Source organism: Pongo pygmaeus, chromosome 14 (genome assembly GCF_028885625.2).
Source record: "Pongo pygmaeus isolate AG05252 chromosome 14, NHGRI_mPonPyg2-v2.0_pri, whole genome shotgun sequence".
NCBI classification, from domain to species: domain Eukaryota; kingdom Metazoa; phylum Chordata; class Mammalia; order Primates; family Hominidae; genus Pongo; species Pongo pygmaeus.
In genome coordinates, this window is record NC_072387.2 from 24,618,445 (window position 1) to 24,690,533 (window position 72,089).

Genomic DNA, 72,089 nt, shown 5'->3' on the forward strand with positions numbered 1-72,089 from the left:
AAAACACAGAGCAGTATGGAGATAAGACACTGGAGAGCATAAACGAGTCGAGTTTTCAAAAAAATAGAACAAAGTTTTTCGAAGTCAGTTGCCTATTATCTTCCCTCATAGTTCTTAGGGAGATATAACTAAAGGCCTCCAAAGAATTTGTGTCTGTCCATTAGGTACAGAATAAATTTATTTCAAAGATCTCCTCCTCTGAGTGTTGATTATTTGACTTAGGGCAAAAGACTGAATGTAAATAGTAGCGAAACTGTCTCTGATATTATTGTAAGGAATAAAATAATTTTGCTTTGTAAATACAATAGAATATTTCCTAGAGAGAACTGACCCAAACTCAATTTTAGGACTGGTCCTGAAATTCAGAAGTACCTTTCCCATATTGCCTAACTGTGCCTTTTTCACTGGAACAAAAGTGCTGCCTTCAGGGAGCATGCCTCCTCAGAGATCAGTAAAATCAATGAGAAATGCAATATCCATTTGTCAGTAAAGACATGTGAAGTTTGATGGGTTTCTTGGGACTGGACAACTACTTAAAGATTCTAAAGAAAAATTAAGTGGGGCATAGAAACCAAAACTATCAAGAGATCCTTGAAAAAGGAAACATGAAAAATGAGGACAAATTTAGAGAACTGTTGCTGGCATAGATGTTAACTTCCAGAAGAAGATGGAAATAGACTACCACACAAAACAAAAAAGACAGAAGAGAATATTAGCACTCTGTTGCAAAGGAGAATAGGTATGCTCAACTGGTAAGTATAATGCAAATATTCCAATATCTGAAAAAAAGTCCCAAATCCAAAATATTTCTAGTTCCATGCATTTTGGATAAGGGATACTCAACATGTATTTTAAAAGATCAAAATGCAGATCAGAGAATATGGATATAGAAGATTATGAGCAAATGAGAATAAGAAAAAATGTTGGAGGACTTTTTAAAATGTATAAAGGAATTAATGAATGCAATTAGTATTATTTTTTAAATCAGTCATTAACAGCCAGTTGCCATGATTGCCAGCCCCTTTGATGAGTACTAATTTCAAAATTATTAAGGAAAGGCAGATATTTAGACTCATACAGATTAAAAGAAAATATTTTCAAAATTTCAAATTTAGGCTTATAAATGTTCTAATCTACTTTTGAATGTGTATTCGTGACCCAAGATTGGTTTTTCCAGGCCCCATCATTCTAATGACTGGTTTTTTTTGTTTTTTTGTTTTGTTTTGTTTTGTTTTGAGACAGAGTCTCTCTCTGTTGCCCAGGCTGGAATGCAGTGGTGTTATCTCGGCTCACTGCAACTTCCATATCCTGGGTTCAAGCAATTCTTCTGCCTCAGCCTCCTGAGTAGCTGGGACTACAGGCACATGCCACCATGTTCGGCTAATTTTCTCTTTTTTTTTTTTTTTTTTTTTTCAGTAGAGATAGGGTTTCACCATGTTAGCCAGGATGGTCTTGATCTCCTGACCTCATGATCTGCCCACCTCGGCCTCCCAAAGTGCTGTGATTACAGGCATGAGCCACTGCGCCCAGCCCACAGATTTTTTTTAACAAGGTTCTTCTCAGCAATTCCAGTATCCAGATATAGGCCCATCACAGACATCACACAAGCATGTATTCATAATCCTGGTGAATACAGAAGTTTCCTGGACTCCTTGATGAGCTATTGCTTTCGTTCCTATATCAGTGTTTTCAGCTGATGTCATTTGTGATTGTGTTTCTGACTTTCTGTAGGCAACCTGCCAAACCTTCATTTTTTTTTTTTTTTGCTTGCATGCACATAAATGTAAGCACTAATTCTTATATTAAACTGTTTATTTCTATAATACTTAATTGGCTGTTTTCCTGGCTGAACCAAACCAAGAGCATAAGGGATGATAACCTCCAAAACTGATTAAATTAGAGGTCAATAAATGGAACTGTTTTAATTCTATTATTCTTCTTTCATATATTAAATAGAAAATTTTTGTGGATAGTTTTTCTTCACTGTCTCTTTGGTTACCATGAGGTACTGCTTGTAGTGAAAAGGTAGAATAAATACGTGATTCTTTCCCTTTATTTACCATTTTCTATTAATCAGTTACTCTTTTATTTGCCGGTTTTCTAAGTAGTAGTATGGTTTTGTAAAATCCTAGAAAGTACTTGAGGAAATTAAAAATGGATTGACTTTTTAAAAATTAATTTTGGGAATTATTCTCCTGCCTCTTCTCAGTCTGATGAAATTTTTCTGTAAGATGTTGTATTTTTAAGTATTTGAATTTTTTTTAAAGTTTTTATTTCTGCTGAGGCTTCACATCTGTTTACTCAGTTTTATTTTTATTTCAGTCCTTGAGCATGTTTATAATATAGTAGTATCCCCTTATTGTGGCTTTACTTTCCTCACTTCCAGTCACCCACAGTCAAAAAATATTAAATATAAAACTCCAGAAGTAAACAGTTTATAAATTTTAAGTCATGCGTTGTTCTGAGGAATGTGATGCAACCTCCCGCCATTCTGCTGTATCCAGTTCAGGATGTGACATATCCCTTTGCTCGGCAGATGCACAATTCCTGCTTCCTGCTTCCTGCTCATTAGACACTTGCAGCCGTCTAAGTTATCAGATGGACCTATCTCAGTATTGCAGTGTTTGTGTTCAAGTAACCCTTATTTTACTTAGTAACGGTCTCAATATGCAATATATTGATGCTGGCAATTCAGATACACAAAAGAGAAACCTGAAAGTGCTTTCAGTAACTGAAAAGCAGAAAGTTTTTCACTTAATGAGGAAAAAGATATGCTGAGATTGCTAACACCTAGGGTAAGAACTAAGCTTTTATTTGTACAATTGTGGAAAAGGAAAAATAAATTCTTGCTATTTTCACTTTTGTACCTCAAACTTCAAAAGTTACAGCCACAGTGTGTGGTAAGTGCTAATGTAGGGTTCAGTATTATCCATGGTTTAAGACATCCACTGGAGGCCTTCCAAAGTATGCCCCACAAATAAAGGGGGAGTACTGTAGTCTTTTTATGCTAATTCCAATATCTGGATAATGTACTTATTCTATTGACTGCATGCTTTAGTATCATTATAAGCTCAACGATTTAAACATATCAGGTGTGCACCTGCTCATTGCAGTCATCATCATCATAATCATCATCATTATTTTTGTTTGTTTGTTTGTTTGTTTTTGAGACAGATCTTGCTTTATGGCCCAGGCTGGAGTGCAGTAGCATAATCACAGCTCACCGCAGCCTCAGACTCCTGGGCTTAGGTGACCCTGCCACCTCAGCCTCTCAAGTAGCTGGGACTAAAGACACAAGCTACCATGCCTGGCTAGTTTTTTTGTTTTCTATTTTTGGTAGACAGAGGGTTTTACCATGTTGCCCAGGCTTGTCTTGAACACCTGGGCTAAAGCAATCCACCTGCCTTGGCTTCCCAAAGTGTTGGGCTTTCAGGTGTGAACCACCGTGCCTGGCTTGTGGTCATCAATATTATTGATGCTTATATTAGTTCATGTTTGGATAGTGAGACCTCCTTCAAATTGCCTCTTGGATCTTATGGACATGACCCTGGGGGGTATAAAAGTGCCCTTGCATTCCAGTATGATGAGATGCTCTAGATTGATTTTGCACATTGCCTGCCTGCAGCCAGAAAGCAGCCATTTCTCCAAGGAGCTTTGGTTCCTTTTAGTGAATGATGACATGGAGAATCCAAAGTTATGGCACCAAGGTGCTTTCTGCTTCTGTTTTGTTTAATGCTTCCAGGACTTTTCAGTGGATAAGTCTAAAAGATAAGTGTATTTTTTAATAAAAATTTATAATTTTTAAACAAACCTTTCAGTTAAGTCTTGATTAGAGGATTTTAATTATGCTCAGAGATATTACATCTGTATCTTCTTCTATTTCATTAGAAAAGTACCAGTTTTCAATGTCACACCCATAATGAGATGGAGTCTAGTTCTGTCACTCTGGCTGGAGTGCAGTGGTGTGATCTAGGCTCACTGCAACCTCCACTTCCCGAGTTCAAGCAATTCCCTACCTCAGCCTACAGAGTAGCTGGGATTACAGGCAAACTCCACCACACCTGGCTAATTTTTGTATTTTTAGTAGAGACGGGGTTTAACCATGTTGGCCAGGCTGGTCTTGAACCACTGACCTCGTGATCCACCCACCTCAGTCCCCCAAAGTTCTGGGATTACAGGCATGAGCCACTGCACAGGGCTTTTTTTTTTTTTTTTTTTTTTTAGACGGAGTCTTGCTCTGTTGCCCAGGCTGGAGTGCAGTGGCGCAATCTTGGCTCACTGCAACCTCCGCTTCCTGAGTTCAAGTGATTCTCCTGCCTCAGCCTACCCAGTAGCTGGGACTATAGGCACGTGCCACAATGCCTAGCTAATTTTTTGTATTTTTAGTACAGACGGGGTTTCACTGTGTTAGCCAGGTAGGTCTTGATCTCCTGACTTCGTGATCTACCCGCCTCAGCCTCCCAAAGTGCTGGGATTATAGGCATGAGCCACTGTGCCCAGCCAATTTTTTTGTATTTTTAGTAAAGATGGGGGTTTCATCACCTTGGCTAGGCTGGTCTTGAACTCCTGATCTCGTGATCCACCCACCTTGGCTTCCCAAAGTGCTGGTATTACAGGCTTGAGCCACCGTGCTCAGCCCCATAACTACTCTCTTTTTTTTTTCTTTTTCTTTTTTTTTTTTTTTGAGATGGAGTCTCACTCTGTCACCAGGCTGGAGTGCAATGGCACCACCTCGGCTCACTGCAACCTCCACCTCTGGAGTTTAAGCGATTCTCCTGCCTCAGCCCCCTGAGTAGCTGGAACTACAGGCACGCACCACCATGCCCAGCTAATTTTTGTATTTTTAGTAGAGAGGGGATTTCACCATGTTGGCCAGGATGATCTCAATCTCTTCACCTTGTGATCTGCCTGCCTCAGCCTCCCAAAGTACTGGGAACTAATCATTTTTTTAAAATCCTGCAATGTAAGACAAACCAATAGCCTAAGACTAAAAATACAGCCTTCTGAAAAATAATAAGCAATCTGAGATTTTTTTTTGCATTATTTTGTTCTTAGGCTATATTTCATCATGAATATACAGTCATATTATTGCTTTTTAAAATCAGTGTAATTCTGATTGACAGATGACATAAATATATTGATTAGAAAATAAAATATTATTTTCCAACCATTCCTAGACAGTGTTCTAATATGATTAACTTTAATTGCCAGAAGTAAAATCTTTTATTTTACATGATTACACTTCATTGTACTAGAATATATCACAATCTCTATTTCCTTGAGACAAACAGTTTCCCTAATATGTTATTATAAAACTGTTTAAACATACAAAAAGGTTATGGGAAGTGCATATTTATAGTCCAACCACTTAGATTGTACAATTATCATTTTGTTATATTTGCTTTATTACATATCTATCACTCTATCCACCATTCTATCCAATTATCAACTCACCATTTCTTACTTATGTCAAAGTATATATTTTTCTTACATACTTAACATATGTATCATTATTGTTCAGTATTTGTATACAGCTCATTTTTTTTAAGTTACTAAGGTTTTTTTATTAACACCTCAGAGTAGAGGTTATGAAAGGACCCTGAATTGTTCTAGGAATTTTCTTCAGTAAGCATTTGTGAAGACTTGGGGATCAAGGTTGGGTTAAACTTTGTGATGGGTCCATTGGCAGTCTAGTCACAAGCACCTCCTGGATCATTGGGTCCCAGCGGAAAATGATGCTGGACTCTCAAACTGCCAGAAGGTAGCCTGGAAAGAACTCTACAGTCCAGAAAGAGCCTGGAAAGTGGTTTTGTGAGATGAAATTTACTCCTGGTGAAAATGCTGTGAATATTGTTTAGCCTACAACAAAGGATTTTGAATATTGATAAACATAGTAAAACAGTGGCAGGGTGTGAGAGGACTGACTCCAATTTTGAAAGAAGTTCTACTATGGGTAAAATGTTATCAAAAAATATCGCATGCTACACTGAAATCTTTTGGGGAAGGAAGAGTCAGTTAATGTGGCAAATTTCATTGTTTTCCATTAAGAAATTGTTACAACCACTTCAATATTCAGCAACCATCGCCCTTATCAGGCAGCAGCCAACAACACCAAGGCAAGACCCTTCACCAGCAAAAAGACTAAGACTCCCTGAAGGCTCAGATGATCATTAGTATTTTTAGCATTAAAGTATTTTTATATTTTTTTCTTTGTTTTAAATAATTGAGCTTCAAGTAAGGGCATCAAGTAGTTTTTCTTCTTTTTCTTTCTGTTTTTCTGTTTTTCTTTTTTCTTTTCTTTCTTTTTTTTTAAAGACGTGTTTTGCCATGTTGTCCAGGCTGGTGTTGAACTCCTGAATTCAAGTAATCAACCTGTCTTGGCCTCCCAAAGTGCTGGGATTACAGGCATGAGCCACTGAACCCAGCCAGCATCAAGAGTTTTAAAATTAAGGACATAACACCATTTCACACTTTAAACAGACTACAGTGTAGTGTAAACATACCTTCTTTTTTAAAATAGAGACAGGATCTCCCTATATGCCCAGGTTGATCTCACAATTCCTGGGCTCAAGTGACCTCCCACCTCCATCTCCTAAAGTACTGGGATTATAGGCATGAGCCATCACACCCAGCTAATATAACTTCATATTCACAAGGAAACAAAACAATTTGTGTGACTTGCTTTATAGCAATATTTGTTTATTGTGGTGGTCTCGAATCAGATCCACAATATCTTTGAGGTATAGCTGTACTTTCTAAGCATTTCCTGAGTCAGCCTACTTTTTCTCCATTTTTATTGTCACTATTCTATCCATTTTTTGTTTTGTTTCATTTTGTTTTCTTGTTGTTGTTTGGAAACAGGAACTTGCTGTGTCACCCAGGCTGGAGTGCAGTATCATGATCATAGCTCACAGCAGCCTTGATCTCCTGTGTTGAAACCATCCTCCTGCCTCAGGCTCATGAGTAGCTGAGACTACAGGTGCATGCTACCACACCTGGCTCATTTTTAAAAAGATGTTTGTAGAGATGGGGTCTCATGATGTTGCCTAGGCTGATCTGGAACTCCTGGTCTCAAACAATTATCCCGCCTCAGCCTCCTGAGTAGCTAGGGTCAATCCACTGTTGAAGAGTACATGGATGTTACTTTGCAGACTGTCAACCTGAATTTGTATTTGCTTGACATTGCCTAATTATTAGTTTCAGTTTCAGCTTACCCACTTTTTGTCAGCAACATGCAGAAGAGACTGTGCCCTTTTTAGTGTATCATGTCAGGAATCATCTCACATTGGTTTGTGCCATTACTGGTGCAGTGACTTTCAGCTTCTTGGTTAAGGTGGAGTTGGCGATATTTCTCCACTGCAAAATTACTGATTTTCCTTTTGTAATTAATAAATGTGCGTGAGAAGATTCTTTGAGATGAAGTATATATCTCATTCTTCATCAAAGTATAAGTTTTTTTTAAGTAAAAGAAAATTTATTATGAAACTAAAGGAATAAAAGAATGGCTACTCCATAGGTAGAGAAGCGTCACTTTAAGATTTTGATGTCAGTTGATTTTTGTCCAAATCAATAATTACTGCAATGATTGAAAAATGATTATTACTAAGTTTATTTTCATTGTCTCAAGGTCTGCTGAACTCTGGATCCAGGCTGTGTCAACAGGGTAGTGTGGTGCCTCCTTTACCTGTCTTAGCCTCCTACAGTCCTTTTTCTTTATTTTGTTTTTTAGAATAGAGACAGGGTCTTATTATGTTGCCCAGACTGGTTTCAAACTCCTGGGCTCAAGCAATCTTCCAGCCTCAGCCTCCTAAAGTGCTGGGATTACAGGCATGAGCCACCACACCCGGCCAAGTTCTTTACCATCTTCAGAAGACTTAGCTTGCACTTTCAGAAGAAGAATAGACTCCCAGGAAGACTGTGAGAGAGATTTGGGGCCCAAATTGATAATATCAAATACACTGAACTTGACTGTATTCACCATGTTCTGGCTCTTGAGAAATGAGAGTGCTAATGAGGTTGATGTCATTTTGTGTATCTTCTGTACCTTGAAGTCCCTCAGAAATCTTGTTCCTGGTCTTCTCTAGTCTTCTCATTCTAAGGACATGACAGGTTCTCTTTTCCTCTGGAGATGAAATCTAGATCTTTGATTTTGGAATCAAATTTGGACTCTTGACTCTGGAGCACCAATTTCTTCAGCAAGTTGTTCTCTGGAATCAATTCCAGGTATGGGTTTTTCATAAATGCATGGATGACAGTGTGTAATTGAAAGGTGCTATAGGTGGTATGACACTGTCTGGCTTCTCTATTTTGAAACTCCACAACAGATTAATCTTGTCCATGGCTCTGGCTTGAATCTAAAGTCAGGTTCTGGTCTTTTCTGGAATCCACACCTAGCTCTTCAATTCTGAAACCAAATCTGGATTCTGGACTCTTCTGTATTGATTGCTAAAGCAAGTTTTCGTTTGGTAGCATAACCTGGGTAAGGTTTTGGAGTGAAGGTTTTGATGAGGATTTTCAATTGATCTTCTGTGAATTTGGTGTAATTGCACCTATGATTTGTTGCTACCATCTTGTGTGAAGAGGTGTCTTCGGCCATGCAGGAAGAGAGTCCTGGAGGCTGAGCTACTGTCTGGGAGACTGCTTATAGCTCATTTTTTAAAAAGAAAGGTCACATATAATACAATATAAAATTCACAAATCTAAAGCTTACGGTTTTCTGGGTTTTGACAAATGAAAACACCTGTGCAACTTCAAGCCTTACCAGGATACAGATGAGGCTTTCTACCCAAAAGCACCAGTATTCTAACAAACAACTTTACATTTTTTGAATTGTTCAGTGCCTGTGAGGATTCCTTACTCCAAGTTTATGACAAATATATTCAGAAGGCATAGTCTACAATTAGTGTTTGGGTAAGTATTTTCATGAATTGTCTGATTATTTGCTGTGAATTTGAAGTATGCTGATTTTTATGTAATTGTCTTCTGAGAAACATTGTGCCATTTTTCTTGTGGAAACCACCTGTAGAATAAGCAGAGATTATGAACGCACAGAGTTGGTTGTGATGGGCACGTCTACCTGTGGCTGCCATTTAAGTGGAAGGTGGAATTCGACTCTGGAGCATCGGCAGCCTGAGCTGCTGCTGGGCTCACACTGACCCTGGGAGTGCTCTATGCATGCTTCACCTTATGAGGGTGCAGAAGGAGCAAAAATAGAAAAGTGTGCTCTAGTTTTACATGTTACCAAAGGACAGAGGATACCACCAAGGATTTAGAAAACTGTTAAGTGAGGACTTATTCTTCTTAATAGCCTTTCAAACAAGAATTTGAGAACAAGATTCTACTCATCCCACACCAAAATGTAAACAGATATATTATTTTCTATATTCCCAAGATAATTTTGGTTTTACTTAAGCATCACTATTGTCCTCAAATGTCAAGTAGAAAAATAAATGTGAATAATCCCACCACTAGCCTCCAGACTTGATGTTTATGCTATTTCATTTTTTAAATGACGTTTTAAAAGTTATAAGTTAGAAACGTGGAAGTAGAATGGCTTCATGCAAGAAATACTGGAATAAGATCCCTGTTCTGGCCCCAGAGTCTTAGATAAGTCATTCAGCCTTTCTAAGCATCAGATCTCCCATCTGGAAAACATGGGCATTCATCTCTATGGGAGCTGCTAGCTCTAACTGTCAGTGAGTTTCTGAAACTTGCCAGGAAGGAGCAGCCCTAGTCCGAGTGCATGCCGCCCCTGTGCTCACCTTTTGCCTGCTTCTTATCCTTGAGGTAGCCTGCAGGCTCCTCCTCATTCCTCTCCTAAGCCAGTGCTATCTGACAGCAGGGAATATGTTTCCAATTCTGGTCTCATCTGAAATAATTTTTTCCTGGAAGAAAGATTACATCTATGACCTGCAAAGCATTATGCTCCTCTCTGTATTCCGGATATTGTGTTTTTTTTTAATATGGGAAAATTTATGATTTTTTTTTTCCTGAGATGGAGTTTTGCTCTTGTCACCCTGCTAGAGTCCAATGGCATGATCTTGGCTCACTGCAACCTCTGTCTCCTGGGTTCAAGCGATTCTCCTTCCTCAGCCTCCCGAGTGTCTGGGATTACAAGTGCCTGCCACCACGCCTGGCAAATTTTTGTATTTTTAGTAGAGATGAGGTTTCACCATTTTGGCCGGGCTGGTCTTGAACTGCTGACCTCAGGTGATCCACCAGCCTCAGCCTCCCAAAGTGCTGGGATTACAAGTGTGAGCCGCCGCTCCCAGCAGGATTATGTCTTTTTACATGAGAAAAATTTCTTGAGATCATAAGGAAAAAAAAATCCCTGAGCCAAAAAAGTCAACCAAGAAGAAAAAGAAAGTGAGAAGTAAGAAAAATATGTATTTTAAAGAAAGTGAAGTGGGCATAGCAATCACATTGAAATCTGGGTATAGAACAACCTTCATCTCTAAAATTTATATTTAGTCAACCACTATGCTAAGCAAGGTTGTGGTAGGAATACCTACCACCTATTCTAGGCCACATGTCTCTTATGGGCAAAAAGTAAAGCAAAGCCATAGTTGTGGTTTGATATTTTGGATGTATTAATTCTCATTTCAGCATTTGCATAGTCTCACATTTTGGAAAACAAAATTGTGGTGATTTCACTTGTCTCTCCATATCTGATTATACTCAAAACTGGGAAACAAATGTAGACTAAAGAAGCAAATACTAAAGAGTGAAATCATGCAGGTTAAACAGATACTCTTTCTCAGGGAAAAGTCACTTACCCATCATGCACTGATATATTGTTGTGAGTTTATATGGTTTAGTGTATTTACAACTGGACTAAATTTACATGATTCACTGTGTATTGTAGAATATAATTAAATTGACATTTGCTGGTACCGAATAAATTTGCCTATCAGTGAAAGAAATGATGAAAATAAAGTCTGAGGCCAGATAATTCCATTGGTTACCAATTTATATCTTCAGCTCTACACCAAAGCAAATATTACAACTCCAAACAAGCAAACAGGTGAAGAAGAGATTTGCTGTAACCTCAGATGTCAGAGAATGCATTTGTCTCTGAAAACATTTGTATTGGGTTTTTTGTTTTTTGTGTCACGCTGTACTTTATTTAAAGGTGGCCACAGCTTTAAAGTATGAGTTCATTTTGTACAACCAGAAATGGAAAAGGAGTCAGTCAAGGTGGGGCAGAAGTTTCTAACAAAGTCTAAAGCATAGTTTTATATAACTAATAATAAGGACACAATATTTAGCTTACTTAATTCCCAAACTGAGGTCACTAAAACTTAAGAATATCTGCCAAAACTTAAGCGAAATCTCAGAGAAACTTTAAAAATAACATTTTATTTTTGATCATTCAAAATGTTTCAATCAATATTCTGAGCCTAAACGTGTAGGTGAGTGCTTTCTCCATCTTTGCACATGTGAAGTGCGCCTGAACCTTAGCCCCATATTTTCTCAAACACCATCACACTGATAGAACAGAAAGGAAAGGGCAGTTTCACCAGGTAGCCCCCATAAGCCTCTCCCTGGGGTCCTCCCCAGCACCTGCTAAACTTGGGTGGCCTGATTCCAGGGGGCTGGATAATGAGCTGGCAAAATAAACCCAGAAGTATAGTAATTGCAGACAAAGAAAAACTCAGGTTCCAGCGCAGATAGAGAGCCCATACCAGTGATTTTGATATTAGCTGCAGTTAAGGGGGCAGGAAAGGCTCCCACTCTATGGCCAGTGGTGTGGTCAGCTCAGCGCCGCCACCTTGGCAGGCTCCATCCCACCATCACCCTCCCAATCAGGCTGATAGTGTCTCCTTATGCCAAGTGGAAGGAACTGCAATCAAATTCTGACACGACCTGCAAATCCTCTGGGGCCTTGGGCTACTGGTTAGGCCAGTAGGGCTATGTATCAACTGATTAAACCCATTAATAACTGGCAGCACAGCACGGCCTCCTTCTCGACAAATTACGATGCTGATCCCCAGAGTCGGCCATCCATGCCCATGGTCTTTTGTCCTTAAGCTTTCAAAACGCCTCCCCTGCTTCATGCTTTCTAGACTTGAGGACTTGGCTTAAATGTGCTTCTGAATTGCTGCTCTCTCTGGTTGACAATTCTTTTTTTTTTTTTTTTTTTTTTGTTGGAGACGGAGTTGCTCTTGTCGCCCAGGCTGGAGTGCAGTGGCGCGGTCTCGGCTCACTGCAACCTCCACCTCCCAGGTTCTAGCAATTCTCCTGCCTCAGCCTCCTGAGTAGCTGGGATTACAGGCGTCCGCCATCACGCCTGACTAATTTTTGTAATTTTAGCAGAGACGGGGTTTCACCATGTTGGCCAGGCTGGTTTTGAACTTCTGACCTCAAGTGATCCGCCCGTCTGGACCTCACAAAGTGCTGAGATTACAGGCGTGAGCCACCGCGCCCCGCTGACAGTTCTTTACACTGTTCTACAATTGGGGCGGAGCGGGAGACACCAGGGAGCCCACCTCTGCAGGAGGCATGGCTTAGCAGAAGGGACAGACACCAGCCAGAGGAAGGGTGCACTTTGGGCACCGAACTTCAGGTAAAGTGCTCTGGGTCAGGCATCTCCTCCAGAGTGGTCTGTTTAAAGTTAAAAAGGTCGCCTTCAAAATAGTTGTAAAATCTGTACACTTACCCAGACATACACATTTTTCGAGACAGGGTCTTGCTCTGTCGCACAGGCTGGAGTGCAGTGGTGCAGTCGCAAGCCATCTTCCTGCCTCAGCCTCCGAAGAGCTGGGACCACAGGCCCGCACTACCACACCCGGCTAACTTGTCTTCTGTTTGTTTTATTTTCGTTTGTTTGTTTTGTAAGGATGGAGTCTGACTGTGTTGCCCAGGCTTGTCTCGAACCTCTGGGCTCAAGGGATCCTCCCTCCTCTGCCTCGCCAGGTGCTGGGGATTCAGGCTTGAGCCTCCATGCCCGGCCCTATTAATTATTCTTAAAACATGTAAAGGACACAGCATTTGGGGTCAGCGCAGCATTTGCAGTGGCTGCTCCAGCTTCGGGGCAGGCAGGTCACCGCGTGGGCCCAGTGCCTACTGGCCCGGCTGCCCTGCAGGTCAGCTCAGGGGGATGCTCTGGAGAACCCTGAGCCCACCTCCTGCGCCCCGCCCAACCTCGGGTCCCCAGGCCCAGCTTCCGAGGCCCTGCTCCCAGCGCTGTCCCGCCACAGCCCCGGGCTGCACTCCCCCAGGCAAAGGCGCCACCGGCGTGTCCAGCGCAGCCTCTTCCTCCAGGCGGCGCGTGTGAGTCAATGGAAAGGACAGTGGCGGGCGGAGCAGCCGCCTAGGACATCGCGGAAGCCTCCTGAGGGGACTTCCACGGCTTGTCCCAGAAAATTCTACAACAGCCTGGCACTGAGGGTTCAGTTATAATATTTTCCGCCAGTTTTTCCCAGCCCGGTCCCCAAGCGTCTGATTTTAAAGTTACCGCCTCAGGCTCCGGGCGGAGTCCCCTGCAAGGGCGCTAGGTCCCCGACACCTGCCAGGGAATGAATCCCCGTCCCAGGAGGAAGGCGTGGCGGGGGCGGAAGAGACAACCACACCACCCGTGACAGTGGCCAAGCTTTAGAGGCCCCGCGTGCCTGCCAGGCGCCTGAGCCCACACCGTCCACGCTTCCCTGCCCCGGCGGGAACCAGCTGTTCTCCCTGCACGGGCGAGGGCGCGGGGTCACCCCCCGCCGGGCCGACCCCAGGCATGAGCTCCAGAACCCCCTCCCAATGGCCCGGTCCCGGGAGCGCAGGGAGCCTGGCTCTTGCCTGCCAATAACGAAACCATCACCGATAGAAGGAAAGCGGGGCAAGGCTGGGAAGGGAGCGGCTTTAATCCGGGGTCCGCCCCCTTCAATTCTCCAGGGCAGCGGTCCCAAAAGTGGCGTTGGGACGGGGATTGAGGCTGAGCTCGCTTCTTCTTTGTTTTCGGGTCTCGCGCCTCTGAAGCGAACTGGGCCTGGAGGGGTGCTGGGGGTCGAGAGAGCAGGGTTGGAGGGTGACCGAGGGAAAGCTGGGGCCGGCCCCCGGGCCCCTGTCGGAGGCGGATTCCGAGGCGAAGCAGCTGCCTGCCCGTGCCTCACCCACTGTGTCCACCCAACAGCTCCGCCCTAGACTCGCGGTTGCGGAAGCAGCGGTTCCGGTTGTGCTTATAACCGGGAGCGCTGTCTCTTTGGAACCTGACTCCCAACTCCGCTCAACAACCGGGAAGCCGCGACCTGGAAGCCCTCCGTGCTTCTCCATCGATATCGGGGCCGCCTCTCTCGCCTGCAGCCCACGCCTTGGCCCCCCGGGGGCAGCGCAGCGAGGCGGAAAGCCCCCTGCATCCCGAGAGTGGGGGGCAGCCCCCAGGCTAAGGACCTGCGACTGCGTGGGACGCCAGTGTCCGCCCCTGCGCCCCTCCAGGGAGCAGAGGCGGCTCTGGAAGTCGGTTTAGTGCGGAGACCGCGACTGGAGGGGCGCAGAACGCTCTTCCCAGCGTCCCGGGCTCCACCGGCACAATTTTAAAACCGGGGGCGAAATCCGAGTCCTGCCGCCCCGCGGGGGTGGAGCGTGACCGCCTCACTGCGCGCTGTCTCAGGCTCCGCCCGCTTTTGCGCCAGGAAGCTGCCCGGTGAGTTCCAGGGCTCTGTGGTCCCCAGAGCGCTCCTGGGAGTCTCCTGGCCACGGCGGGAACCGAGCTGGACACCCGGACGGCGCCGGGGTCATTTCTCTGCCCCCGCCCCGTGGCCGGAGCCGCAGCCCTGCCTTCTTTCCTCCTGGCCGGACCGCGCGGGAGCCCCCGGCCCTGGCGGGAAACTCGCAGGCCCCGGGCAGCCCGGGCGCAACTGCGACGGAGAAGCGGGGCCTGGCGCGCACATGGGGTGCCCCGCGGGAGCCCCGGCCGCCTGGTGCACTTCTCGCCCACGACGGTGGCCGGCGGCGGCCTCTGCTTCCCGGACCCACTAACAAAGCTGGAGATGCGGCTTCGGAGTCGCCCCTGGGACCTGCTTCGTCTCTTGGCTTCGGGGCCCGCAGCCCAGGGCTTTCTCTCCGGATCGGTGGCCAGGGCTGGCGGGGCGTGTGCGACGCCGGACCCGAAGCCCGGCAGCAGCGGCCGCCAAGCATGGCGAGGAGCAGCGCGAGCCTCTCCCCACCATGGCCAGGGACAGCGGGCGTAGGGTGGGAGCCCGCCGGGACATCCAGCTGGGATCGGCCACCGCTCAGGCGCTGTCCCAGGCGGACGCGGCTAGGGCCAGGATCAGCACCGCACAGGCCGCCAGCTCAGTGAGCAAAGAGAGGGGTCCCGGTTTATGCCAAAAACGTGTCTTCTCCAACCTCCTACTTAAGCCCCTGTCTCATATGCTGGTTCCTGTCTCTAATAGATCCTGGGTGCCTGGGACCAGAGACTTGGCCCATTCTCCCCAAGCTCAGCCGCAGGCTTCAGGGACCTGGGCAAAGTGTGGATAACCCTGCCCACCTTTTGGAGACGAAGGCCGGTTGCTCCCCTAGCCTCCACTGTGGCACTAGGAGGCAAGGGCAGCCAAGCCGATCGCTGCTTTCATCTGCACCACCACACCCCCTCCAGCAGGTGATGAGATGGGCAGTGATGGGTGGGTTCCCTATTCCCTGCACCATATTCCCTGCCTGTCACCACTCCTGGCTGCGCAAGTAGCAAAGCAAAGTCACAATGACAAGATCCAGAGGGGGAAGTCTCCAGCTAGAGATGGTGCCACTGTCACAGGGCACCAGAGCAGCAATGTGACAGCTTCTCATGGGGGCGGACTCTGTCCCCAGTCCCTACCCCACCCTGGCTTGATCCTTGTCGGTGTCTCTTTGTCTTGCCTTTATCTCAGCCTGGCTTCCCTTCCAGGCAGCTCTGAGTGGCTCTTGGTCCACACTTGTCTCCATCTCTCCTTTCTCTTCCCAACTCCCTAAACTCAGGACCTAGTCACTCCTGCTCCACACACACACACACTAACACACGCACTCTCTCACTCTCACCACACACATTCTTACACACACTCCCACCCTGCCTTAGGAAACAAGTTTCCCTCCCAGAACCTTTATTAAGACCTGTGGGGAATGACCGAGATCCGGGCCTGTGAGCCAGCTTGTGTGCATGCAAAGGTGTGAGCCTGTAAGCATCCACGTGGCTGTGGAAATTAGAAAGCATGTGTGTACACATGCGAGTGACAGTGAAGTGCTCAGAGTTGAAACAGTGTATGTTTGGGGTCAGTGTGGCCTTGGCTGTGTGGACACACAGGTGAGCTGTGGCGAAGGTGGAGGGAAGTGAGTGACTGAGTGTGGAAGCTGAGCCCAGGGCAGATGGACAAATGCATCCTTTGAGCTCCTTTAGAGGCTGCCACTCCACACCTTTTTCAACTACTCCCTCTTTGTCATCATGGGCTCCCTCAAATCAGGATGGGGTGCAGAAAGGGGGAGTGAAGCTGGTGACCTCTGGGAAGGGGCCTGTCTGCTTCCTGGGCCTGTCAGCCACTGATCTGTTCCATGTTCCTATAAATACTTACAAATCCCAGCTGCTGAGGAGCAAGACATCCTCCACCAGCCAGTTGGGGCTCCTGGCCTGGAGCTATGAAGCGAGACACATGGGGGAGGGTAGGGGGGACCGCATCAGAGGCAGGCATCAGGGACTCCTGAGTTCAGCTCTTAGTTTTGCCAAAGGTTAGCCTGGGTGCCCCAGTATGTCTTCATCAGGAACTGCAGAGCCAGAAATAGCATCCACGCCTCTGCCCCAGGAAGCAGCCCTACCTCTGCCTGAAGAGAAAGACTCCCGCCTCCACGGCCAGCTTTCTGCCTTCTAGTCACGTCTCTCAAGTAGAGGTAAAGGGAGGGGTCTTCTTGCTTTTTTTTGCAGTGGGGGGGAGTATCTCACTGTGTTGCCCAGACTGTTCTCTAACTCCTGGCCTCAAGTGATCCTCTTGCCTGTAGCTCCCAAAGCACAGCAATTACAGGTGTGAGCTGCCACACCCAGCAGCTTCTTACTCTTTAAATGCCACACAAAATTCTCCTGGAGCTCCTGGAGGGGACTCTCTCTTTGAACTCAAAATCTTTCCCAGGACACCTTGATCAATCCTTCAGGCTCTTTCTGGATTGAAGGCAGAAGCAACTGCAGCTCAGTGACTCCCCCTTTGCAAGGGCACCCTCTGCAGGGGAGCAAAAGCATTTTCATTTGGCCTCATGCCCAGCTGCAGCCAGCTCTTTCACTTCTGGCGCTGGGGTGGTTGTGATAACCTGGAGGAGGGGGAATTAGTTGGGATGACTCACTTGCCCCAGCCCATCAACCCTGGCCTAGGCTTGTGGCCAGACACTTGGTTAAGCACCCCAAGAGAGCTTCCTTTCTCACGAAGAGAATGATTATTGATTATTGATCCTCTATACCCACTTCCCAGGATACTGTCAGGCACACCACAGGCCCTTGGGCATTTTTGTGGCATCATCAGCCTTATTCCTGGATCACCATGTCAAACTTTCCCAATAGCAGTTGGTGGCAAACTCCAACTCCTAGTGTCAGAAGGCATCACAAGGAGGCCTGGGCCTCCCAGCTCAGGCAAGCCCAGCATGGACACAGAAACCCCTGACACTGAGCCAAGATCTTTTCCCCCTGTCTTGGCTTGAAATTCGGATATATTGATGTTGAGCCCTCCTGGCCCGCAGTGGGGCCCCCCTTAGCCTTACACAGGTAATGCCTATATCATGGCCTAGGCTTTTCCAAAAAGCCAGACTCTGGGAAGGACCTGGAGTGGAGGAAAAAACCAGACACAGGTAACCCCATGAGGGGCTCAGGCTGCTGTATGTGACTCCCTGTTGGAAACTTGCCCCTAACAGGGCATGAAAGCCAGGCAGGCACGGGCTCCTCCTCTGCCAGAGGCTGGAAATCAGGACTGCAGCTTCCCATCTTACTCTGGGGATGCAGGTCAACTGTTTTCCCTCAGATGAGAGATGCTGAGGTTCCAATTTTATAAGATGAGAAGAAGGGCTGAGGCGATGCCCATTCTGCCACTTTGCTGAGTCCAGAGCTGTGATGAAGAGGGAGAAGTCATAGGACAAAGAAGGGGTCTCAGGCACCCGGGAGTTTTCCTTGGCAGAAGTCAACTTGCCCCACCCCTGAGAAAACTCTGACCTCAGCTGCCAGGGAGGAAAGCAGGGGCTTCGGAGGAGGGGACAGGGAGACGGAACAGTCTGGTGCTCTGTGCTCTGGGAGAGAAGTCTGATGGCGGCAGTGACTCAGGAAGGGTTAAGAATATTCCTAAAATAGCCAAGCCACAGCCCAAGCCAGTTCATGAATGCCTCTTCTGGAGAGCAGATCTGTAGCAGGAAAATTCAGCCTGATCTTCGCCCCACTGCCTGCCACCTGGCCCTGGCTACTAATTAAGCCTCCCACCCTGTCCCCTTCTCCCACTCCTGTCCTAGTGGGGATGGGGTAGGAGTAGTCAGAGGGGCCAAATCTCCCCCAATCAACAGGGAACTCCAGCTGGGACCAGGAGTACTGGGCCCCAGTGCCCCCCCCACCCCATCCACACTCCTGGTCTGAGTCAGGTAGGAGGACTTAGGAGGACAGACAGGCAAAGTGCAGGCCTTATGCATGGGATGGAGGGTGCCAGAAGAGAGCAGCCAAATTCTCCCGCCCACACACAAGCATCGCCAGCCATGATCAGGTGGGACCTCCAAGATCATCCTCAAATACTGCCTTCTCCTAGCTCTGTGTTGCCCTTTACTTAGGGCATCTTGGAGTGAGATGGGCAGGGAGGGGTCGAGTGAGTCCCTTCATGAACAAACCGTATCTTTGTTTCAGGGGCAGGACTGGGTACATAATTTGCAGGACCCGGTGCTAACTGAAAATGTGGAGTCTGTTGTTCAAAAATTGTTAAGAATTTGAAGGCAGTGACAACATAGCACTAAACCAAGTTCAGGTCCCCTCTGACAGTGGGGCTTTTGCCACTGCACAGGTGGAACCTCTATGAAGCCAGCCTTGTGTAGTGGTTTGGTTTAATGAACATTTACTTAGCACCCACTGCTCAGCTCTTCTGGCTCTGTAACATGGTCTGGCTCTGTGTCTGCATCCAAATGTCATTTTGAATTGTAATCCCCACGTGTTGGGGGAGGGGCCTCGTGAGAGGACATTACATCATGGGAGTGGTTCCCACATGCTGTTCTCATGATACTGAGTGAGTTCCCATGAGATCTGATGGTTTTATAAGGGGATTTTCCCCTCTTCGTTCTGCACTTCTCTCTCCTGCTGCCATGTGAAGGATGTGTTTGCTTCCCCTTCCACCATGATTCTAAGTTTCCTGAGGCCTCCCCAGCCATGTGGAACTGTGAATTAAACTTCTTTCCTTTATAAATCACCCAGTCTCAGGTATTTCTTCATAGCAATGTGAAAATGAACTAATAAACTCTGTGACCTCAGAGACTCCCTCTCAGTGACCCTGTTCTCAAATGTATGAAGATGGGTGCTCAAAGATCTCTCTCTAAACATGGAACAGGGCCTGTCTGAAGACATAAGTGATTAATTTCTAATCTATAACTAAGGTCTGAGTCCTGAAGACCTTCCTCTGGAGGCTCAGTAAATGTAGTTAATCTAGCTGGGTCCAGGTGCTGCGGGTGATTACCTTTATCTTGTCTCCTGCAAAATCATGGAGGTTTGGGAATTTCCTTTAGACCCCCTCTCGTATGGAGGATTGTTTTCTTCTTTTTCCTTTCTTGCCAGGACAAACTGAATTCTGTGATGGTTTGTGTAGCATTTTTGAGTTTATTGCCAAAAATTGAGGCTCAAGTTTGTAGACTACACTTTTTAATAAAATAAAACTTTCTAGACAAATAAATTGCAGGTGAAACTGTTCCTTTGATATCATTTTCCAAATCTACACAGAGTTGATAGCAAATTTTTCTCTTTATCTTCCCTTAAATTGTATATATTCATACAAATGCTCTTGAATTCTTAGTGCAACCAAGTGGATTGTCATTACAGAGAAGGTCCTTAGCATAGAGCACAAATGTTCCCACTGTCAACTGGGCTCTGTTCACAAAGCACCCAGAGCTGGCCTTCAACTTCCACTCCTCAGTTCCTTTGCCTACCTTCTCCACTGCTAAAATAGGGAAGGTATTTGTCTTTTTAATATTTAATAAATGACATTTATTATCATTCTGCCTACTGAATTTCACTTGTCTGTCTGGTAATATCCTACTCCTGTAAGAATCAATGAGTTCTTGGTACATATTGGTCTAAATTTGCCTCCTCTTTGAACCTTTTTCCAGTTTTCCAGGCAAGGTTGATTTATCTATCTATTTATTCTATGTTTCCATAACAATCTTTCCAAGCATAATACAGTAAAAAGAGAGCTGATTCATCATGTCCTGTCCGTTTCCCTCTGGAGACTTTGGAGCCAATGTGAGGGTACAGGTATGCTCCTGTATAAGCTCTTTGGTCACCTTTGTCAGTTTGGGACAGTTCTCAGTATATAATTGTTCTCAGGTGCCATTAAACTAGACCTGAATAATTGAAGGATTGAAAGTGTTCAGAAATCACCCAGGATGCTTCAATAATTCATCCTAATTAGGGAAATGGGGATAGTTTGCATGAGAAAGAAGTTTTTCTTTTTGAGGAAAAGTTAAAATTCAGCAGGCAGAATGAAAATAAATGTCAATAATTTTTTATTTTAAAATATTCATGTTTTACTATTTTGATATAATTTTTAAAGAAAAAGGCAGAAACCACTGCTTATTAGAAGGCAGATTTTATCGATTTTATACCCCTAGACTTGTTGCAATCAAACCTATGTAAAAACATCTATAAATCAAATCATTAATTGCACCTAGTATAATAATCCTATATATGGAGGTAATGTTTGATTCTTCAGGAGCTTTAATAACTTGAAGGCCATTTGATTGCTTTAAAATTATTTCTCATTGTATTTGTTTATATTGTATCATTAAGCAAAAGTACAGAGTAAGCAATTAGTGTGATTAATTCTTCTTCTATAATACAGTAAAGCACTGCCTCCGTAGACCAATTCTCTGGGATCCCTGGAAAACATCTGGCATCCAGCAAGTCTTGACCCCTCTTTAGAAAGCCATGGAGAAACTGGAGGCAATTCTGTTATTTGCCCTCTAGAGGCAATTCTGTTAATTACCCTCCCTTCCCTATCCATGACACAATTTCTCCAGTTACATGTAGAATGCTGTTATGTGTCTCCTGGCCAGACCCCTTATTTCATAAATGTGGAAATTGAGGCCATGAAGGATGAGGTGATTGTTCACAATCCACATGGCTAGTTAGTTCCCAGAGCCTGGCCTGGACTTCTCTCTTGTTCTAGGGCCTTGAGTTCTCTCCCTGTTCTTTAGTACATATGGCCAGAGGTAACATAATGTGCATACCATATTTGCATTTGGAGTGCATCTGTTTTGCTTTCATTTAATCTTGTTGAGATGGTTTGCTTGTTCACCTACTCAGTCAGTTATCTTTTCACCTTTGTGAGTTGAGAGCTTTGTGTATTAAGTCTGTAAAACTTTGCATCTTGGAAAGTGACATAATCTGTAGCAGACCCATGCTGTTTTTAGATGCATCTTAATTGTGGTAGTGATAGTGACTGAGAAACTTTACATGTTTTTCTGTGCTATTTCAGAATATGCCTTCTGAATTCAACTAGAGGTGAAGTCAAAAACAACAGAATACTATATTTTTGTTTCTCTGATTTAGGTAAAATACCTCTTTTCTGACAAGACTAGGACTCTTACATAGACTACCATGAACTAAAGGAAGCACAACATTGCCAGAGTAACCTGTGGTACATGTATTAATCACTTACTGAACATTTTACTTGCATTCTTTCAAGAAAATGAGTTTATTTTTAGATACTCAGTCAAATTATCTTGACTTTCTGATGTTTTGAAATAATATTTATAATAGATTTAGGTATTTCATTAATATTGAATGTATTTAAAACTAAATGCATCCCAAAGGAAACTAAACCGTTAAAACATGGTTTATTTCTGCAAAAATTAACTTAGTGAGAAATCCCAGGGAATCTGCACATTTGCGTTTTCTATCTAACAATTATGAATTTCTTAGTGTATGTTTTGATCAGGCTGTCTTTTGATCACAGTTTTGTGACCACTCTGTTATTCCTCTCTCTGGCAGTCATTTCTCAGAATTGACAAGGAATTCATCCTGAGATGATTTCTGCTAAGTAAATCCTAGCACTTCTTGACACTTTAGAAAAGGCTTTGGAATAATTTTATATTAGCATTTCTCACCTGCATATTTTTACATGTAAATATAAGCTGCAAATGCATTACTTTGAAAGACAGCCAGGATAAAATTTAAAGAAACATGGTTTTAGAAGTCCAATGGTAGCATAAGATTTCACAAAAAAACAGACTGCTCTTCATTCAGTACTTCCTATTTACTCCCCAGACACAGCCAATGTCAACATTTTTTACTTAAAAAATGTATTTTTATATTTCAAAATAACATGTTTATGTGACCTGTCTCTCACCCATCCTGTCCCACTCTGGCTTTACCTCCTTCAGAATATTTAAAATTTTCAGAGTATACTTAGCATATACCATTCCAATCATGAATCTTGGGGTAGGCTTATTTTTTTTTAATTTGTGCATTTAATAAACCCCTAGTGGTACATGTCTGTTTTTCTTGTTAATTCTTGGAAATGTCTTTCTATTGTTTCTATAATAATTTTCTTCCCCTCTAGCTTCCCTTTTTCTTCTGGATCTCTTGTTAGGTATTGAACCTCTTGAGTTGATTTTCTAATTTTTGTCATCTCCCTCTCTCATTTTTTGTATTTTGTGTTTAATTTTCTGGTATCTAATTCACCTTGATTTTCTATCTTTCTGGTGACATTTTCATATGCTCTCACATTTACAGTTGTCGAACACCTTCTCCTGACCTTGCCCCTGTGTTCTGTTTACTCTGCTCACCTCTTCGATTCTCCCCATTGCTACCTGGTGTTTTGGTTTCTTTTTCTTTTCCTTTCCTTTTTTTTTTTTGTTTTTTTTTTTTTTGTTTTTGTTTTTGAGACAGAGTCTCGCTCTGTAGCCAGGCCGGAGTGCAGTGGCGCGATCTCAGCTCACTGCAACCTCCACCTCCAGGGTTCAGTAGCTGGGACTACAGGCACATGCCACCACACCCAGCTAAATTTTGTATTTTTAGCAGAGACTAAACATACATTTCACCACGTTGGCCAGGATGGTCTCGATCTCTTGACCTCGTGATCCGCCCATCTCGGCCACCCAAACTACTAGGAATACAGGCGTTAGCCACTGCGCCCAGCCTTGGTTTCTTAATTTTGTTTTATAAGCTTTCTTCAAAGGCCTGGTCATCATTTGCTGTGTGTTTATATATTTTTATTTTTTCAGTGGGCAAAATACATGTAACATAAAATGTATTACATTAACTATTTTAAGTGTACAATTCAGTTGCTTTAACTATATTCATAATGTTTTGTAATGATTCCCACCATTCCTCTCTAGAACTTTTTCATGTGAAGCTCTGTACCTGTAAAACAGTAATTCCTAACTCCTGTCATCTTCCAGTCCCTATTAACCACCATTCTACTTTCTACCTCTGTGACTTTGCCTATCTTAGGTACCTCATATAAGTGGAATCATATAGTATTTGTCTTTTTGTGTTTGGCTTATTTCCATTAGCATAATGTATTCAAGGTTTCATTGTTCATCCACATTGTGAAATGTGTCAGAATCTCCTTCCTTTAAAAACGAATAATATTCCAATAATATTCCATTGCGTGCATGTATCACATTTGTTTAGCCATTCATCCACCAGTGGGCATGATGTTGCTTCCACCTTCTGGCTACTGTGAGTAATGCTGCTGTGAACATTGCTATGCGAGTATCTTTTTGGGTCCCTGCATTTAATTATTGGGGCTATATACCTCAAAGTGGAATTACTGGGTCATATAGTAATTCTATGTTCAACTTTTTGAGGAACCACTGTGCTGCTCTGTTGAGCAGTCTACCACTTTACACTACTATTAGTAATGCACAAGGGTTTCATTTTCTCCATATCCTTGTCAACACTTTTTATTTTCCATCTTTTGTTTGCATTATAATTGCCATTTTAATGGGTATGAAGTTGTACCTCATTGTGATCTTGCTTTCCACTTCCCGTATGACTTGTGATATTTTCTGCACATATTTTAAGGTTTATATACTAACAAAGCCGATTACTAGGGGTGTGTGTGTAGGGGAACTGTGTGGCTGCTGACTGGCTTCCCTGTGGGATGATCAGCCAGAACCCACTATTGTACCAGGAAATCCCCAGATGTCACCATCTATGGGTCTTTTGTAGTTTTTATGGGTACACAGTATGCATATATATATTTATGGGGTTCATGAGATATTTTGATACAAACATATAACGCATAATAATCACATCAGGGTAAATGGGTTATCCATCATCTCAAACATTTATCATTTCTTTGTATTATGAACAATTCAGTTATACGCAGTTATCTTAAAATGTACAAAAAACTATTGCTGACTATAGTTACCCTGTTTGTGCTATCAAATAAAAGATCTTATTTTTGTACCTATTAACCATCCCCACTTCCCCCCACTGACTACACTTCCAAGCCTCAAGTAACAACCATTCTACTCTATTTTCATGAGTTTAATTGTTTTAATGTTTAGCTCCCCCAAATAAATGTGAATGTACGAAGTTTATCTTTCTGTGGCTGGCTTATTTCACTTAAAATAATATCCTACAGCACCATTCCATGTTGTCACTAATGACAGAATCTCATTCTTTGTTACAGCTGAATAGTACTCCATTGTATATAAGCACATTTTCTTTATCCATTCATCTGTTGATGGACACTTAGGTTGCTTCCACATCTTGGATATTGTGAATAGTAATGCAATAAACATAGGAGTGCAGTTATCTCTTCAATATATTGATTTTCTTTTTTGTGTATATATCTAGCAATGAGATTGCTGGATCATATGGTAGCTCTAATTTTAGTTTTTTGAAGAACCTCCAAATTGTTCTCCATAGTGGTTGCACTAATTTACATTCCCACCAACAGTATGCAAGGGTTCGCTTTTTTCCATATCCTCACCAGCATTTGTTATCACCTGTCTTTTGAAAAAAAAGCCATTTTAACTGGGGTGATATGATATCTCTTCATATTTCTGATTTGCATTTCTCTGATAATCAGTGATGTTGACCATCTTTTCCTAAGTCTGTTAGTCTTTTGTATTTCTTCTTTTGAGAAATATCTATTAAGATCTCTTGCCCATTTTCAAATCAGATTCTTAGATTTTTCTCTATACAGTTGTTTGAGCTTTTTACATATTCTGGTTATTAATCCCTTGTCAAATGGATAGTTTGCAAATATGTTTCCCCATTTTTTAGATTTTCTCCTTGTTAATTGTCTCTTTTGCTGTGCAGAAGCTTTTTAACTTAATGCAATCCCAATTGTCCACTTTTGCTTTGGTTGCCTGTGCTTGTGGGGTATTGCTTAAGAAATCTTTCCCGAGTCTAATGTCCTGGAGAATTTCCCCAATGTCTTCTTGTAGTAGTTCAACCTACCAAGATTGAACTATGAAGAAATTCAAAACCTGAACCGACCAATAACAAATAATGAGATCAAAGCCTTAATAAAAACTACCAACAAAGAAAATCCTGGAAGCAATAGCTTCACTGCTGTATTTTACCAAATATTTACAGAATAACTAACACCAATCCTACTCAAACTATCCCAAAAAATAGAGGAGGGAGGAATATTTCAATGCCTGATACTTAAACCCAAGACACATTAAAAAAGAAAACTACAGACCAATATCCCTATGGAAAATTGATGCAAAAATCCTCAAGGAAATTTACAAACAAAACAAATCCACAACATATTGAAAATTATTCATAATGACTAAGTGGAATTTATGCCAGGAATGGAAGGATGGTTCAAAATACGCAAATCAATGTGATCATCATATCAACAGAATGAAGGACAAAATTTATATAATAATGTCAATTGATGCGGTAAAGCATTTGATAAAATTCAACATTTTATTGTAAAAACCCTTCAAAAAACAGGGTATAGAAGAAACATACCTCAACACGATAAAAGCCATAGAAGACACTCCCACAAGTATAGTATCTTACTGAATGGGAGAAAAACTGAAAGCCTCTCCTCTAAGCTCTGGAACAAGAGATGCTCATTTTCACCACTCTGCCTCCTGAGTTCAAGCAATTCTCCTGCCCGAGCCTCCCTAGTAGCTAGGACTACAGGTGCATGCCACCACACCTGGTTCTTTTTTTTTTTTTCTTTTTTTTTGTATTTTTAGTAGAGATGGGGTTTCACCGTGTTAGCCAGCATGGTCTCAATCTCCTGACCTTGTGATCTGCCCACCTCAGCCTCCCAAAGTGCTGGGATTACAGGTGTGAGCCACTGCACCCAGGCCTTCCTTCTTCTAAGCTCTCCAAACTCTTCCAACCTCTGCCCATTACCCACTTCCAAAGCTGCTTCCACATTTTCAGGTATCTTCATAGCAATGCTCTACTTCCCAGTACCAATTTTCTGTATTAGTCTGTTCTTGCACTGCTATAAAGAACTACCTGAGACTGGGTAATTTATAAAGAAAAGTGGTTTAATTGGATCACGATTCTGCAGGCTGCACAAGAAACATGGCTGAGGAAGCCTCAGGAAATTTACAATCATGGCAGGAGGTGAAGAGGGAGGTGACATGCCTTACATGGCTGAAGCAGGAGGAAGAGAGAGCAAAGGGAGATGCTACATACTTTTAAACAATCAGATCTGGTGAGAACTCACTACACAAGAATGGCAAGGGAGAAATCCTCCCCCATGATCCAATTACCTCTGCCCAGACCCCTCCTCCTATACTGGGGATTACAATTAGACATGAGATTTGAGTGGGGACACAAATCCAAACCATAAGGTTAGTATTAAAAGTTAATTGCTTTCCTATATACGAGCAATGAAAAAAATTGGAATTTGAAATTTCAAATACAATGCTATTTACATGAGTACCCCCAAAATGAAATATGTAGGCATAAAGTAAACAAAATATGTACAGGATCTATATGAGGAAATCTTCAAAACTTTAATAAAAAAAATCAAAGGAAATCTAAATAAATTGATAGATATTTCATGTGCAAGGATAGCAAGACTCAGTACTGTTAAGATGTTAACACTCCCCTTCTTGATCTATAGATTCAACTCAACTCCAATTAAAATTCTAGCAGGTTATTTTGTAGATATAAACACATGTATTCTAAAGCGTATATGAAGACGCAAAAGACTCATAGTCAAAATGCTGAAGAATAACAACTCAGAGGACTGACACTACCCAACTTTAAGACTTACCCTCCAGCTAAATAATTGAGATAGCATGGCATTAGTGAAAGAACATGCAGATTGATCAATGGTTCAGAAGAGAGAGCCCAGAAATTGACCTATGCAAATATAGTTAGCTGAGCTTTGACAAAGAAGCAAAGTCAATTAAATGAAAGAATATAGTCTCTTCAACAAGTGGTGCTTAAAAATTGGACATCCATGTACAAAAAAAAAAGAATCTAAGTTCAGACTTTACACCCTTCTCAAAAATTAAAACTCAAAATGGATCAAAGATCTAAATGTAGAATGCAGAATCACAAAGCTTCTAGATCAAGAATATCCAGGTGACCTTGAGTTTGGTGATGTATTTTTAGATACAGCTAAGTGTAGGTGCAGTGGCTCACACCTGTAATCCCAGTACAGGTGTAGCTGTAGGGAAGCTGAGGGAGGCAGATCGCTAGAACTCAGGAATTTGAGACCAGTCTGGTCAACATGGTGAAAACTAATCTCTACCAAAAATACAAAAAATTAGCAGGTGTGGTGGTATGCATCTGTGGGGCCAGCTACTTGGGAGGCTAATGGGGGAGAATTGCTTGAGCCTGTGAGGCAGAGGTTGCAGTGAGCTGAGATTGTGCCACTGCACTCCAGACTGGGTGACAGAGTGAGACTCCATCTCTAAATAAATAAATAAATAAGATACAGTCAAAAGCACAATGCACGAAAGAAAAAACTTGGTACACTTTGATTATTCTGTTAGGAGGCCTATGTAATTTTTTTATTTTTGCAGTCAGTCTTCCTGTTTAGGTTTAGTATGTAAGTCCTGGTCTACTCTGTGGGCTGTGATTCCAATGACAATTTAATTTCAGAGCCTTCATGGTGCTATTTTGGTATGCTTGGCTTATCTGGTATCTCTGGGACTCTCCCACCGGTCCCTGCTGTTGCCCACCTGAGGGAACAGGGAGCTGCCCCAGGCTGGGCCACCTGCTGCAGTTAGGTGGGTGGGGAATGGTGGTCGTCTTGGTGTGCGGAGCTGGTTTTCTTGTTGTGGGGAAGATCTCCTTTGATCTGGGGGCATTGAGCCTGCCTGGGTTGCCTTCCATTGCTAGGTTGGGAGTTGGGAAACACTGGGCCTGGGTCACCTTCCTGTTGGATGGGGTCCAGGGAGACACCTGGCCACTATGCATTCCCTAGTCTAGAGTCCCTCAGCAGCCTTTTTCTTTCCACCTTTCAGAATTCTCCATTGATCATCTCATCTCTTATTTCTAGAGTTTAGGTTACACTTCTTAGGAGGGAATAATGTGTTGTCTTCTCTAGACTAGAAATCCTCAGTGGTAGTTTTGGGTTGCAACTGTGCTAAAGGCAGAATTGGCATATTTGTGATGTCGAGTCTTTCTTTTCAAATGGGGGCATATCACTATTCATTAGATAATATTTACAACACCTATTTCTTTGGGTTGAAGAATGTGGGTAAGGCAAGGAAAGTACTTAACGCAGTGCCTGGTGTGGAGAGTACTTACGAGTGTCGGTGGTGATGCTGTTCTTTTTGTCGTTTGGTAGCATATTAAAGCTTTTCTTCTTTTTTTTTTTTAAATAAAGTTCTGGTGTATTTCTTGTTTATTCTTATTTTATCCTTTTTTGCTTTTATTACAAATAGGAGCTTCCTGTCATATCTTCTACCTGGTTCTTTGGCTATTATGTGAAAAAGTTTTAATAACCTTCTAAATGTTGCTCTCCTAAAGTTTTAACTTGCCTATTTCTTTTCTTTTCATTTTTTAAGACAGGGTCTCACTCTTTCACCCAGGCTGGAGTTCAGTGATGCAATTGTGGCTCACTGCAACCTCCATCTCCTGGGCTCCCAAAGTGCTGGGTTTACAGGCGTGAGCCACTGCACCCAGCCTTACTTGTCTTTTTAAGAGTGGGATCTATAATTGAGCCCAGAGCTCCAAAAACAAATGAAGGAATGAATGAGTGAATGAGCTCTTCCCATAGGTTTGGTGTGATTTGAGGCTCTACTTTTAATCTAAATGCTATGTTTTATATAATCTAAGATTTCCCCTAGGTGTGTTACACGATTGTGTTGTATTGAACTTACATTGAGACTCCTTTTCACATGTGCTGGTATCATTGTGGAGCTTTCCTATTCACTCTGAACTATTCATTTGGGGGACAGAGATAGACCTCTGTGTCTCTCATAGTTTCCATTGGCCAAGTGCGGTGGCTCATGCCTGTAATCCCAGCAATTCGAGATTGCTAGTGAGGGTGAGGCGGGTGGATCACGTGGTCAGGAGTTTCAGACCAGCCTGGCCAATATGGTGAAATCACATCTCTACTAAAAATACAAAAATCAGCCAGGCCCGGTGGCATGCACCTGTAATCCCAGCTATCGGGAGGCTGAGGCAGGAGAATTGCTTGAACCCAGGAGACAGAGGTTGCAGGGAGCTTAGATCATGCCACTGAACTCCAGCTTGAGTGACAGACTGAGACTCTGTCTCAAAAAAAGAAACAATGTCCATTACCTATACTGGAAAAATTGAGATTGCGATTTTGATATGAAGTGTGGAATGAGGATTGGGTCCATTTAGTTTACCTAAACAGATGATGAAATACTGTTTTACAAAGCATTCCTTAGTGCAAAGTTCTGTGTGTGTTTGTAGTCATGGGAACAGTGAGAATGAGGTTTGGAATGTGGAGTGCTCTGTGGGCCTGTGGCGGGTGGGGCCAGTGGCACGTCCGTGCCTGGCTCACAGGTATGATTTTGCTGTGGCTGGCTGTTGTTGGTCATTGTGTTCTGAGAGAGGCCCACATTAAGAAATGCAAATCTTACTTGTGATGTGTGAAGATTGCAGACTGGATGGATAGATTCCTTCCTAAAGCGGGGTGGTGGGGTGGGGGGGCATGTGGGGACCAGAGAGAAGCTTTCTTGTTTACTTGTTAAGTTTTGGATGACAATTACTACCGCTTCTTGCCATAGTCATCTGCCAAGTCTGCTGTGATTTTTCATTCAGGGAAATCTTAGCTCCTTGGGCTTACATTCCACTGTTGCCATCATTCTCCTCTTCTTAAATTTAAGTGTCATTTAAAAGAACGAAGTCCCTGTTCTCCCTAATATTTCTTTAGAACAGGGTCTGGGAGCATCGGGGTGAGGGACACGTCTGTTATTTTTATTCCAGTTTGTGTTCCCAGCCAGCTTAAGGAATGGTAGCTAATTGTAATGCAGATGTAACCATTTCCTGTAGCAGTACCACATTATTCAGAGACAAAGGTTGTGTTTTGTTTTGTTTTATTGATAATGATAACATAATTTTCCTAACATTTTTGTTCAAACAGAACTTTAAAAAAATCTAATGTTTAAAGAAAAAACCTTCATAAACATACACAAAATTTTTTCTTGTGGAAATTTAAGAATGAAGATGTAGAGAAAGAAGTTAAGGAAGAAACTGACCCCAACGAAGAGGAAAGTGCCAAGAAAAAGCACTTGGATAAGAAGAGAAAATTGAAGGAGATGTTTGATGCAGAATATGATGAAGGAGAAAGAACACATTTTGATGATCTTAAAGGAGAAATGCAGAAACAAGCACAGGTGAGAAACCTCAGTTCTTCTCAGCCGTTTGTCAAGACTATCATAGCCCAGGAAACCCTGACTTTTTTGGGTCTCTGCTTCCTATCCTGCTTCTGTGCCTTTCATTTGGACCCCTGGGTAGAGATGCACGTGAGTGAGTTTATTCATGCAGTGAGCTCATTGTTTCTGCAGTCAGAAAATCACCAGAAAAATTTGCATACCTATTTTGTACCAACAATTAGGAAACAGAAATGACTGAGACATGGTCTCTACTTTTCAGACTTTGACAGTGTAGTGATCTGAGACACCATGTTCACTTCAGTGCAAGCATTGGCTGCCTATTCCAATCGCTGCTTCCTGATTTGAATGGCAGGTGATCAGTGGCCTGTGTGGCTTATGGACACACCAGAGCTCCCAGGAGGAGTGCTCTGAAAACTCATCCTGGTCAGAGTTCAGAAAGACATGGGGAGTGTAAGATCAGATGCGGAGATAAAGAGAGATGGTGTGGCCATCCTGCCTGGGGGCGCTGACCAGGCTGTTGGAGGCGGTGATCTCACTATGAAGCAGACACAGAAATGTGTGTACAGTTGATGGCAAGCATCTGAGTTGCACCTTGTTAGTGGGGCCAGGAGTGCCTCTGTAAGCTGGAACAGATTAGGTATATGATTTGTGAAATGGAGTTGAAAGGCTCTGCTCAGCCTAGGTCTTCATCTAGCCAAAGAACTATCTCCTGATTAGGCATTAGCTTAATGGTTGCAAGTCTGGGTTGACCTTTGACAGGTATGACTCAACTAACTGTGAAGTCTTTGCTTCACACCATTTACAATTTAGTTAGCTAGAGCCTTGTGGGCCATTGGAAAAGACTGAATTTTACACTGAAATGGGAGTCCTTGGAGGGTTTTGAGCAGAGGAAACATACTCAGTTAATCAGATCACTCTGCCAAGAGATCAGTCGGGTGGCACAAACCAGAGGGCTGGCAGAGGAGATGACTGCCAGACTTAATTTGGATAGACTTTATTTGGAAGCTGAGTCAGTAGAATTTCCTGGTGGACTGAATGTGGGGTGTGTGAGAGGAAATGAGGATGGCGACTGGAAGTTCCTGGAAGGATGGGGTGTTGTAAGTTAGATAGGAAATCCTCTGTGGATGCAGCTTTGGGAAGATGATGTTTGGGTCTGCTGGGTGTCATGCAGACAAGCGGAGTGTCAGGTGTCGAGACAGAGGTCTGGCCAGGGACTTAGATGTACAGCCCTCAGCATGTAGATGCCACGTCAAGCTGTGAGGTGGCTGAGGAGTGAGTGCAGAGTGAGTGGGAGGAGCAGGACTGGTGTGGGTGAGAGGGGGTGACTGCAGCCATGAGGCCTGAGCAGTGCCCAGGAGGGAGAAGCAGTGTGAGCATGCAGGCATGTGGGAGGCCAGCTGTACATGGAGGTGACACGTTGTTCAGATCCCGCTGCCATGTTAACTATGGTGAAGGCAGAGTTGACCACTGCAGGAAGGGCGTGGAGGCCTTCAGCGATCTTGGCAAGCACCGATTTTCATAGATGTAGGAGAATGGGAGCAGGGGAACTGGAGGCTGTGACTGCAGAAAACTTTTGCGGGGTTTTGCTGCAGAGAGAAGCACAGAAATGGAGCAGTTGTTGGTGGAAGAAGTGGAATCAAAAGGTTTTGAGATAAGAGAGATAACAGAGGGAAGAGCTGTTGGAATAAAGTCCAGGAAGAGTGGATGGTGTCTACTGAGCAAGTGATGTGTGGCCCTGAGCAGACATGGACAAATCACCTGTGCCTGAGCTGCCCATAGAACTTTCTGTGATCGTGGAGATGCACGTCTGTGCTTCCCAATACTGTAACCCTGGCAGCAGGTTGATATGGACCACTTCCAATGTGGCCAGTGTGATTGAGGAACTGCATTTTAAATATTATGTAATTGTAATTAATTTTAATTTAAATAGCCACACATAGCTCCCTTATGGGCCAGGTCAGAGCTCTGATAAGGCTGGATAAGGGAGTAAACCCGGGCAGAGGGTTGACTGTGAAGGTTCTTTTGGTTTGGGAGTGAATCAGGAAACAGTCATCAGCTGAGTGAAGGTGAGGGCGGTGTTGGGTGTTTAAAGAATTGTTTGGAGAGGAAGGAAAAAAAGGTGTGGACTGGGGACGTTTCCAGTGTTCGGGCACGCAGGGCTCCACAGAGTAATCTACATTGCTGTCCCTTGGAGCAGCAGAGAAGAAAACGGTTGGGACATATTCTGAGCAGACTGTAGAGGTAAAATGTGTAGGTTTTTTGTTGTTGTTGTTTGTTTGTTTGAGATGGAGTCTTGCTCTATTGCCCAGGCTGGAGTGCAGTGGCACCATCTCGACTCACTGCAACCTCCATCTCCCAGGTTCAAGCGATTCTCTCACCTCTGCCTCCTGAGTAGCTGTGACTACAGGCACGCGCCACCACGCCCAGCTAATTTTTGTATTTTTAGTAGAGATGGGGTTTCACCATGTTGGCCATGCTGGTTTTGAACTCCTGACCTCAAGTGATCCACCTGCCTCGGCCTCTCAAAGTCCTGGGATTACAGGCATGAGCCACCGTGCCTGGCTAAATGTGTAGTATTTTTAATAGGATAAAGCCTACATAATTCTGTCCACAGTTCGTTTACTTAGAAATTGCTCGTTTGTTCATATTAATCTTATGTTTATTATAGATAACGGCATATGGGTTTTTTCCTGTCATGTATAGCTGAATCGTGCAGAATTTGAAGATCAAGATGATCAAGCCAGAGTTCAGTATTAGGTTTTTCCATCTGGGATGTATGTCCACATTGAGACTGAAAATGTTCTCTGTGAATCTGTGCATATCTTTGACCCTCATTACCCCATTATCCTGGGTGGCTTGGGCAACAGTGAAGGCAGTGTTGGATACATGCAGGTGGGTCCCTTTGCTGCGTATTTGGTGCCTGAGGCTCTGTGGATTTCCCTTCCATCAATCATCTTACCCTCTTGTCCCGTCAGATGCATCTGAAGAAACATCACTGGTATAAGAAAATCCTCAAGCCCCAAGATCCAATCATATTTTCTGTAGGGTGGTGGCGGTTTCAGACCATCCCGCTCTATTATATCGAAGACCACAGTGGAAGACAAAGGCTTCTAAAGTAAACCCCACAGCACATGCATTGCAGAGCAGCCTTTTGGGTTAAAATATGATTACAATAACTTGCTTATTGCCGATATTAAGCCTTACAGGCTGCATCATTATAGCTTTGTGCTTTTCCTTCATAAAATTCCATTCCTAAGATTTTTCTCTTTTCTGGGAGCAGGGAGGTGGTTTGGAGTAAATCTATATCCAAATGTAAATGTCCCTAACTATTATGTAAAACTAGAATCTAAAATTTGTGGTTTGCTATATTTCTTTTTTTCCTTTTCTTTTAAGTCCCTATCACTTCACAGGGAACTGGTTTCTTGGCAATAGTCTGTCAGTGGCACAATGGTAACTATCTTGGATGATTTCTTTTACAGATTGGCTTGAGAAATATATCCTGAAAGTGGGTTACGTACATGAGACTTTAAGTTGAAAATTACTCATTTTTAGTAATATAAAGTAAATTTCCCTTTGCTTTTAATCTTCCTACATCCTTTTCAGCAGGGTGTGGGAGTAGAGGATGGGAAGTGGAAGAATTATAATGGTACTGAAGACATTTCCTATTTTTGTGCATCTTTTGGATTTATTTAAGCAAGTACTTAAGCAGTGCTCACCATGTGCTAACCACTATATGAGGTTGTGAGGAGCCATGGGAGACCAGGCAGACATGAGACCCCCTGCAGCCGTGCTAGGGTAGCAGTCTGTTCACTACATTTTCATTTGACCAGTCAGACAGGGCAGGGTTTATTGGTCCCATTTAACAGAGAAGAAACCAGAATAATGAGCAGAAGGAATCTGCCCTAGAGGTTCAAATTTTAATTTCCTAAACATTGCAACTGTATTTTTCTTTTCCATTTCATTCCAAACAGATCATTATAGTGAAATTGTGTTCCTCTGAAATCACTCTCAGGAAAGTACTCAAGTCTCCCTGTTTTTTTTTTTCTTTTAGACAAAGTCTCACTCTGTCATCCAGGCTGGAGTGCAGTTGTGCAATCTTGGCTCACTGCAACCTCCATCTCCTGGGTTCAAGCAGTTCTCCTGCCTCAACCTCCTGAGTAGCTGGGATTACAGGTGTGCACAACCATGCCAAGCTAATTTTTATATTTTTAGTAGAGACGGGGTTTCGCCATGTTGGCCAGGCTTGTCTCGAACTCCTGACCTCAGATGATCTGCCTGCCTTGGCCTCCCAAAGAACCAGGATTACAGGCATGAACCACCACACTTGGCCTCAAGTCACTCTTGTTAGTTTGGCTTACCAACTTTAAAGTTTTGGATTGCTTTTGTCAAACCACTGGGTTGCAAGTTCAGATGGTCTTTCTTGTTTTTCTTAGCTAATTGTAAGTTAAATTCACTTTGGTAATTTATTATGTCACATAGAATTGAAGTTTTTCTCTTGCTGATATTATTCCTATTTCCAAATTTTGGGGTTTCTGTTAGCCTGATTTTTGGACAGCTGCCACAGGAATTGTCCTTGATCTGAATAAATCCATAAAAACTGTGAAGAAATTGAAACTAACTGGTTTTCCATATAAAATTTTCAAGAACACTTCATTTATTAAGGTTTGTATATCTATATATTCTCATATTTATAAATGCCCATATTGTTTGAGAAAAGGAACGAAATACTTCTAGAATATGGGCCTCATGTTTTTACACAGGTATTTGAAATCTTTTATAAACTTCCTGTTTTGTTTGTTTGCTCCTTTATATTTTGTTACTTAAATATGCCCAAAAAAGCAGTAGTAAAACAGAGGTATTTAGGAATTGAGGCTGTTATTCATGACTACCATGTAAGACTGCTACAGAACTCATATTGAAAATATGTCATTTTGGGGCTGGGCACGGTGGCTCATGTCTGTAATCCCAGTACTTTGGGAGGCTGAGGCAGGCGGATCACGAGGTCAGGAGATCAAGACCATCCTGGCCAACATGGTGAAACCCATCTCTACTAAAATACAAAAAAATTAGCTGGGCATGGTGGTGTGCGCCTGTAGTCCCAGCTACTTGGGAAGCTGAGGCAGGAGAATCTTTTGAACCTGGGAGGTGGAGGTTGCAGTGAGCCGATATCGCACCACTGCACTCCAGCCTGGCGACAGAGCAAGACTCTGTCTGAAGAAAAAAAAAATGTCATTTTATCCACTGGGTTTTGTTTCCTACTTTTTTGATTTGTGTTAAGAAAGGGAAAAAAATCCCAAGTTTGACTAACCATTCAGTAGAAAAATAGAGCATTTGCAGACAACTTGGCAAGGGTAGACAAATGGATGTACTGTTTTTCAGTATTTGGGGAAGGTGGTTTGAGCAGTATTTATTGACAATTTCATTAGTGGGGATGTTTCTATTAAAAACACATAGTAAGATCATTAAGTGTTCTTGCAATATAAAGTAATAATACCACCAGCGTTTATCTTACTGTTTTCATGTTCTAAGTGCATGTATCTGAGTAAAAGGTTCTGGGCTGCAGTCTAGGCTGAGAGATGCCAGCAAAGACTGCCTAGGCCAGTGCAGTCCAGTAAATCCCTCTTCAATCTTCTCTTCCACACAGACAGCAGTGATGACCATGCCCATGAACCCACATGATTATTTTGGGAAAAATGAAAGAGTTGTATTCTTTTTGTGGTAGTAATTCCACTTTCAAGGGCAAATACATTTTGATTATTTTATCACCTTTCAGTGAGTTGTTTTTGTTCTTTAACCAAGGATGTATGTTTGAGGTACGAAGTAAAGCATAAAGTATATGATTTTTTTGTGTGTGTTTTTATCTTGCTATACCCATAGGGAATGTTTAATTCTGCCTTGGAAGTGGCCAAATTTGAAGGTGCTGTGATTCAAACTGTCAGTGAGATAAGGCAGCAGATCAAGAAAGCACTCCGGGCTCCAGAAGGAGCCTTCTAGGCCAGCTTTGAGCATAAGCTGCTGATGAGCAGTGAGTGTCTTGAGTAGTGTTCAGGGCAGGGTGTTACCATTCATGCTTGACTTCTAGCCAGTGTGATGAGAGGCTGGAGTCAGGTATCTAGAGAGTTGAGCAGCTCCAGCCTTAGATCTCCCAGTCTTATGCGGTGTGCCCATTCGCCTTGTGTCTGCAGCCCCCTGGCCACACCCAGTAACAGTCCTGGGATCTATGAGAGTAGCTTCCTTAGTGAGCTTTCCCTTCAAATACTTTGCAACCAGGTAGAGAAGTCTGGAGTGAAGGTTTTGTTCTTTGTTTCTTTGCAATATGGATATGAATCTTCTTTTGAAAATGTTAAAGTAAATTACTTCTCTTTTCAGATACTGTCTTCATGTGAACTTGGTATCCTGTTTCCATCCCAGCCTTCTATAACCCAGTAACATCTTTATTGAAACCAGTGGGTGAGAAAGACACCTGGTCAGGAATGTGGACCACAGGACAACTCAGGCTTACCCACAGCATCAGACTAAAGGCAAACAAGGACTCCGTACAAAGTACCAGTGGCGTGTGTGTTGGTAGGGATGCAGCCTGTGCTCTGCAGACAAGGAATCACACAGACACTTTTCTATAATTTCTTATGTGCTTTGATTGTTCAAATATAAAGTCTAACATTAAATTTGATTGAACAAGTGTATATTCATGGAATATTTTGGAATGGAATATCAAAAAATGGTAATAGTGGTTCTTTCTGGATTGAAGACAAACTTTTCTTCTTTAAAATAAATTTTATTTTATATATTTGAGGTTGACCACATGACCTTAAGAATACATATAGACAGTAAACTGGTTACTATAGTGAAGCAAATTAACATATCTACCATCTCACAGTTACATTTTTTGTGTGTGACAGGAACAGCTAAAATCTACTTATTTAACAAAAATCCCAAAGACAATACATTTTTGTTAACTATAGCCCTCATGATGTACATTAGATCTCTAACTTGATCATCCTATATGTCTGCTACTTTGTATTTTTTTAATGTACATCTCCCCATTTGCTATTGATCATTTCCTATTTGGCTCATTTTTCAACTGGGTTGTTTTTCTGTTATTAAAAGAGTTCTTTACTGATTTTTGGACATTAACACTTTATCAGATATGTGATCTGCAAATATTTCTTCCAGTCTGTAGGTTCTCTTTTCATTTTGTTGGTTGTTTCCTTTGCTGTGCAGAAGCTTTTTAGTTTGATGCAGTCCTCCTTGTTTATGTTTCCATTTGTAGCCTAGCTTGTGGTGTGGCATCCAAAAAATAATTGCTAGGGCCAATGTCAAGAGGCTTTCCCCCTATGTTCTCTTCTAGGAGTTTTACGGTTTCAGGTCTTATTTGAGTCTTGAGTCTTGTATCTGTTTTGAGTTGATTTTTGTGTATGGTGTATGATCAGGATCCATTTTTATTCTTTTGCATGTGAAAATCCAGTTTTCCCAGCACTATTATTGATGAGACTATTTTTCTTTCCATTGTGTTGTCTTGTTTGCTCTTGTCAAAAATTAGTTGACAGTATATGTTTGGGTTTATTTCAAAGGTCTCTGTTCTGTTCCATTGGTCTATATTTTTTGTTTTTATGCCAGTATCATACTGTTTTGATTACTATAGCTTTGTAATACAATTTTAAATCAAGAGGTGTGATGCCTCCAACTTTTTCTTTCACAGTAATCTGCTGGCTGTTTGGGGTTTTTTGTGGTTCCATATGAGTTTCAGGATTGTTTTTTCTGGTTTTTTTTTTGTTTGTTTTTTTTTTTTGAGATGAAGTCTCACTCTGTTGCCCAAGTTGGAGTGCAGTGGCACAATCTCAGCTCACTGAAACCTCCACTTCCCGGATTCAAACAATTTTCCTGCCTCAGCCTCCTGAGTAGCTGGGACTACAGGCACATGCCACAATATCTGGCTAATTTTTGTAGTTTTAGTAGAGACAGGGTTTCACTATGTTGGCCAGGCTGGTCTCCAAGTCCTGACCTCATGATCCACCTGCCTCGGCCTCCCAAAGTGCCAGGATTACAGGCGTGAACCACAATGCCTGGCCAGCATTGTTTTTTTCTGTTCTGTGAAGAATGCCATCAGAACTTTGATGAGGATTGTGTTAAATCTGTATATTTGCTTTGGGTAATGTGAACATTTTAACAATATTAATTCTTCTGATCCATAAACATAGGATATCTTTTCATTTGTTCATATCTAAATTTCTTTCATCAATGTTTTATGGTTTTCAAGTGTAAGTGTACACATCTTCCATCTTCTTGGTTAAATTCATGCCTAAGTATATGTTTTTCTTTGATGCTATTGTAAATGAGATTGTTTTCTTGATTTCTTTGTCAGCTAGGTTATTATATGTTGAGTTTATACTTTGCAGCTTAACTGAATTGATTTAGTAGTTCTCAGAGTTTTTTGTGGAATTTTTGGAGTTTTTTACATAAAGGGTCTATCTGATCCGAGCTCCATCTGGTTCTGAGATCCAAGCTCCATCTTGCTCTGGGCACCATCTGCTTGAAGTTCCATCTGCTCCAAGCTGCATCTTGCTTAGAGCTCCCATCACTCTGAGCTCCATTTTGCTCAGAGCTCCATTTACTCAGAGCTCCATTTGCTCCAAGCTCCATCTTTCTCAGAGCTCCAATCACTCCAAACTCCATCTTGCTCTGAGCACCCTCCACTCAGAGCTCCATATGCTTGGAGCTGCATCTTCTAGCTCCATCTTGCTGATATCTCCAATCACTTCCAGCTCCATTTTGCTCTGAGCATCATGTGCTCAAAGCTCCATCTTACTGTAAGCAGCATGTTCTCTGAGCTCCATCTGAAACTGAGCAACATTTGCTCCAAGCTCCATCTTGCTTAGAGCTCCTTCTTGCTCAGAACTTCATTTGCTCCAAGCTCCATCTGCTCCGTGCTCCATCTTGCTGAGAGCTCCAATTACTTCCAGCTTCATTTTGCTCTGAACACCATCTGCTCAAGCTATATCTTACTGTGAGCAACATGTTTTCTGAGCTGCATCTTGCTCAGAGCTGCATCTGCTCCAAGCCCCATTGTGCTCAAAGCTCTAATCACTCCGAGGCTGATCTTGCTCTGATCACCATCTGCTCAGAGCTCCAATCCTCCAGAGCAAAATTTTTAAGTTCCAATCATTTCAAGCTCCATGTTGTAGCTCTATCTTACACCGAGCAACATCTGCTCCAAGTTCCATCTTGCTTGGAGCTCCTTTTTGTTCAGAGCTCTATCTGCTCCAAGCTCAATCTTCCCTGAGCTCCATCTTGCTTGGAGCTCTAATCACTCTGAGCTCCATCATGCTCTGAGCTCCATCATGCTCTGAGCTCCATCATGCTCTGAGCTCCATCTGAAACTGAGCAACATCTGCACCAAGCTCCATCTTGCTTAGATCTCCTTATTGCTCAGAGTTTCATCTGCTCTGAGCACCATCTTGTTCGGAGCTCCATCTTGCTCAGAGTTCCAACTGCTCAGAGCAATGTTCAGAGTTCCAACGACTCCAAGCTTTATCTTGCTCTGAGATCCATCTTACACAGAGGAACATCGGCTCCAGGCTCCATCTTGCTTGGAGCTCCTTCTTGTCTGAGCTATATTTGTTCTGGGCTGGACACTCTGTGCTCCATGTTGCTCTGTGTTCCATCTGCTCAGAGCTCCATCTGCTCCAAGCTCCATCTTGCTCAGAGCTCCAATCACTCCAAGCTCCATCTTGCTCTGAGCACCATCTGCTCTGAGCTCCACCTTGCTCAGAGCCCCAGTCACTCCCAGCTCCATCTTGCTCTGAGTACCATCTGCTCTGAGCTCCATTTTGCTTGGAGCTCCATCTTGCTCTGAGACCATAGGCTTGGAGCTCCATCATACTCTGAGCAACATCTGCTCTGAGCTTCATATTAATTGGAGCTCCATCTCACCTGGAGCTCCATCTGCTCTGAGCTCCATCAAGCTTGGAGCTCATCTTGCTCAGAGGTCCATCTTGCTTTGAGCACCATCTGCTCCATGTATGTTTATAGCAGCACTATTCACAATGGTAAAGACTTGGAACCAACCCACATGCCCATCAATGATAGACTGAAAAAAGAAAATGTACTACATATATGTCATGGAATACTACACAGCCATAAAAAGGTATGAGATCAAGTCCTCTGCAGGGACACGGATGAAGCTGGAAGCCATCATCCTCAGCAAGCTAACACAGGAACAGAAAACCAAACACTGCATGTTCTCACTCATAAGTGGGAGCTGAACAATGAGAACACATTTTAATACTATTAAGCCCTCTGAAAATGGTCTGTTTCTCTTAACAAAGGATATTTATACTTTGTAATTTTTTTCTCTCTAAAGGACTGTGGCTTCTTCTGTCTGTGCCAGTCTAGGGTACAGGTTGACTACCTCACTTTGAAATGACCCACCCCATGTCCACACATGGTTGGTCCCTCCTGTGAACTGTTTGTTCACAGACTGTTACCACCTGTGGGTCATTTGACGGGAGGTGACCTCACATAGCAATGCACCAGGCAAATCACCAACTGAAAGAATCACTGAAACAACATGTGTCTGCTTATTTCAAAGAATGAATAGGAGTCAGTTGAAGGTGATTAAGTCAGCAACATCTTAAGGTGATAAGATGTCAGTAACATCTTAGATGACCAAGAATAATCCTGTGGGCCCCAAGAACACATGACAATATGGACTATGCCAGCAAAAATCTCACCCATCAGACAACAGCAAATGACACTGTGGCTCAAATGTTAAATGTCTTCTCTTGATGTGTGAAAGCACATGACCAGCAGGAGGCAAAAACATCAGGGAGACAAAGGCTTTGTTGCATATCTGTGGACTTCAGTCTCCAGTGAGACACTCAGAGCCTACATCTCCTGTTACCACTGCTGTTTTTATTGCACAGAACATTTCCATATACGTTTCATTGCACAAGAAACGTTTCGACAAACATACATCTGATAAAAGGCTGTCTTCAAAACGTCTAAGCAACTAACACTACTTACTAGCAAAAACACAAAAGAGAAACTAATAACGAAACAAAACCTGAATAGACATTTCTACAAAAAAGATGTAACATTGAAAACAAGTTTTAAAAACCTGAATGACATAACCATGAGAAAGATATAAATCAAAACAACACACATATCATCTCACTATAATTCAAATGGATGTTATCAAAGTGATAAAATATATTAAAAGAGACACAAATGCTGGTGGAAATTTCCAGAGAAGAACTCGTTTGGTAAGAATGTTAATTAGTATACAGCCGGGCATGGTGGCTCACGCCTGTAATCCCAGCACTTTAGGAGGCCGAGGCCAGCAGATCATGAAGTCAGGAGATCGAGACCATCCTGGCTAACACGGTGAAACCCCATCTCTACTAAAAATACAAAAAATTAGCCGGGCGTGGTGGCAGGTGCCTGTAATCCCAGCTACTCAGGAGGCTGAGGCAGGAGAATGGTGTGAACCCAGGAAGCGGAGCTTGCAGTGAGCCGAGATCATGCTACTGCACTCCAGCCTGGGCAACAGAGCGAGACTCCATCCAAAAAAAAAAAAAATACTATAGAAACCAGTGGAGGTTCCTCCAAAAATTAAACCTACAACTACCGCTTCATCTAACAATTCTACTACTAGTATACTTTCAGTGCAAAAGAAATCAGTTTATGCAAGAGGTATCAGCCATCCTATGTGGACTGCAGCACTATTCACAATCGCCAAGATAAGGAATAAACTTACCTGCCCATCCACAGATGAAGGGATAAAGTAACTGTGGTGGACGTAAACGAACAGAATAGTCTTCAGCCAGAAAATCAAAATGAAATTTCATCATTTGGAGCCATACTGTTGAAGCTGGAGGACAGCATGGTAAATGACCTAAACCAGGCAGACAAAAAAAAACATTGCCACATCTCACTCATGTGGAACCCAAAATAAAAGGCTTTATTGCAATAGATCTAGAGAGCACAACAGTGGTTTCCAGAGATTGGAGACAAGCAGGGGAATGGGCAGGGATCAGAAATAGACACAAAATTACACTTAGATGAGAGGAATGAATTGTTCCTCTCTGTTCCACAGCCCAGTGACCGGAGGTTAACAAAACATCACACTTTTTTCACAAAATCTAGAAAAGAAGATTCCAAATGTTTTCACCACAAAGAAATTAACAACTGTTTGTGATAACAGAGACTCTAAATATCCTGATTTTAACATTCCTCTGCATCTGCATTAACCACAATGCCCCACTCTAACTCCCCCCATTGTATACTTTTACTATATGGCCAACCCTTTAAAAAATATGAAATACGCAATGCTAAAATTCAGGCATACCACAAAACACCCTGAATTTCTAAAGCAATCCTGAGAAGTCCAAACTACATTGGTTGTGTCACACTTCTCGATTTTAAATTTCATTGAAAAGCTAGGGACCCCATTTCACACAGAGCAGTGGAACAGATTAGAGGACCCAGATGTAAACCCACACCCCTAACACCATCTGATCTTCAAAAAAATCCACAAAAATAAGCTTTGGAGAAAGGGCTCCCTCCTCTCTCAATAGATTGTGCCAGGATAAACTGCTAGCCAGTTGCAGAAGAAAAACAGTGGGCCCCTGTGTCTCACCCTGTACAGAAATTAACTCAAAATGAATGAAAGATGTAAACGCAAGACCTCAAACTATGAAAAGCCTGCAAGAGAACTTGGAAATACCCTTCTTGACAGAGAATTTGGCAAAGCATGGCTATGCCTAAGTCCCCAAAAGCAAGTGCAACTAAAACAATTATTGACAAGTGGGGCCTAATATACAAAAGAGCTGCTGCACAGCAGAAGAAATTACCAACACAGTAAACAGACAGCCTACACAATGGGAGAAAATGTTCCCACATACGCATCTGATGAAGTCTAATATCCAGGATCTACCTCAAATACATTAAGCAAATAAATCAGAAAAACAAAAACGCAATGAAGAAAGGGTAAGGTGCATGAAAACATGCATCTCAAAACAAGGTTTACAGCAACCAACAGACAAGACATTTCTTTACCTCAGGAATCATCAGAGAAATGCAAAGCAAAAGGCCCATGAGATAGTACTTCACACATTCTGATGCATGACAATTATGACACAGTCCACAAGAATGAACACCAGCAAGGCAGAGGAGGAGGGATGCTGGTCTGCTGTTGGTGGAAATGCAAACTAGTTCAGACACCATGGAAAGCAATGTGGGGATTTCTCAAATAACTTTCTCAACATCACTAAACCTCACAAAAAAAGTCCATGAAAACCACACTAAGATTCCGTCTCATTCCACTCAGAATGAGTACTACCAAAAACAAAACACAAATTTTTGAAGGTGACATCCAGTGTAGACTTACAGAAAGGTAACCTCTTAAACACTATTGGTGGGGATGTAAATTAGTATACACACTATGAAAAACAGAGATGAATGGATAGAAGATGGCCGAATAGGAACAGCTCTGGTCTACAGCTCCCAGCTTGAGCGACACAGAAGACAGGTGATTTCTGCATTTCCATCTGAGGTACCGGGTTCATCTCACTAGGGAGTGCCAGACAGTGGGCGCAGGTCAGTGGGTGAGCGCACCATGCACCAGCCGAAGCAGGGACAAGGCATTGCCTCACTCTGGAAGTGCAAGGGGTTAGGGAGTTCCATTTCCAGGGGTGACAGAGGGGAACCTGGAAAATCGGGCCACTCCCACCCGAATACTGTGCTTTTCCAATGGGCTTAGGAAACGGTGCCCCAGGAGATTATAGCCTGCACCTGGCTCAGAGGGTCCTACGCCCACGGAGTCTCGCTGATTGCTAGCACAGCAGTCTGAGTTCAAACAGCAAGGCGGCAGCGAGGCTGGGGGAGGGGCGCCCGCCATTGCCCAGGCTCCCTTAGGTAAACAAAGCAGCCGGGAAGCTTGAACTGGGTGGAGCCCACCACAGCTCAAGGAGGCCTGTCTGCTCTGTAGGCTCCACCTCTGGGGGCAGGGCACAGACAAAAAGACAGCAGTAACCTCTGCAAACTTAAATGTCCCTGTCTGACAGCTTTGAGGAGAGCAGTGGTTCTCCCAGCACCCAGCTGGAGATCTGAGAACGGGCAGACTGCCTCCTCAAGTGGGTCCCTGACCCCTGACCCCCGAGCAACCTAACTGGGAGGCACCCCCCAGCAGGGGCAGACTGACACCTCACAGGGCCGGCCAGGTACTCCAACAGACCTGCAGCTGAGGGTCCTGTCTGTTAGAAGGAAAACTAACAGAAAGGACATCCACACCAAAAACCCATCTGTACATCACCATCATCAAAGACCAAAAGTAGATAAAACCACAAAGATGGGGAAAAAACACAGCAGAAAAACTGGAAACTCTAAAAACCAGAGTACCTCTCCTCCTCCAAAGGAACGCAGTTCTTCACCAGCAACGGAACAAAGCTGGACAGAGAATGACTTTGACGAGCTGAGAGAAGAAGGCTTCAGACGATCAAATTACTCCGAGCTATGGGAGGATATTCAAACCAAAGGCAAAGAAGTTGAAAACTTAGAAAAAAAATTTAGAAGAATGTATAACTAGAATAACCAATACAGAGAAGTGCTTAAAGGAGCTGATGGAGCTGAAAACCAAGGCTCGAGAACTACGTGAAGAATGCAGAAGCCTCAGGAGCCGATGCGATCAAATGGAAGAAAGGGTATCAGCCATGGAAGATGAAATGAATGAAATGAAGCGAGAAGGGAAGTTTAGAGACAAAAGAATAAAAAGAAATGAGCAAAGCCTTCAAGAAATGTGGGACTATGTGAAAAGACCAAATCTACGTCTGATTGGTGTACCTGAAAGTGACGGGGAGAACGGAAACAAGTTGGAAAACACTCTGCAGGATATTATCCAGGAGAACTTCCCCAATCTAGCAAGGCAGGCCAACATTCAGATTCAGGAAATACAGAGAACGCCACAAAGATACTCCTCGAGAAGAGCAACTCCAAGACACATAATTGTCAGATTCACCAAAGTTGAAATGAAGTAAAAAATGTTAAGGGCAGCCACAGAGAAAGGTCCGGTTACCCTCAAAGGGAAGCCCATCAGACTAACAGCGGATCTCTCGGCAGAAACCCTACAAGCCAGAAGAGAGTGGGGGCCAATATTCAACATTCTTAAAGAAAAGAATTTTCAACCCAGAATTGCATATCCAGCCAAACTAAGCTTCATAAGTGAAGGAGAAATAAAATACTTCACAGACAAGCAAATGCTGAGAGATTTTGTCACCACCAGGCCTGCCCTAAAAGAGCTCCTGAAGGAAGCGCTAAACATGGAAAGGCACAACCGGTACCAGCCACTGCAAAATCATGCCAAAATGTAAAGACCTTCGAAACTAGGAAGAGACTGCATCAACTAATGAGCAAAATAACCAGCTAACATCATAATGACAGCATCAAATTCACACATAACGATATTAACTTTAAATGTAAATGGACTAAATGCTCCAATTAAAAGACACAGACTGGCAAATTGGATAAAGACTCAAGACCCATCAGTGTGCTGTATTCAGGAAACCCACCTCACGTGCAGAGACACACATAGGCTCAAAATAAAAGGATGGAGGAAGATCTACCAAGCAAATGGAAAACAAAAAAAGGCAGGGGTTGCAATCCTAGTCTCTGATAAAACAGACTTTAAACCAACAAAGATCAAAAGAGACAAAGAAGGCCATTACATAATGGTAAAGGGATTAATTCAACAAGAAGAGCTAACTATCCTAAATATATATGCACCCAATACAGGAGCACCCAGATTCATAAAGCAAGTCCTGAGTGACCTACAAAGAGACTTAGACTCCCACACATTAATAATGGGAGACTTTAACACCCCACTGTCAACATTAGACAGATCAACGAGACAGAAAGTTAACAAGGATACCCAGGAATTGAACTCAGCTCTGCACCAAGTGGACCTAATAGACATCTACAGAACTCTCCACCCCAAATCAACAGAATATACATTTTTTTCAGCACCACACCACACCTATTCCAAAATTGACCACATACTTGGAAGTAAAGCTCTCCTCAATAAATGTAAAAGAACAGAAATTATAACAAACTATCTCTCAGATCACAGTGAAATCAAGCTAGAACTCAGGATTAAGAATCTCACTCAAAACCGCTCAACTACATGGAAACTGAACAACCTGCTCCTGAATGACTACTGGGTACATAACGAAATGAAGGCAGAAATAAAGATGTTCCTTGAAACCGACGAGAACCAAGACACAACATACCAGAATCTCTGGGATGCATTCAAAGCAGTGTGTAGAGGGAAATTTATAGCACTAAATGCCCACAAGAGAAAGCAGGAAAGATCCAAAATTGACACCCTAACATCACAATTAAAAGAACTAGAAAAGCAAGAGCAAACACATTCAAAAGGTAGCAGAACGCAAGAAATCACTAAAATCAGAGCAGAACTGAAGGAAATAGAGACACAAAAAACCCTTCAAAAAATCAATGAATCCAGGAGCTGGTTTTTTGAAAGGATCAACAAAATTGATAGACCGCTAGCAAGATTAATAAAGAAAAAAAGAGAGAAGAATCAAATAGATGCAATAAAAAATGATAAAGGGGATATCACCACCGATCCCACAGAAATACAAACTACCATCAGAGAATACTGCAAACACCTCTACGCAAATAAACTACAAAATCTAGAAGAAATGGATAAATTCCTCAACACATACACCCTCCCAAGACTAAACCAGGAAGAAGTTGAATCTCTGAATAGACCAATAACAGGAGCTGAAATTGTGGCAATAATCAATAGCTTACCAACCAAAAAAAGTCCAGGACCAGATGGGTTCACAGTGGAATTGTACCAGAGGTACAAGGAGGATCTGGTACCATTCCTTCTGAAACTATTCCAATCAATAGAAAAAGAGGGAATCCTCCCTAACTCATTTTATGAGGCCAGCATCATCCTGATACCAAAGCCTGGCAGAGACACAACAAAAAAAGAGAATTTTAGACCAATATCCTTGATGAACATTGATGCAAAAATGCTCAATAAAATACTGGCAAACAGAATCCAGCAGCATATCAAAAAGCTCATCCACCATGATCAAGGGGGCTTCATCCCTGGGATGCAAGGCTGGTTCAATATACGCAAATCAATAAATGTAATCCAGCATATAAACAGAACCAAAGACAAAAACCACATGATTATCTCAATAGATGCAGAAAAGGTCTTTGACAAAATTCAACAACCCTTCATGCTAAAAACTCTCAATAAATTAGGTATTGATGGGACGTATCTCAAAATAATAAGAGCTATCTATGATAAACCCACAGCCAATATCATACCAAATGGGCAAAAACTGGAAGCATTCCCTTTGAAAACTGGCACAAGACAGGGATGCCCTCTCTCACCACTTCTATTCAACATAGTGTTGGAAGTTCTGGCCAGGGCAATTAGGCAGGAGAAGGAAATAAAGGGTATTCAATTAGGAAAAGAGAAAGTCAAATTGTCCCTCTTTGCAGATGACATGATTGTATATCTAGAAAACCCCATTGTCTCAGCCCAAAATCTCCTTAAGCTGATAAGCAACTTCAGCAAAATCTCAGGATACAAAATCAATGTACCAAAATCACAAGCATTCTTATACGTCAATAACAGACAAACAGAGAGCCAAATCATGAGTGAACTCCCATTCACAATTGCTTCAAAGAGAATAAAATACCTAGGAATCCAACTTACAAGGGATGTGAAGGACCTCTTCAAGGAGAACTACAAACCACTGCTCAAGGAAATAAAAGAGAAGAGAAACAAATGGAAGAACATTCCATGATCATGGGTAGGAAGAATCAATATCGTGAAAATGGCCATCCTTCCCAAGGTAATTTACAGATTCAATGCCATCCCCATCAAGCTACCAATGACTTTCTTCACAGAATTGGAAAAAACTACTTTAAAGTTCATATGGAACCAAAAAAGAGCCCGCGTCGCCAAGTCAATCCTAAGCCAAAAGAACAAAGCTGGAGGCATCACACTACCTGACTTCAAACTATACTACAAGGCTACAGTAACCAAAACAGCATGGTACTGGTACCAAAACAGAGATATAGATCAATGGAACAGAACAGAGCCGTCAGAAATAATGTCACATATCTACAACTATCTGATCTTTGACAAACCTGAGAAAAACAAGAAATGGGGAAAGGATTCCCTATTTAATAAATGGTGCTGGGAAAACTGGCTAGCCACATGGAGAAAGCTGAAACTGGATCCGTTCCTTACACCTTATACAAAAATGAATTCAACATGGATTAAAGACTTAAACATTAGACCTAAAACCATAAAAACCCTAGAAGAAAACCTAGGCATTACCATCCAGGACATAGGTATGGGCAAGGACTTCATGTCTAAAACACCAAAAGCAATGGCAACAAAAGCCAAAATTGACAAATGGGATCTAATTAAACTCAAGAGCTTCTGCACAGCAAAAGAAACTACCATCAGAGTGAACAGGCAACCTACAAAATGGGAGAAAATTTTCGCAACCTACTCATCTGACAAAAGGCTAATATCCAGAATCTACAATGAACTCCAACAAATTTACAAGAAAAAAACAAACAACCCCATCAAAAAGTGGGCAAAGGATATGAACAGACACTTCTCAAAAGAAGACATTTATGCAGCCAAAAAACACATGAAAAAATGCTCACCATCACTGGCCATCAGAGAAATGCAAATCAAAACCACAATGAGATACCATCTCACACCCGTTAGAATGGCAATCATTAAAAAGTCAGGAAACAACAGGTGCTGGAGAGGATGTGGAGAAATAGGAACACTTTTACACTGTTGGTGGGACTAGTTCAACCCTTGTGGAAGTCAGTGTGGCGATTCCTCAGGGATCTAGAACTAGAAATTCCATTCGACCCAGCCATCCCATTACTGGGTATATACCCAAAGGACTACAAATCATGCTGCTATAAAGACACATGCACACGTATGTTTATTGTGGCATTATTCACAATAGCAAAGACTTGGAACCAACCCAAATGTCCCACAATGATAGACTGGATTAAGAAAATGTGGCACATATACACCATGGAATACTATGCAGCCATAAAAAATGATGAGTTCGTGTCTTTTGTAGGGACATGGATGAAATTGGAAATCATCATTCTCAGTAAACTATCGCAAGAACAAAAAACCAAACACCGCATATTCTCACTCATAGGTGGGAATTGAACAATGAGAACACATGGACACAGGAAGGGGAACATCACACTTCGGGGACCGTTGTGGGGTGGGGGGAGGGGGGAGGGATAGCACTGGGAGATATACCTAATGCTAGATGACGAGTTGGTGGGTGCAGCGCACCAGCATGGCACATGTATACATATGTAACTTACCTGCACATTGCACACATGTACCATAAAACCTAAAGTATAATAATAATAATAATAATAATAAATAAAAAAAAAAAAGAAAAACAGCTAGAAGTTTCTGAAAAAATTCACAGTACAACTACCAAGTCGGCTAACAGCCCCACCACTGTTTCCACATTTAAAGCAGTTGAAGTCCCTAGGTTGAAGAGAGCTATCTGCCTTCCCATGGGTACTAAAGCACTCTTAACTGTGGCCAAGGTAGAGAACCAACCTACCTGTTCAAACACAGCTGCAGGGATGAGGAAACTGCTGTATAGATACACCACGGAATATGTTTCAGCCATAAACCTTTGGGAAATCCTGCCATCTGCAGCAACATGAAGAAACCTAAAGAACATGAGGTCCAAAGAATAAGCCTGGTAGAGAAAGTCCCATGCCACGTGATCTCAGGCATGTAGACTGAAAAAAGCTTTATCTTCTAGAAGTAGAAAGTTCAATAGGGCTTACCAGAGGCTGCTGGGGAAGTGGAGGCTGTCTCAGAAGGAATCAGTGATGGGTACAAAGTTACTCTCAGATGAGAGTGATCAATTCTGGTCTCCTATTCCACAGCAGGGTGACTAACCTTAACACAAATGTATCATATGTTTCAAAGTAGCTAGAAGGAAAGATTCTGAATGTTGTTACCACTCAAAAATAATAACTATATGAGATGAAGCGATGCTAAATAACCTGATTTTATCATTACTCAACATATACATGTATCAAAATCTTCCTTGTACCTTCTAATTGTATAAATTTAGTATATGACAAATAGTGTTTTAAGAAATATAAAGAAACAATGCCAAAATTTATGTGGAAATGTGAAACACCCTGAATTTCCAAAGCTATTCTGAGAAATACAAACCATATGGGATGCATCACATTCCCTGAGTTCTAATTAAATGAAAATCCGTAGTTAACAAACCCATATGTTACTGGCATACACAGAGAAACACAGACCAGTGAGCAAAATGAATGTGCTCAATAATAAACAAAAATTTATATGGAATGAACACATTTTTCAAAACACCACCAAAATGACACAACGGGGAAGATTTCCAAAACTAGATATCCATATGCAAAAGAATAATACAGGACTCTTATGGTACTAGATACACAATAATCAACTCAAAATGATTAAAGATTATACACAAAGCCTGCAACCATAAAGCTCCTATAAAGACAACCTCGCGTGTGCGTATATTTAGGGCAACTTGGATGTATGCTCACGGTTCGCAAAAAGTAAACAAAAATACAAGGGAAAAAAATATTGACAATGAACTGCTTTGGTAGTGATTTGTGATTTTGTTTTTTCTTGATGAGTAACCAACAGCACAGCCACCAAGAAATTATACACATGTGGGACCACATCAAGGTGAAGCGTTTGTGCCCAACAAAGGAAACAATAAACAAAATACAAAGGCACACTAAAAATTACAGGTTTGGAATAAGGGATTATTTTTGAAAAGGTACAAGCCAGTCATACTACCAGCTGGCAAAAGAATAACAAAACAACAGAACAATTGCCAGACAAAAACTGGGCAAATAACCGGATTAGATATTTTTCCAAAGAAGACAGGAAACTGACCCAATGTCTACAAAAACGTGGTTAACATTACTACTCATGAGAAAAATGCAGATCAAAACCACACTCAGATCTTATCTCACTCCAATAGAGTGAACATTACAGAAAGATCAAAATATTTAAAAAGACAATTCCTGGTATGAATTTCCAGAAAGGGGAACTGTTTGTGGAAACATAAATTAGTATTAACTCTATAAAAAACAGTTAGAGGTCTTGCAAAGAATAGGAAAAAAAGAAATACCATACCATCTAGCAGTCCCATTACTGGGTATAAATTCAACCTACCTGTTCATCCACAGATAAAGAGATCAAGAAACTCTCATATACATACACTAGGAAATATTCTTCAGCCATCAAAATAATGAAACAGTGTCATTTAGAGAAACGCAGATGAACCTGGAAAACATTATGTTAAATGTAATGAGCTAGGCCTAGAAAGACAAACACTACATGATATCACTCATGTGAATCTTAAGATGTTTATCTTAATGATGTAGAAAGCACAATATTGGTTACCAGAGTTTGGGAGATAGAGGGGGAATGGGGTAGGATTGATTATGGAAACAAAGTTATCTTAACATTAAAGGAATAAATCTGAGGTTCTCCTCCTCAGCCTGGTGATTGGAGTTAACAATAACATATTTTTCTAGAGCAAGAAGGGAGAATTTTGAATGTTCTCCCCACAAAAAAAAAAAAAAAAAAAAAAAAAAAAAAAAAAATACCTGGACGAGTAAGTAGAGATCCTAAGTACCCTGATTTGATCATTACCCAATCTATATGTATGAAAATGTACCCCTAATTATGGACCTTTATGTTGTGGAAAAAAGTTAACAGAAATAAATACGTATTGCTAAAAATCACAGGGAACCACAAAAGCAATGAATATCTAAAGGAATCGTGAGAAATAGAAAGTGAAGACCCACAATCCTCAATACCAAATTACACTGCCAAGTTGTAGTTATACAGCTGACATATGATACTTGCATAAACTATGGACAAAAACAGGGAGGACAAAAACATGATCAACACAAATATAGACACAATCAACTGACTTTGATAAAGAACACTGCAATGTGGAAGGCAGAGAATGAATACCTTTGAGAAAAATGATATCCAGATGCAGAAGCGAGAAATAGGACCTTATTTTACACGATGTATGAAAATCAACAACACCCCCTCCCCCAAATTGAAGGCAAAACAAAAGACCATAAACCACAAAATGTTTTTAACTAAAACACAGGATGAGCATATATTTTGGGTCACTTGAATCTCTGCTCACTTTTGCAAAGAGGAAAATAAACAAACATCCTTGAAGAAGAACCTCATTGACAATTAAATGCTTTGTCACTGATATATATTTTCTTATATGGGTGACGAAAATTACATGCATGAAACGCAAAAATAAATATATGGGACTACATCAACATGAAAAGTTTCTGCATATCAAAGAAAACTAGTTTCCAAATACAAAAGCATCCTATAGATTAGGCAAAAATTTCAGGCAATCATGTAATTCAGGAGGAGTTGTCATCTAACATGTACACAAAAAACACTACAAAGTAGCAAAAGCATCCAATCTAATATTTTGCAAAGAACCTGAACAGACAATTCTACACTGCCATAAAATCGAACAAATAAGAGATAAGGTCCTCAAAATAAACTATTCATTAGAAAACTGTAATTCAAAACCACAGACAGATAATCCCACACTTATTGAATATGCCTAGATTTTTTTTTTTAAATAGGAGGGGCTGGGAACGGTGTCTCATGCCTGTAATCTCCGCACTTTGCAAGGCTGACGCAGGTGGGTCACCTGAGGTCAGGAGTTTGAGATCAGCCTGACCAATATCGTGAAACCCCATCTCTACTAAAAATACAAAAATTAGCTGGGCATGGTGGCGGGCGCCTGTAGTCACAGCTACTCTGGAGGCTGAGACAGGAGACTTGCTTAAAACCAGGCAGAGGTTGCAGTCCGCGGAGATGGCGCCACTGCACTCCAGCCTGTAAGACAGAGCAAGACTCCGTCTCAAAACAAAAACAAAACAAACGCCAAAAACGCCAAACCAAAAATAATAGGAATGCGAGTGTGGTTTTGGAGAAAGGGAAACTTATACACTGTAGGTGGAAATGAAAATTAGGATACACACCATGGAAAACAGCTAAATAACTGCAGACTCCTCAAAGAACTGAAAATACAGATGTCCCCTGCTCTAGCGAGGTCTCTTTTTAAAGGTGCTGAGGCATCAAAAATAATCCTAGACTCCAGCTCAGAGGCCCCTGGGGCTCGGAGGGACCCAGGTCCCGCGTTTCATCGCCAGCTGTGGGCCAGGGCGCTCCTATACGCTGGACGCGGGTCGGACACCGGCATAGCCTTCCCGGGGTGCAGACGCTGCAGTAGCCAGGACCCCACAACAGCCCCCACGCGGAGGACTCGGGCCCAGATGCCCACGAAGAAGTGAGGGCACGAAAACAGGCAGAGGCAGGGAAGGAGCAGGGAGGGTTCCTGGTGGAGTCCACACCCCCGCCACTTACCGCGGAGACCTGCCTCCTACTCCACCATCACATGGAACCCACCACTGCTTCTTCGAAGCTCGCTGTGACCACGCAGCCGCTGCTGCCTGGGCCTCGCAGGAAGTGCAGTCTCAGCTTCCGTAGGGACACGCACGCTGGCAGCGCCCTCCTGCCAGGTTGAAGCTCCACCCCCTCTTAAAGGGACCGCGGCTCGGACTTGCCAGAAGCAGCTTCGGGTTGCAGCACAGGCTGAGCCTCTGCCCAGCCCCAAGGGAGGACGAAAGGCCCCTGGTCTCTCATCCTCCCCAGCTTTCGGGCCCTAGAAGTCGCAGGAGCGCTCCCGGTGACCCCCTCCCCGAGATCGGCTCCCTTCGCCTAGGGAGCGCCCGGGACCTGCCCCTGCCCTCCTCTGGACCTCAGCTACACCATCCACAAAGGAAGCAGCCTCGCTAGAGCTCTGGGGTCCCTCAAGCTCGGCGTCTCAGGATCCAGAGTGGGCTCCCCTGCCCCTCTGCAGAGGGGGCCCAGAGAACCACAGAAAGCCGGGGGCTGGAGGGACAATCTGGAGGGCAGCAGGGCCTCCCCGGCCTCACTGTCCGCATCTGTCCTGTGGGAGCCCGGGGGCCTCGCTATGGCCCAGACACCCACAGCCTCACCAGGGCTGCCTGGGTCACTGGGCTCCCCGGGTCACTGGGCTCCCCAGGAGGCAGGCAGGGGCCCTGGGGTCCAGCACTGCCCCCACCACAACTCCATCCTGCGTCAGGGCCCGCGAGGGGCCCTGTGGACTGGACCCAGGCCCGCCCATTCCCAGGGAGAGGCTATTAATTATTTCCTCAATTTCAGAGCCTGTTATTAGTCTATTCAGAGATTCAGCTTCTTCCTGGTTTAGTCTTGGGAGGGTGTATTTGTCAAAGAATTTATCCATTTCTTCTAGATTTTCTAGTTTATTTGCATAGAGGTGTTTATAATTTTCTCTAATGGTAGTTTGTATTTCTGTGGGATCAGTGGTGATATCCCCTTTATCATTTTTTATTGCCGTCTATTTGATTCTTCTCTCTTTTCTTGTTTATTAGTCTTGCTAGCGGTCTATCAATTTTGTTGATCTTTTCAAAAAAACCAGCTCCTGGATTCATTGATTTTTTTGAAGGGTTTTTTTGTGTCTCTATTTCCTTCAGTTCTGCTCTGATCTTAGTTATTTCTTGCCTTCTGCTAGCTTTTGAATGTGTTTGCTGTTGCTTCTCTAGTTTTTCATTGTGATGTTAGGGTGTCAATTTTAGATCTTTCCTGCTTTCTCTTGTGGGCATTTAGTGCTATAAATTTCCCTCTACACACTGCTTTAAATGTGTCTCAGAGATTCTGGTATGTTGTGTCTTTGTTCTCATTGGTTACGAAGAACATCTTTATTTCTGCCCTCATTTCGTTATGTACCCAGTAGTCAGTCATTCAGGAGCACGTTGTTCAGTTTCCAATGTAGTTGAGCAGTTTTGAGTGAGTTTCTTAATCCTGAGTTCTAGTTTGATTGCACTGTGGTCTGAGAGACAGTTTGTTATAATTTCTGTTCTTTTACATTTGCTGAGGAGTGCTTTACTTCCAACTATGTGGTCAATTTTGGAATAAGTGTGATGTGGTGCTGAGAAGAATGTATATTCTGTTGATTTGGGGTGGAGAGTTCTGTAGACGTCTATTAGGTCCGCTTGGTGCAGAGCTGAGTTCAATTCCTGGATATCCTTGTTAACTTTCTCTCTCATTGATCTGTCTAATGTTGACAGTACGGTGTTAAAGTCTCCCGTTATTATTGTGTGGGAGTCTATATTTTGGTTGCAGATGAGTTTCTAGTCAAAGTAAAAATCACACGAAGGGCATTCACATTTCCAGGAACAGAAGCATCCTGTCTGGTTTTTCAGCGGTGAAGGGAGCAGTCTGAAGGGGCCGTGGCATAGGTGTGTCTATAATCAAAGCTCACAGCCGAGGCCCTGGGGGAGGTTCAGGTGTGCCCCAGGGGGTGCGCCTCATCCAGCACTCCACTGACAGGGCCTTGTCTTTATTAAATTCTGGGCCTTTTCCTGGGCAATAGTTACACAAGGTGGGTTCAATGAACCCTATGTCCTGTGGCTGCCACCCATTTCAGGGACGCAAAGGTAATGATCACCACCCCCTCCACCTTCTGCTGAGGGTCCGGGTGACCCCTGGTGGTGTAACCCAGGCCCTCACCCCTAAGGGGTCCTGAGTCTTGCTCACCACGGAGTCCTTGGTCTAGGGCTCCTGCCCTTGTCCATGTACCATCAAATGCTCTTTACTGAGAGGCGCTTGCATAGAGCCCCTCCTGCCCCAGGCAGCACAACCCTGCTTCTGCTGACACCACGGTCCTGGTGGTACACATTTTTCTGCCCGCAGGTCCCATGGAGGAGCAGCCTGAGGACAAAGCAGCACCCGGAGCTTGTTTTTTCAGAGAACCTGGCCGTGTCCTTTCTAGAAGCCCCACAGCTGTGGAAACCGGCAGACCAGCAGACCTATGGCATGCGCCCGCTTCCTCCCTCTGTGGCGTGTATCAGTTCCTCTGATGGTGTCATGTGAGGTCTCGTCCTGATGGGTAGAACTTTCTATAAACCATCCCATGGCCCTGGGGAAAGGCAATCTCATCCCTGCAGTTTCAGCTGTTTCTGTTAAATGCAACCCTGTTCTTCCCAGGGCGTCAGGGCCCGGTGCAGTTGTCCCAGCCTGGCAGGCAGTCCCCTTGATGGTTGTGTGGAGGGTGCAGCCTGGGCCTAGCTCATGACCCTGGCAAAGGGCAGGTGAGCCCTGGGACTGACCACCTGCACTTTCTGTTTGGTGGAGGGAGATGTGGGGCAGCATTTCTTGCCTTTCCTTTAGAGATCATCTCCCAGCCTACACAGACCAATAGGCCCCTAAAAATGTGACTTGTAGGCAGGTCCTGCCTGGCTCTTTGTGGTGCTTTTCTCTCCCCTCTAAGCACCTGTGACTCCCAGGCCTCCAGCCCTGCCAGCTTCCCCCATCTGAGCTCCTGATGCAGGGGGAGGACTGTATTGTGGCAGGCAGCATGCCGGTTTAAACAGTTCTGGACAAAACTATAGGTATACATTATTTTATGTCCCAAGTAAATGAATCCAATTTCTGGATGCTTTTTTGACACAGAGGGAAGAAATGCATTGGTGACATCCATGGGCCAGAGCTCAGGTCTGTGCTCAGGCTCTGGGAGCAGCTGTGCAGCTCTGGAGCTGTTGTGGGGCCCGGGGAAGGGGTGGGTGCTGTGTCTTTGCTCACTGTGTTAAAGGCTTTATTTGTTTCTTTGTTCAGTTTGTTTTCTTTGACCTCTGTTTAGCAATACTGAAAATCAAGCATTTCTAAGAGGCGGAGACCTTGATTTGGAGCAGGGGTGGGGCATTGGGTGGAAATGGAAAATAGGTTGATAGTGGGAATGTCATTTTCTGGAGCTCACGTGCAGCCTCTTGATGGCCCCGTCACAAGTTCACCTGATGACCTGAGTGGCCACTGTCCTTCTCCTGAGTGGGTTGCGTGCTTGCCAGGCACATGAGCAGTGCATGCTCACATTTTTCAAGTGAAGGAACTAAGAAGGGTTTGTCAGCAGATTGTAAGCCTGAAGCTGCCAGTGTTTGGTCCACAGTAAACCACATGTGGAGAGCTTTAAAAATTGCCTTCAAATCTGGCAAGAAAATTACAGTAATAAATTATTACTGTAATACACATACTTCTTTAGTTACAATTATATATATATAACAATTTTGCAGAAGTTTCTCATCTACCAGCATTTATTATTATTATTATTTTTGCATGATAAGTTTCCAAGAAACCTTAGTGATGGGGACTGTCTCTTTTAAAATTAAATTGTGTAAATAACTCCCAGAGCCATGCTAGTAAGAAACAAAACAAAACAGAAAGAACTAGAAACTTGAAACAAACATAGGATTTCTGCTGGAAAAAGGATGCAAAGCAGGCCTGCCTGCTGCACTTCCCCGGAGCTAATCCTTGAGCTGAAAGAGCTTCCTGGTGAAGCCTCGCACTCTCTGTAACAGGGTGTGGGGGGACCGAGACATGTGGGCTCCAGATTTGACCATCTTTACCTAGTTATGGGATTTCAATCATGTCTTTTAAATTCTTTGAGCTGCAGTTTTCACATATATAAAGTGAAAATATTTTTAAAATTTTAATTTGTATTATAACCTTGCGCAAAGATAAAATAGTACACTTGAAAGCATTTTAGCTGAAGTCAAACGTTCACGTGTGTGCATGCAATGGCTTCTTAATTATTTTAGGGCTTATCCTGGTTTTACTGGTACTGTTACTAGCACTGCTACTTCTCCGTATCTCTGAAGACTATGAAATACTTAGAACTGAAGCAAAAAGAAGCACCTGTCAAAGGGTTCAATGGCCAATGACAGATTTGACACAACTAGATATAATAATATGTTAGATGGTGCCTAGAGCACTGCTGAGCAGAGACTTCATGCTATTCAAAGTCGAGAGTGTCCCTAGAATTCTGAATTTGCTGAAGCCACCCTCAGAACTGAAGTTGAGAGAAGTACATTTTCAATTAAAGAAAGTCTGAGAGAATGTGTTGTCATCACACTCAAACAACAATAAATGCCAAAGAAAGCTGTTCAGGCTGAAGAAAAATGATAACAATTGGAAATTCTAGTTCTCAGAAAAGATGAAATTGTGCCAAAAATAGTAAACATGTGGAGGGGAAATTGCTGTTTTAATGACATCCTCCAGGAATTACAATATGTGCAGAAGAAAAATCTATGACAACATGGCACAAAAGATGAGAGGAGGGAGGAGGGTAAGGTAAGGTTTTTATATTTTATATACAGTGTTATGATATTTAATATACTTTAAGTATTTTTATTTTAATTTCTAAAGAACTCACTAAAAATAAATAAATGAAACAGAGAGTCATAGTTAAAAAAATACAAGATAAAAAATCCATACTAAAAAAAAAAAAGAAAAACCCATAAAACAAACAAACGAACAAATGAAAACTACAATAATCCAGAAGAAGACCAGAAGGCAGAACAGAGACTGTCAAAGTAGGTAAAAAGGAAACCTCAATATCAGCTTTTAAAAAGAAATACACTTATGAGATAAAGATACAAATAGATTCAAACTGAAAAGATGGACAAATATACACCATGCAAATCTTTGTTATCAAAAACTGCAGCCAGTGTATTAACAGCAGATAAGACAGACTACAAGAAAGATAAGCATCAACAGGGATAAAAAAGGATGTTTTATCCTAATGAGTCAATTTGCTTAGAAAACCTAATAATCATAAGCATGTATGCACCTAAGAAAAATAACAAAATACACGAAGCAAAAGTTATTGAATTAAAAGGATAAATGCATAAATCCACAACTTGACAATTCTAATTCTTATATCTCAGAAATTAATAGAAAAAAATAACTACAACAATAAGACTACAAGGTATTAATAGGAGAGATTATAACCAGAGCACTGGGAGAAAAACAGCAATATCCAATATGCCTATAATATTGGTTGACAACTCAAAAGTTCCCAAAAGAATTTTTGACACTAAAGGCAAATAGTCTGGAAAACCTAAAAGCCAGCATAGGAAGGAAGTGGAAAATGAAACGTTGATTGAAAATAAATCTGGAAGTCTGGACGTGGTGGCTCATGCCTGTAATCCCAGCACTTTGGGAGACCAAGGTGAGTGGATCACCTGAGGTCGGGAGTTCCAGAAACTCTGTCTGTACTAAAAATACAAAATTAGCCAGGTGTGGCGGCACATGCTTGCAATCCCAGCTACTCGGAGGCTATGGCAGAAGAATCACTTGAACCTGAGAGGCGGAGGTTGTGGTGAGCCGAGATCACCCCATTGCACTCCAGCCTAGGCAACAAGAGCAAAACTCCATTCCCCCTCCAAAAAAAAAGAAAAAAGAAATCTGAAAAAAGGAAAAGAGAATTGAGGATAAAGCTTTGGGATACAAAATCCAAAATCAAATGATAGAAATAAGTTCAAATATATCACTTTTTCCTACCAAACCTAGAAGGATTAAACTCATATATTAAAATACAAAATTATCAATAACAAAGCAGCACTTTCAAATTAAAGAAATAAAAATAATGGGAATAAAAATTTTAAGTAAATATTCACAGAAAGCAAGCTGCCACCACAAAATTAATTTTAGTTCAAATAAAATTTAAGGAAGAAATAATAAACAACAAGATAGACATTGCACATGGAGGGACAATGGAACCGAGTAGGTGAAGCAACATCAAGTCCAATGCTGGCCTCGCCTCCAGGACATACAAAGAAACTAACAGGAAGAGCAGGTCTAGAGAGGGACGCTGGAACTCATACTTCTGAACTTAAACAGGAAATAGACAAAGATGTTATGTGTTTATAAAAGATTTTAAAATCACGACAAATGCTGAATATACGTTTTCTAGTACATGTAATACTTACTAAATGGGACCCATATTAGGTTGCAAAAGAAATTACAAAAAAACTGGAGCTAGGGACCAAAGGACTAACAGAAGTCAGAACAAAAAACACGCCTCATATGTTTTAGGAAAAAACGGCACAGTGATTTAATGGTAAATCACTATAAACATGAAGGGATTCTCCTAGAATAGAGATAAGATGCCAGAGTTCAAGACGACAACATGTGTCAGCCTGACTTTCTGAATGACTGCACAGGAAAGGCTGCCATCCAAGGAAGCGCAGAAAAGGGCACCCCTCAGGTCCTGGGTGGAGGAGGATGACCCCCAATACTGGATGGAGAAGGATGCTCCCCAGTCCTAGATGGAGAAGGATGCCCCCCTCAGTCCTGGATGGAGAAAGATGGTCCCCCAGGTCCTGCACAGAGAAGGATGCCCCCCAATTCCTGAGTGGAGAAGGATGCCCTCTAGTTCTACATGGAGAAGGACAACCCCCAGTCCTGCATGGAGAAGGATAACCCCCCAGTCCTGGATGGAGAAGGACAACCCCCAGTCCTGGATGGAGAAAGATGCCCAAGTCCTAAATGGAAAAGGATGCCCCCCAAGTCCAGATGAAGAATTTCCCCCACTCCTGAATGGAATAGGATCCCCCTCAAGTCCTGGGTGGATAAGACACCTCCGAACTCCTGGGTGGAGAAGGACATCGTTTAGGTCCTGGATGGAGAAGGATGTTCCTCAAGTCCTGCTTGGAGAAGATGGCTCTGGGGACCGCATGGGGAAGGATGCCCCTTTTCCAGCCTCCCCATCCATACTTATCCTGACCTGTTAGTGTAGAACAAAGAGATTTGGAGGAAGAAACATGGGACTAAATTTACTCAGAATGTTTTCCTTTTAATTAACATTTTACAAATTCTGATTTTTATTTGATAAAAATAAGTGAAATGTATGACATAAACACAGTGTAACAACCAATTAGACCTATTTTTCCAAATCTGTGTCCTGGCTACCGGCTCTATTAGTCATTCTGCTTTTATGTATTTGTAAAACTTCTCAAAATTAAAGATAAAAGAGTTTATTGCTAGTAACATGTATAAATAGACATTGAATAAAATGTGACTCTTTAAAAATTAGTTTATTATATGGGCTTCTTCTGGTGTACTAAGATTACTAGTGGATCTTTATTACAAGCTTACTGGTAAAAATAGACAATGTGAAAATATTCTAATTTGTTAGAAATTAGTGTTGAGGAGTATTAATCAAAACTTTAAAACCAAAATACATGGACATAAGAATAAATTATTCGACTTAATTATCCACTGACTTTAAATTCTAATTGCTAAATTTACTTTTTGTCCATTTCACCTCCTTCAAATCTCCAAGTAACTCTTCATTTTTCTCTCCTGTCAATATTTTATTCTCCTTTATTTATTTTTTCTATTTCCTGATTTTTTGAACAACTAAGGGAGTCGTGTTTTGCTTGTGTTAGAATGACTTCATTACACCAACCCATTAGGCAACTAGACCCTCACCAAGGTGAGCACTAGGAGACTTCAGACCACGGAGCCTCTCCTGATTTTTGACTCAGGCTACCTGGCAACTGTGTTTAAATTATGAATTGTTTAATTTTTTAGATCCCCTATAGATAAAGAAGGATTTTAATAACCATCAATTTAAAATGCACTTGGACATTTTATGACTGACATTTCTTGCAATTTCTGTGCTGCAGCCTCATGAGTAACTGTCTGTAAGGAACATCATGTTCCTCATTCTGCCCTTGCTCCTTGGGCTCCAACGGGAAAAACCAGAAATTCTGTGGATATAAAACATGGAAACATTCATTCTTTAAAGAAAAAGACTGCAAAGCAGAGACAAGAACAGGGAAAGGATGTTATTGAATACATGCAAATGGATAAAATATGAATGATTATGTTCTCATGTTCAGCCCAGTTTTTAAAAGTGGATGTATGAGCAGTGCGAGCATTTAGTCAGGCCATGGTGAGCCTGTGGGCAGCGGTGGCAAACCCGGACTCCGCCCGCCGACACCAGCGGCCCCGAAACCATAGAGCCCGACGCCACCTAGTGGCCAAAGTCAGGCAGTCGGCCCACAGCTGCAGGAGAGCTGCAAACCGCCCTTCAGCGGATTCCTGGAGGCTGCACAGTGCCCAGCTCCCGCCACCTGGTGCTCTGGGCGCGGGCAAATGATCCTCAGGCCGTCTGGGACCAGACCAGCCCTGCAGCCTCAGCGGTGGGCTCAGGGGCGGCTGCCACGTGCACACGGCGAACTATAGCAGCTGTGGCAGCCCCCGACCCTGTGCAAGCCAGCGGCAGTGCAGACCCCATGACCAAAAGCTGCCATGTCCCCTAACTCAGGCGGTCGGGCCCCCAGCAGCCAGAGGGAGGAAACCTGCAGCTCAGCCCCATCCCAGCGCCTGCACTGTGCTCAGCGCCCGTAATCCCACTCTCTGGGCGCGGGCAAGGAAGACTGGACCTTAGGGTGGGAGGGCGGTGCACTCGGGGACCCTCAAGCCTTCTGGAACAAGCCCTGCTATCCTCTGCCGCGGGCTCAGCGGCAGCTGCCACCTGCACACTCCTGGAAGCAGCAGCGGTGGCAGCTCTGGTCTCTACCAGCTCCAGCAGGAGCGCGGACCGCAGAGCCAGAGGTCACTGCAGCGTGTGTTAGGAGGTTGGCCTCTCAGCCGCAGGAGGGCAGGAATCTCCGCCCAACCAGATCCTCATGGCTGCACAGTGTCCAACGCCCACGACCCCGCAATCTGGGCGCTGGTCTAGGAATAACGGACCCTAGGGTGGAAGGGCGGTGCACTCACCCACCCTTGGGCAGCCTCAGACCAGCCCTGCCAGCATCTGCCTTGGGCTCAGCTGCAGCTGGCGCCTGTGCATGGCACACGGCAGTAGCTGTGGCAGCCCTGACCCTGTCTTCAGACACCAGCAGCAAAGACCCCAGGGCCGGACGCCTCCAAGGCATCTAAGTCAGGTGGTCGGTCCCATAGCTGCAGGGGGGCGGGAATCGGCTGCTCAGCCCCATAGCAGCTGTGGCAGCCCCCATCTGTCCATGCCACCAGTAGCACTAACCCCGGGGCCAGATAATGCGGTGGCGCCTAATTCAAACTGTAGCTGCAGCAAGGCGCGAATCGGCCGCTCAGCCCCATCCTGGAGGCTGCTCAGTGTCTAGCGCTCGCCCACCACGTCCCAGGAGCAATCTAAGGAACAGCAGACCCTAGGGTGGTAGGGCGGTGCACTCAGCGACCCTCAGGGTGTCTGGGACCAGCCCTGCCAGCCTCTGCCGTGCTCTCAGCTGCAGCGACCATCGCCAGGTGGCGCCCCTGAGCAATGGTGGAAACCACACCCCCCTCCTCCGACCTTGCCTGCCCCCAACAGCGGTGCAGATTCCATGGCTGGATGCCTTGCCAGGACGGGAACCAGCCGCACAGCCTATTCTGGGCAGCTGCACAGGGCCCAGCGCCCGAAACCCCGAGCTCTGGGCGCGGGCCAAGGAAGAGTGCACCCTAGGCTGGGAGGGTGGTGCATACCGCGATCTTCAGGCTTTCTGGGACCAACACTGCCAGCCTCCACCGAGAGCTCAGCTGCAACTGCCACCTGTACAAGGGCGCGACAGCAGCAGAGCAACCCGGCACTTTGCCTGCACCAGAGCCCTGACACAGGGGACAACGCCGCCTCAGCGCCTACTTCAGGCAGTCAGCCCCGCAGCTGCAGCAGGGCAGAAACCTTTGCCCTCGGCCCAGTCTCCTTGGCTGCACAGTTCCCAGTGCCCGCGACCCGGAACTCTGGGCTCAGGCAAAGGAACAGCGGACCCTAGGGTGGGATAGTGGTCCACTCCATGACCCTGAGGCTGCCTGGGAAACGCCTTGCCAGCCTCCGTCATGGGCTCAGCTGCAGCAGCCACCTGCACATGGCGCGCAGAGCAGCCTTGATGACAACCCCAGACCATGCTTTTACACCAGCCAGGCGGACTCCAGGGTCAGACACCGCCCAGCGGCTAATTCAGGTGGTCCGGCCCCAGCTGCAGGAGGGAGGGAACCGGCAGCTCAGCCATTTCCTGGCGGCTGCCCTGTGCCCAGCGCCTGCACACCCTGATCTGAGGGCCTACAAGAAAGAGCTGACTCTAGGGTGAAAGGGCCGTCCACTCAGCGATCCCCAGGTTGTCTGGGACCAGCCCTGCCTTCCTCTGCTGTAGGTTCAGCTGCAGTGGTAACCTGCACAAGGCGCGCAGCAGCAGCTGTGGCAAACTCCGACCCTGCCAGCGCCACCAGCAGCACGGACCCTTGGGCCAGAAACCTCCACGACGCCTAAGTCAGGGTGTTGGTCCCCAGCTGCAGGAGGGCAGAAACTGGCGCTCAGCCTCACCTCAGAGGCTGCATGATGCCCAGAGCCAGAGCCCAGCTCTTCTAGCACAGGTTGTGGAGGGGCGAGGGGCCCCCCAGGCTGGAGAGGCCCCCCAGGCTGGAGAGCAGTGTCATGAACACAGCTTACTGAAGCCTCAACCTCCCAGATTCAAGCTACCCTCTCACCTCAGCCTCCTGAGTAGCTGGTAGCTGGGACTACAGGCGGGTGCCATCGTGCCTGGCTATTACATTTTACATACATTTTGGAGAGACAGGGTCTCACCATGTTGCCCAGGCAGGTCTTGAAAGCCTGGAGTTCAAGGGATCCTCTCACCTTGACCTCCCTCAGTGGTGGGATTATATGTGTGAGCCACTGTGCCCTACCTGCCGCTTTTCTTGTAAGAATACTTGTCGTTGGATTTAGGGCCCATCCTAATCATCTCAAGGTGCTGGATTTAATTACATCTGCAGATTGTTTTCCAAATAAAGGCACATTCACGTGTTCCAGGTAGACATATCTTTTGATAGACCACCATGCAATCCACTCTAGGAGTATGAAAGTGCCAGTGTGGACTGAGGCACCAAAGAATCACATTATTATGTCATATAACTTGCCTTATTTGTAGTGACCCATGAGCTTGGAAACAGAACCATTTGCAGCTGTCAGGGAAGTGCACAGTGCCTGAACTTTCCTGCAGCCTCCTCCCCACTGGTCTTCCATGAGAGGATCACCCCTTGTGAGTGTCCAGAGATTCCTGTTAAATGCTAAAGACCATAGGAGCATTTGGGCAGCTTAGTTGTCCTGAGTTGCCTATCACCCTTCACTGTTTCAGCAATATGGATCTTCCAAGGATCCGGGAATGGGAACCAGGCATAAGACAGATACATGTGGATGAGAAGAGGTCAGAGTCTGTCTCTGTGTAGGTACCAGCCCAAGATGAGCATTGCTTCAGAAACACATGCACTCATGATGATAAACCCAATCTATTGAGGACTTAATACCAACTGCGATTTTTTAAAAGCATTTAATTCTTACCACAGTCCTTTGACATCTTATTATCTCCATTTTACAGATAAAGAAACAGGCACAGAGGGTTTAAGTAACTTGCACAAGGTCACACAATCACAACTAGTAAAGCCAGAATTAAAGTCCAGTCGGGCTGCATTCAAAGCCTGTGCTCCTGCCCCAAAGTGACAAGTAATGACTTAAAGGCAAGAAAAACAGACGCTCCTCTACCCACCATCCTCATACACAGCCTTCCAGCCCAGGATCTGAGCCATTTATTCATTTTCTGTCATATTCATTCATTCATTCAGTTCTTCATCACACATTTAGTGAAGCTCTGTCGTGGAATGTTCACACAGAAGGTACAAAAATGAGGCAGGTGTATTCTCTCCCATCTAATGGGGGATGACCACATGAAGAGAACTGATGGGCTGTGTGTCCCATGGCCTTACAGGGCAGTGGTGGAGGGTGGCCCAGGTCATCCACTTTCTGGGGAGGCAGAACCAGAAGCACCAGTTGGATAACTGCTAGAGATGTTTATGCAGCTTCATATGTTAAATCATATATTTTGAAAGCTTTTTAAATTTTTTCTTTAAGAAGATTTTAGATGCTTATCACTGAGCACCAGAGGGATGTAGGCTGATGCCCATATCAACAAAGTCAGGGACCGTGGCACAAAAGGATTGACTACTGCAGACACGGTCACAATGCTACCTCTAGATGGCCTGAATCCCCCTGCCCTCTCTGGTGGGGAGAAGGGCTGGCAGAGCCATTAGCATGGGCTCTGGCCAATCCTGGCCGCTTTGACGCTGCTGGTGCTGACCCAGGGTCCTGGAGGAAGGGATGAGGTGGGCAGTAGAGATGCTCAGGGCAGCGGCCCCTTTCCATCCACACTGGAACTATTTCGGTATTTTACCACCAATTCAGCCATTCCCTTGTGCATTGGCTGAACATCAGCCCTGCTCCAGGTCTCAGTTTCCCCTTTGTAAAGGGAAAGCTCTGGATTCAGGGGTGACCAGAGGTCATCATGGTCTTGAGATTCCAGGCCTGTAGGCAGGGGGTGAGAGGTTCACTAGGAGCACAGAAGGCCAAGGTTGGGGAGAGGCAGCAGAGAGAGTGGCCGCCCTTTGGCCCAGGTGGAAAGTTCACAGAGACACACTTCCTTCTTCCCCAAGGGAGGACTTGTTACAGTGAGCTTCAGGCAGTCTGACTCTTAGGACTAACTACGATGTCACCCTCCCTGCAGAGTCCACCACTCCATAGACAACAGGAGAGGAGTGTGTAAGTATAACTAGAAACAGGCTAGTGTCCTGATATTCTCTGTGATGGAGGGGACAGCCCTCCTAAGAGACCCGGAGGAGCCCAGAACCATGGACAGCCTGAACACACTTTACTTTCTCAGCAGTGACAATCAGAACTCTGGCCTACTAAAGCAGAAATTAAAAAGAGAAAAACCTAAGTTCCTGCCTGTTCCAGGCTGACTCACTCCAAGGCCGTGCTAGTATTAAGATAACTTTATATACAAGGCCAGGAAGAGCCCAGAAGGAATGGACCCCAGGAACAGGGATGAGAAAAACAAGTTCTTCTTATCAGCTTCCCCCTTTGAGATTCTTTCCCAGGCCAATATTTCTTTGCTCTGCTCTCATAACTATTTTTGTAACTATTTCTGTAAGTTTATAAGGATTTTTTGAGTTCCTGTTTTCCACCTGTGTGACCCTGAGAAGGTCACAAGACATGCCTGAGAAAGCCTAAAATAGTTATCATCTGCTGAGAGCCTGCTGGGTGGCCCAGCAGAGGTCACCAGACATGTTTGAGTCATACACTTGTCACTGTTTGATTAACTGCCTTTGTTCTGCTTCTGTAAGCTTGCTAAGCCCACCCTGTAAGTTTTGCACAGCTGCATGCTTAAAAACCAGGCCCCATCTTTTTTCCAGGCTCAGCCTTTTGGATGCAAATCCACTGGGCAAGTCGTCACTTTAATAAAATCCTCCTGTCTCACCCATTGGTCTCTCCAGTCTCTTGAATCCCTCAACACTAAGATGGCTCCAAGACAGCATGTGAGATTTAAGTAATAACTTGTTTGTTTGTTTTTATTTTTGTATGAGACTGGGTCTGGCTTTTTCACCCAGGCTGGAGTGCAGTGGTGCAATCACAGCTCACTGCAGCCACTTCCTGGGCTCAAGCCACCCTCCCACCTCAGCTTCCCAGGTAACTTAGGACTAAAGGTGGACACCACTATCATTGGCTAATTTTTGTATTTTTTCCAGAGACGAGGTCTCACTGTCTCACTGAGCTCAGGCTGGTCTCAAATTCCTGAGCTCAAGAGATTTACCAGTTTCAGCCTTCCAAAGTGCTAGGATTACAGGCATGAGACACTGTGCCTGGCCAGTAATTTTGTTTTATTATATTAAGGTGAGGTTTATACCACCTTCTTTTTATTACAGAAGTAATACAAGCTCATTATATAACACTGAAAATGTAAGCAGTATAAAGAAGAAAATAAAAAAGAATATGAAAATCACTAGTGGTCCCATTGCCTACCGATACACTATGTGCTGCTTCCTAATCTTTACTTCCTCTCCCTTCATGTGTGTCTTTGTGTGTGTGTGTGTGTCTGTCTGTCTGTCTGTCTGTCTTTGTGGGTTTTTTTTTTTTGGCACATAGGACAATAGCTGACATTTATAGCTTCCCTACCAGTGTTAAGCATTGTGTTAAGCAATTGACAAAGTGTATTTTATTTAACGCCTACAGAAAACCTATAAAGGCGAAGGGCAGTATAATTAACAGAATTTTCCAGATGAAAAGACTGGGGCCTGACTTGAGGTCACATTTTATATACAGCATTGTATTTCACTTCAGACACTTAACAAAGTAAGTGTCCTGGAGAATCTTGGTCTGTTAGTATATAATAACATAAGTATCTTTTGTAGGATTAATAGTTTTTCCAAAGCATGCCTGGAATGCTTACATAACATTTTAGAGTTTAAGTATGTTGTTTATCACCAGGCACAGTGGCTAACGCCGTAATCCCAGCATTTTGGGAATCCGAGGCAGGTGGATTGCCTGAGCTCAGGAATTTGAGACCAGCCTAGCCAACACGGTGAAACCCCATCTCTACTAAAGTACAAAAAAATAGCCAGACGTGGTGGGGTGTGCCTGTATTCCCAGCTACTTGGGAGGCTGAAGCAGGAGAAGTGCTTGAACCTGGGAGGTGGAGGTTGTGGTGAGCTGAGATTGAGCCACTGCACCCCAGCCTGGGAAACAGTGTGAGACCTTGTCTCAAAAAAAAAATGATTTTATCAAACCATTTTCATCTTTGAAACATTTCAGGTCTCCTCTTTGGCTTTTTCACATTATAAATAATACTGTGATAAACATCCTTCAGCAGAAACCTTCATAGGCTAGCTCCCTAGAAGTAGAGGTATTAGGTCTAAGGTTGTGAATTGTTTTAAAGCTATTGATTTTTCTGGATAAAATTGCTTCCAGAGATACTGTACCATTGCATTGCAATCAGTGGATCTCACCTTCGGTATTTTGTGCAATTAAAAAAAAGAATTTCCTCCTTTTAAAGATTATATTTAATATAGCTTTTAAATATGAAAAATTTGTATCTACAAATAAGAGATAGTGAAAAAAATAATAAAAGAAACACAAAAGCAGAAAGTAGATGAAAACATTAAAATTCAAATCATAGGCCTCTGTCCTGGAGAAGACAGCTGCAATAGCTTTTTTTGTTCTTTTATCTATCCTTGATACATTCTTCTTTTAATTAATTTTTACCCCAACTTAATTGCTGGCTGAGTTGTCGATTTGTTGCTGGGATGGAAAGAAGAAATTTGCACCTTGTCTTTTGCAGGTTATGAGAGCCCTGTCTGTCCTTGTTGTTATGTGGGTGTCTTTTAGATTATTGTGAATATTCAGCTTTGAAAATAACCTAACAGTCAATCAATTGCTGAGCTTCTATTACCACTAGTGGGACACAATGTACATCATGTAGAGAGGCAGACTTGCCACTGACAAAGGTTTGACCCCTGGAAAATGAGCACAGAGCCAGCTCTTCTGTTGAATCCACTCTCTCCAAAACATAAGTCATGGAAAGAAATAAAAATCTCAAGAAATGAGACTCTTACCGTGATGAGAGGGGGACCTTGAAAAGTTACTTTAGTGATTAGAAGTCCCCTTTTGCAACCCAAATCAAGCAGAGGACTGGTAGTCCAAATATAATTTCTGAATAACCTGAGTCACCTGGGCCCTGAGGAATCCTGGCCTCTTAGTCCACATTTGCAGAAATATCAGGAGGTCAATCAGGAAGCTGGTTAGGCATCTCAACACAGGGTCAAAAAGCTCCTAGGTGTGCAAATAAATGTGCACACTGGAAATTGAGTTCAGTAATTTTTCCATGGCCCAGAGAACTATGATAATGAAAATGTTCTACATTTGTGCTGGCCAGTTCAGTAGCCACTAGCCATATGTGGCTATTGAGTAACTGAAATGTGGCTAGTACAACTGACCAGCTAAATTGTAGATTTTGTTTTATTTGAATTAATTTTAATTTTAATAGTCATCTGTGGCTATTGGCTACTGTACTGGGTAGCACAGAGATGAGAAATAATAGAAACCTTTTTGTTTGGTTGTTTCAAGGACTAACGTTGTCAAAAGCTCAATTCCTGTTTTATGTAAGGTTTTGGTTTATATTTTCTCAAAGAAGTGAAGTATGGATAAAAGAAAACAAAACAAAAGGATGGTCAAGCAGAACTTTGGTAAGGAAGGGTGAAGCAGGGATACTTAACTCAGGGTGGGGACAACAGCAATGACCTTGTTTGAAATGCAGCTCCTGTCTGTGTGGCTCTCTGTGCTCTGCTGGGGCATCAGTTCCTTTACTTCTTAGTTAAAGCAGTTATTTCAATGGTGCAATGCTTTTTTGTTCAATAAGTGTGATTTTTTACACAGCTGGTTTATCTCCAGTATGGAAGCTCTCTGCTTAATTGTCTTGATTTTTCTGGGCTTGTTCCCACTCTGCAGATGTAAGCATGACACCTGTATCTCTCTCTCCAGGCTCTGATCTAGGATGACAGTTTCTATGATGTGCCCATCTAGAGAAATACCCAAATTGCAATTTAGGAAGAGAAAAAGAGGGCCCTGCAAAAGGCATCTACAGCCTCGTGTGCTGTTCGCCTTTCTTATTTATGGATGAAGTGAGTCCTCATCCATTTATTGGGCAGTTGCAAGCAAAGGAATTAACTATGACAACTCACCTTGAGGTACAACAATTTTGTCTGTTTTGAGTTTCCACTGTTGAAAAAAACCTAGTTATTCTAATTTTCTAATTAAGAATAGTTATAGATAGTACAGTGATAACCTTTTTTTTTTTTTTTTTTTTTTTTTGAGACAGGCTTTTGCTCTGTCACCCAGATTGGAATGCAGCAGCATGATCATGGCTCACTGCAGCCTCAACTTCCCTGGGCTCAGTGATTCTCCCACCTCAGTGTCCTGAGTAACCGGGAATGCAAGCACATGCCACCATGCCTAAATTTTTTTTGTATTTTGTTTTGTTTTGTAGAAATGGGGCTTTGCCATGTCATCTAGGCTGGTATTGACCTTCTGGACTCAAGTGATCCTCTCTCCTCAGCCTCCCAAAGTAGTAGGATTACAGGTGTGAACCCTCATGCCACGCCTATAGTGATATCTTTAAGTAAGCCTCTCCTATCTTCTTTTGAGCAGTTTTTCAAAGCAACAGGCACCTTATTAAATTAGAAAGTTGATGTGCTTCCCTAATGCCTGCTAATAAAGAACTAAAGAACCTCTGTGATTTCAATGAAGTCCCTTCAG

General features: G+C 43.3%; 1 protein-coding gene and 2 pseudogenes across 1 annotated transcript; 1 reads left to right on the forward strand and 2 right to left on the reverse strand.

Moving 5' to 3' along the window:
• Nucleotides 1-1,794: 1,794 nt before the first annotated feature.
• Nucleotides 1,795-54,584, reverse strand: LOC129011343 (double homeobox protein A-like; annotated as a pseudogene).
• On the reverse strand, nt 14,545-28,910 carry LOC129011930 (collagen alpha-1(III) chain-like; annotated as a pseudogene).
• LOC129011344 (ribosome biogenesis protein BMS1 homolog) lies at nt 30,037-37,608 on the forward strand. Its single transcript, XM_063650703.1, has 5 exons — nt 30,037-30,097; nt 30,754-30,930; nt 35,470-35,592; nt 36,808-36,955; nt 37,300-37,608. The coding sequence occupies exons 2-4, from the start codon at nt 30,853-30,855 to the stop codon at nt 36,922-36,924; spliced, it is 318 nt and encodes a 105-aa protein (XP_063506773.1). The 5' UTR covers nt 30,037-30,097; nt 30,754-30,852; the 3' UTR covers nt 36,925-36,955; nt 37,300-37,608.
• Nucleotides 54,585-72,089: the final 17,505 nt, after the last annotated feature.

What these genes read in the sequence shown, in the direction of transcription:
- LOC129011344 (XM_063650703.1), top strand. Translation starts at nt 30,853, where the DNA reads ATGTTTGATGCAGAATATGATGAAGGAGAAAGAACACATTTTGATGAT. An exon ending in AAATGCAGAAACAAGCACAG is followed by an intron (nt 30,931 to 35,469) that starts GTGAGAAACCTC and finishes GGTTTCTGTTAG; the next exon opens with CCTGATTTTTGGACAGCTGC. An exon ending in AGAACACTTCATTTATTAAG is followed by an intron (nt 35,593 to 36,807) that starts GTTTGTATATCT and finishes CTATACCCATAG; the next exon opens with GGAATGTTTAATTCTGCCTT.